Genomic DNA, 71,150 nt, shown 5'->3' on the forward strand with positions numbered 1-71,150 from the left:
GCAACTTCTTCTAAGATAAGGCACCTTTAGAGCACAGTTGCATCATCATCTTTGCTACCAAGTGTGTCACACCACATCCATACAGGAAGTGATTGATGTCATATTTTATTGATAATGTGTGAAAAAGTTTAGAATAAAAGTCAGACAGAAATATCATGCTCCTAGGATATTCAAATAGAAAACATATAAAGTTTAAAGCATATTAATTCATAATTACATAACTAACACAATTCAGAGCAAATTAATTTATAAATATAAAATGCATAAAATTCAACTCAGAAAAAAATTATTTACAAGCATTTAACTCATAAAATTCTGAGCAAGTGAATTCATATAATGTATATAATTTAGAGAAAATAAATTCAGAAATGTATCAAAATCTAGAGTAAATTATTCATAAATATTACATTTAATATTCAGAGGATATTAATTAAAAAATATATAACGCAGAAGCAAATAAATTCATAAATATATAATGCAAAAATGTCAGAGCAAATTAATAAATATATAATAATGCACAGTAAATTAATAAATAAATAAATCTGATTAAATTCCAGATGAAATTAATTCATAAATATAACAAAATTAATTGATAAAATATTTTATCAATTTCAGAGGGAGTGAATTCAAGAATTAAAAAATAATAATATTCAAAGTATGTATATTAATTTATAAATATATTAACATAATTCCGAAAAAAAATCAGTGTATAAATATATAATGCACAAAACACGGAACAATTAATTCAGATATAAATAAAAAAATCTGACAAATGGGAAGAATAAAGTAGCTAGAGTTTCTGTGCAGTACATGAATAATATAGAGTTTGTGTCAAATAAGGCATTGATTGTCAGTGATGATTTGATTGTAAGTTTTGATGTACTTCGACATGCCACTCACGCCTAGTGTAGACACGTGATATTAATTTAGATGTTAGGAGTTCGGTTTATCTAGAACCATACATGTTATAGTCCAGAGACTCACACAAGACGAGTAAAAACATCAAACTCAACAATCAACCTCTGTAAGCAGGTAAACGTTGGTCAGTCCACACAATCACAACACTTTGTTAAATCACACAATATCAACCGTCAACAACAGCCGATCCCCAAAATCACCATTACAGCCACAAACACATGAAGCCACAATCCCAAAGGAACAACCAAGTGAATACAAAGAACAGGAACGGAGTGAAGCTGGTTACTTACAGTGTGTTGGGACAGACAGAAACACCCTGCTGAGCTCCGAGTCCTTACCTTCGCACTTTATCTCAGACGGGAGGAGCTACGGCAAGGAGTGGAAAAAAACAGATAGGAAAAGGATGGAATATCAAAGAGAGACAGAACCATCTAGACAGAAGAGGAGAAGAGAGAAGAAAGGGAAAACGGAGCACTTTGAGACGGGACAAGTATCGGAGACTCTTCTGCGTTCAGTAGCAGGGACTGTGGAGTCATCCGAGGCAAGGGAGGGCGAGCGGCTGTTTTTCAACAGGTGCTAACTTTAACTTCCCCTCCGCAGACCACGTACTAAAAATGCTGCGGTATATAACCTGCCTGCAGCTCTGTACAGGTCACCAATCTGGTCAAGCGAGAGAGAGAGAGAGACGCTGCTACCATTAGACCAACAGATTAACTTGCTAAATGACTCGGTCAGTGATACTACAGTTATACCATTTGCCAAATAAATGTGAATATTATTTACAACAGCAAGGACCGGAAGACTTTGAGACTTGAATCTGCTCGTATCTTGACTGTTTGTTCAGCACTCGGCCTGATGAGGGAGTGGCTAAGGAAACATTAACCCATATTTCTCTCTCTCTCTCCCTCTCTCTCCAATCGTCTCTGTTGTTTCTCTGTTTAGATCCATTTCATTGATATTAGCAATCCATCTCAATTTAAGGTATAGTTAATCTAAAAATAACAATCTGTTACTATTTACTCACCCTCAAGTTGTTCTAAAACAGTTTCTTTCTTCTGTTGAACATAAAAAAAATGATATTTTGAAGAAAGCGGGTAACCAAACTGTTGACGGTGGCCATTGACTCACATAGATAAAAAATACTATGGAAGTCAAAGGGCACCATCAGTTTGGTAAAGGTTTGGAAAAAACTTGAAAGTGAATAAATGATGACAGAACTGTCATTTTTAGCGTGAACTATCCCTTTAAGAATTAAGCATCATAAATCATTTGACAAAAAAGGTTTTATGTCTTGTATGTATATATATATATATATATATATATATATATATATATATATATATATATATATATATCATACATAAAAAAATTATCAAATTGTTTATGTAAGGATGTAAGAATTTTTAAAATACCACTTAGAGACTCCGCAAAAAAAAAAAAAAAATTCTAGTCACTGAAACATAGATACACTTCAGAAATCACTTCCATGTTTTTAAGATTTGCATGGTTGCAAACTAAAAAAATTTAAATGTCCTCATTTTTCAGGTTTCTATGACGAGTATTATCTTCTGATAAACATAAGCGAATTAAAATATATAAAATATATAAATTATAAATATAATTATAAATAATAAATAATATTATAAATCATAAAAGCCACAAAAACACAGTTCATACATGCACTATATATATATATATACATATATATAAAACATTTTTTTTTTGACACATTGGCTGTCTGCTGCCAAATTAGGATACAAGTTGCTGCAGTATATGAATAATGACAAATATGAATAAAAAAAATGGAAGAATAACTGCATTTCTTCTTCTTTTTTTCCTATCCACTGTATATGATGCACTAATACACTAATCAAAAAATCTAAACCGCTGATATTGAACTGATATGAAATATCTGAAGGTTTTAATAAAAAATTAATATAATAACGATTCTGATCGTATAATTATTGCATTTTCACAATCAGCCATCTGTTATTTCTGAGTACTCAGGTAGGCTAACTTGTGTCCAAAACTCAAAAATGATACAGTCCACATGAAACCCCACACATATCTGCAAACGTATGTGTGCGAACAGAGATTTTGGGAAATAAATACATACATTAACTTAACTGCACAGTAACAGGACAAAAAGAGCCAATCCTACCTCCCCCTTTCACCCAATCCGGGTCTGGGATCATGTACGTCCCGTCTGAATCAGACGTGCCGGCCGACTGAACAATAGAACCTGTCAATGACTCTCCAGCATGTGCTTTTTCAGTTCCCAGAGCAGTGTGTGTGTCTGACGCCTCAAATGGAGCTGAATCTGGGGCTGAATGTGGGTCAGGAGCGGATGTTAATGAGGACACTTCTACAGATGGAGCGACTGAATCTGAATTGATTTCTAAAGCCGAAACAAAGACGGATTCAGCAGCTAAATCAGAAATCACCTCTTTTTCTAACATTTCTTCTAGGTCAGTTGATACCGAAGCTGAAACAGGTGCCAAATTTCTTGAATCAGGTGACGTATTCTCTGGAAAAGCGTATATATCGGTCTCAGACATCGGCTCTTGGGCCAGTCCAAATTCTGGTATGAAATCCTTCATGTCGAATTCCCATAAAACCTTCTCAATCTCCTCAACTGCTAAAAGTAATGAAGTTTCTCCGTCCATTGTGGAACAAAAAAAGGAACCGCACCCGAAGGAATCAAGCACAGGATCCGGAAAAGTCTGGAGTGGGATGAGGAAAGGAAGGGTAGTTCCCATTCCAAAGCATTCAAACATTCCTCTAGGCTCAATTATGTATACAGCCGTCAGTTCGCTAGATAACGCTTTCTCTCAAGGGGTTTGGTTTACAAGCTATAGACACTATGCAAACCCATATATGACCACGTTTTAAGGTCTACAAAAAAACACTACAGGGCTAAACATTCCTAGACGTTATCTAGGAAGAAAGTTATTCTGGAAAGCCTGCAAGAGCGAGCAAAGGACCGTTATTCCTTCGAAAGATGATGCAGGATGTGGCTGATTTAAACATCTTTCATCACTGAACAGGCATCAGACGATCTCTGCTCAGCTTCAAAAGAAGGACAGTTCACCCTAAATCAGTTATGATTTTCTGTAAAAATCAGGTCAATAAGGATCGGTCGTCATGAAACACTATTCAGGGTTTCAAGACCAACAAAGAAAATTTATGAAAAAAAAATGGAACACAGTACGTGAGTATGGTCTCTAAATGTAAATGTCTTATATCAGCAAAACTTCAAAGCTTATAAATTATCTTCTCCATTGTTGTTCAGTTGTAGTACAAGCAGGGCGTAACGGTTGGTCGATGTGGTATTAGTCCCGCCCCTTCTCCACTGTGATTGGTTAGCTGACCAAAAAGTGACAATGATGTACGCTGCATTTTACCCAAAGTTGAACATTCATCAACTCAAATAAAAAAAAAAAATTCAAAATGAATCAGATCAAAATGAAATGAGTTTTTTTTTTTTTTGGTGCATGCAACATTTAATGTCATGACTATGAATTTAAGGCTTTCTGTTTCAATTTAAAACCCTTTAAGGCCTTAATTTGTGGAAGGGCAAATTAAGACTTTTTAAGACCTGCAGAAACCCTGCTATGGCCCACATGGTCAAAAATGTAGGCCATTATAATGGTATCTTGATCTAGCTAATCAAAGGTGTAGGGATGTAACGATTCACTCAACTCACAATTCAATTCAGTTTTTTTTTTTTTTTTTTACAAAGTGATATATATAACAAATTATGAATTAAATGTGTCCTTTTATTATTGCTTTGACAAAATGCTGTACATTTCTTTGTGAAACTGAAATATAGCTATAATTATATACTAATATAGCACTTGCATATTATTACTCTTTTGTTGGTTTTGATTGCTTATATTGTCCTCATTTGTAGTCGCTTTGGCTAAAAACAAGCCCCAAATCAAATAAATAAGTAATACAAATAAAATAAATCTATACATATAAACAAAATAAGGCTTTGTCTGTGCTCTTTCCATTTAAAATTAGACAAAAATTAGAATCACTTCATTTTAATCATGATCCAAACATATGTAGAATTTCGAAATTCTGAAGCAAAAACATAATGGTTTGACTTCCGTTTTGTGAAACTATAGATAAAAAATATTTCCATGTAACAGAAGCTGTAGACGAGCTGAATGAGATGCAGATTCACTCCCTGCCAGCAGGTGGCACTTATAGCGTTTCCTTGGTTTCCGCTGTAAACAAAGCAGCGCTGCACTTATGAACTTTAATATGCATTATAAAGAGGCAAGATGAAAAAAAAAAAATACCATCTAAACTTTTCTAAAGACAGTAAGTTCCCTTCAGGCATAGGGTAGGCATAACTCCTATCCCTAATTGAATTGCGATTTGTTTAGCATCTCAACCGATTTGAATCGGCACGTATTATAACTGATTTTCAACCAGCTAGCAGTTAATCGTTACATCCTTACAAATGTGCTTTTCATAAAAGGGTAATGAAATAGAAAATTTAAATATCCTTGAAATTAACTCATAATAAAAATAAAATCACACTGAATGTTTAATATCTCAAAGGTTTTCCACCCTTCTGAAATGCAGAATTTGCAATCCTGGATTTAGACAAACCTCTGCATATCCTTCTAAAAGATCAAGTTATTATAAATGCATGGCTCAAGATTATTTTTACCAACGTATATGTAGGATTGAAGGAGAAAGTTGTTAACGTTTAAACAAAATAAAGATCTGAAAATACCCTTTAGTTAGCTTTATGATTTTGCTAAGGGAGCTTTTTAACCAAACAATATGATGATTTTTAGCTTTGGCAAAATAATTTTGAAGTAGGGATGCACGGTAGGATGATTCATATCCTGGCCACGAAATAAAGAGTCTATCTGTATTACAGTATGTAAATATATCCACACATCCAGTACAGTACTACTTAAAATGTATTAACGTCACAGCGATAAAGAAATTATTTCTGTATTTTATAATTGCTTCTGTTAAATAAACAGACAAATAGACTGTCCCTAAATCACTTGGTAAGTACTAGTTTAGTTATGTCTTTCTTATTGTAACTTTCTAATACTGTACGTCATTTTTTTTTTTTTTTTTACAATTAAGACGAAATAAAACACCACAAATAAATTTATGGTGATGTAAACTGTTACAATTAAACAAAATTTTGTGACATAATATTTTTTGTGATATCAGCCATTTAATGCAACTGAAAGAATATGAAATAAATTAAATTGAACATTTCATCATTACAAATAAATACCCAATAAAGCGATTTTCAATCATTCCTAAAAAATGACCACGTCCCAGGGAGAACAGTTTGCTTTGAGTTACTTATATTTTGACAAGTTACACTAAAATACACAGATGCAGATATAACTGCAGCATAACTTCACCCTGACCCAACCTCCTCTAGCACGAACGTCTATAAAACATTCAGACAGTGGTAGGAAAAGAAGGACTCGTTCATTGGACTGGGATTATTGGTGGAAAACAGTGATTACGCATTGCAAAAAAATAAATAATAGAAGCCCAAACTATTTTCTAACACGCCATTTCACAATCCAGCATATTTATATGCTGTAGGTCAATAAATCTAGATTCTAGAGTCTAGCAGGAGTAAACACAGCCGGAAATATGAATCTAGGGACCAAGACCTGCTATCTCTTTGCCTTGAGGGCTCCTTATTATTACCCATTTCATAATCCATTCAGTTCCATTCTCATATATATATACATTTGTCCCTTTATTGCCAAAAAGTGGAAGTTCAGGTAACACCTTCTGCACCCGAAGAGATAAACCAGTTGAGCTGAGAAACCGATCTTAAAAATGACTCCGACAACTCACTCCAATCTTAATTGCAGGAAACTCAATCTACACAGACAGATCAAACCAAAAGAGTCTGATGTTGGTCAATTATGACAGTGAAATATAGGGTTCTCAATTCTGAAGTCCTGACCTTCAGGTTTGAAAGCACCAGGGTGGTCAAGCCAAGGAGGGAGACCCAAGACCCCCGCGCTAAAATAAGAGCCTCCAGTACTAAACCTGCCACGAAGAGCCGATGAAATACATCCCACGCTGTAAAACCTGAGAGATCTGAGGGAGTAAAGCATTAATAACTCAGAATTCTCGAGTGTTCTGTTCTTGACATGTGACACTGATGTCAACCCTGCAAGAATGAGGAAGAGTATTGTAAGAAATGACACAATCTGTTTTTCCATCACAACAGAGCAAACATAGTGAGGCAATGAAATGACTGACAAGGATAAATACCACGAAAACACCAACACCAGACATGAAGCAGAGTTTTGAAACTGCTTATAAAAAAAACTGATGCTTCTATTCACAATGAATGCATTATATTATCGTGCATTTGCTACCAATTTTCTCAAAATACCCCAGACAACGCAACAAAAGCCCTGACTTGATGTAATGATTGACAGGGTGGGGGCTTACATTCATTGCATGCAATTTAAACATCTTAAGTGTAAACTTCAAAGCATTTAAGAGAAATTAAAGACATTTTAAATGACCACTTTGCAAGCTTTTTGCAATACCTTCGGCTCACAATGCATTTTGAAATTCAAGGTTGTCTACAAACCGGAAGGTTGGTGGTTCAATCCCCGGCTCCACCTGACCAAGTGTCAAGGTGTCCTTGAGCAAGACACCTAACCCCAGCTGCTCTCGACGAGCTGGATGGAGCCTTGAATGGCTGACACCGCAGTCAGTGTGTGAGTGAGTGTGAATGTGAAGCATCTTGTAAAGGCCATTTGGATGGCCATGTGGTCTGCGCAGTGGATAAGACACACGTCCGTGGTGTGGGAGACCCGGGTTCGAATCCACTGTGAGACACCAATGTGTCCATGAGCAAGACACTTAACCCCGAGTTGCTCCGGAGGCGTGCGACCTCTGACATATATAGCAATTGTAAGTCGCTTTGGATAAAAGCGTCAGTTAAATGAATAAATGTAAATGTAATACATTTACATGTTGCAACTTAAAGCGTTAAAATATGTATTCAATTGACAAATTAGAACTGAACTGTCAAATGTAAATTATATAGTTTTCATTTTGCAGTAACCGTTGCACATGTGTGGGAAATTGTAAATTTAAATACAGAAATACATCGCCATTTTGCATATTACATTTCAAAAGTTATATTGCTGCCTATATGTTTCCATATATGTGGGTGTGCGCGTGTGTGTATATCCAGCAATCATTTTTATTAATTATAATGCCCTTAAGAATAAAAAAACATATTGTTAGATATTTATATCACAATAAACTATACTTGACATTTTAAATGAGCAAACATTAAACAATGTCCTGTTAATTACTTAAATGCTACTTAAAGAGACTGAAAGAGATGAGAAAGTGCTGTTCCTCGGTGGAGATCGTGTCCTCTGGCTCCTCTATATTTAAGGCTGTGTGCTTTTTTTAATTATGATTCTGTCAGAGAGACGCCATGTGGGACCAATTACCAGCTCGGAGTCAAACAGACAGACAGAAAGAGAGAGCAGCAGTCCAGTATCATTATCAAACTGCTATTTATTCTAGCGGACCATCTCATTAATAACCTGAGAGTATTAGTCACATTTAATCTAAAATGATAGCCTTCTCATGAGGCGAATCTGCTGCAGGCTACAGTACATTTGTGTAACTTGTGGTCAAATGAACTTGAAATTAACCATAACCCAATGATGAATCAACACAGCTGATGACACAGATGTGAAGTCAAAACATATGTGGTCGTATGGAGGAAGTGAACACACACAGAGACACAGTTTTAGTCTAGTTTAGTTAGTAGCTATTGAATTGTATGCTGCGTTCGACACTACTGACCACAACATTCTCTTGAAAAGACTAGAAAACTTTGCTGGTATTAATAGAAGTGCATTAGCATGGTTCAAATCGTACTTAAATGACTTATTAGACATTTTCTTTAACAAATAACAAAATTATTAAAAAGTTGTTATAATAATTTTAATTAAATTAAAAAATAAAAATAAAATAAAAATTATATAAAATAAATAGTAAAAGATTATAAAATAAAATAAAAAATAAAAAAGATAAATGAAAAAAATATGATTCAAACGGAATAAAAAAAACTAATAAAATAGAAGAAAAAAAAATATATATGAAATTAAATTATATAAGAAATATGAAAATAAAATAATAAATAAACCATACAACAAAAAATAAGAAATAAAATTACAGATATAAGAGCATGTGAAGTAGTTATTGTTCCAGCTGCCATGTACAGGTGTATCTGAGAGAAAACAAAACCACAGGCCCAAACTATCTCAATCAAAACCACCTGCAACCCATGGGATCCTAGGGCTGTGCAAAAAATCGAATGGGATTTTCATGCACATCTCATCAGTAAAGACGCTCCTTTAATTAGAAGTATATCTCCAGCACGTGCGTTCAGATCATGGTTGCCAGGTTTTCACAACAAATCCTGCTTCTCAAAACTAGTTCAATCGCGCTTACAGGAGGTTCCCCGATAAAAATTGCTTCCCGGGGTTAAAATATAAGTTTTTTAGCAGGGTTGCCTTGGTAACATTCGCATTTTAGGGGTTAAATATCACGTTATTTGTATTGGGGTCGCTGTGACCTGCGGATATGAAAAACAAAAACAGAATTGGCAACACTGGTTGGCATTTACTACACCGAGCCGTAATTGACTGACAATCTACACAACATCGATGTTAAAATCGCGATTTTGAGAACGATTTTGTTAGTTGTCGGTAGACTACGGCTCTGTGTAGTAACTGCCGCTCCACCTGAACCAGTGTTGCCAAGTCTGCGATTGTTCTTCATCTCCGCAGTTTGAAGCAACCCCAATACAAATAACGTGATATTTAGCCACTAAAATGTGAATTTTACCAAGGCAACCCTTCCAAAAAATGTATATTTTAACCCCGGGAAGCAATTTTTATCGGGGAACCTCCTGGAAACGCGATTGGGCTAGTTTTGGACTAGTTTTAAGAAGCAACTGGGCAGGATTTGTTGTGAAAACCTGGCAACCCTGATCTGAACACACGTGCTGGAGATATACTTCTAATCACAGGAGCATCTTTACTGATGACATGCGCATGAAAATCGCATTCGATTTTTTGCACAGCCCTATGGGATCCATGCAAAAAAAATTAAATAAAAATAACATGCTACACAGTCTTGGTCACGACATGCCTGGATTCAAAGCCTAATCAGAGAAGATACGTGCAGGCATCACCCATAAAAACATGTGACATGAGAGTTACTGTACTTCCAATGAGAGAAGCAGAGGAGAATAAATGTGCAAGTCTTTACTTAACATTCCTGCATCCAGCCGTTCTCCCATGAGCTCTTTCTCTCTCACCCTCCCCATCCCTCCGTCTCTCTATCTGATGGGCAGAAAGGTGTGCTGGGAATTCCTCAGATGTTTTGGCCTGTTTAGACTCATCCAGAATGCCTCTGATCGTCCTGCCAAATGCATCTCTTAGATTGAGTCAGGGACAACACACAGCCAATTCAGGGTATAGTAAGCATTTACAGAGTAGCCCAGTAATTAACCTGACAGCAGGACTTGTTTATCTAACATGGTTATAAGAGATTTACAACATGTGCTGTCTGCGGATGAGATTCATTTTATTTCGAATGACTAATAGAAATGTAGCCTTATGAAAAAAAAAAAATGAAGGAATGGAGATTTGTTCACTAAAGAAAGAATTTCCAACTATATTCTGCACAGAGCAAACAAGAAAAAAAAAAAAGAACTTATTTATAATATTTAAGGACATATTTATAGAGGAAATAAATCAAATATTAAAAGAATAAAAAATAAATGTATGTAAAACTTAAAGTTTAATTTATAATATATTAAAATATTATTAAAAATGTATATTATATTTATTTTTATCCTAATATATTTGTTTCTTCTTAAATGTTATATTTATTTTTGCTCCTTTGATATTATATGTACTTTTTTCCCTAAAATATAATATTAAGCAATTTCCTTAAAATATCATTTATTTAAAAAAATAAATATAATAAACAGAAATACAAAAACAAATTAATAAATAAAATAAATATAATATTTAAAGAGAAAATACAACATGTTAAGGGCCAAATAAATTTAATAATAAAGGAGATAAAAACGTTTTTTTCTACTTAATCTATCTTGCCTTACAACATGGCATGGCATCTCAATAGCAAAACCTATTGTGTATCACAACAACACTGAATGTGGTATCTTCAAGACAAGACCAGATAAGCTTTCAGCTGTGAGAAAGTGTTCAGCTATGATGTGAGCGTATCTGTCCTGCAAACAGGTGATACTCTTGATAAAGTCAAGATAACCTGAGTCTGAAAGTCACAGTATCTTTTACAGAATAAACTTTGCTATACAAGAAAGATCAAATGATCACATTCTCAAACCAAAACACATACAAATACAAACATGTCACAGTCTGGGCCTGTACATTTCATCATTAAGCCTGTGTTTATGTGTGTGTGTGTGTGTGTGTATAGAGGTTAAAGCCTTTTACCATTCACCAAACACTCAGTGTTTACACATCACAACCAAACACTCTTTCCCAGAAAAGGAACCGCTGTGAGAGCGTTCGCAGTGTGACTAAGAGTCACCAAGAGAAGTTCATGCAGCCATTTCACCATGTTTTCCATACAATGACAATGTATGCTGATTTATATAGAAGGCCACACAAAAAGGGAACAAAAATGTATTAAAGTGTTTCATATGACTTGTATGCTTATAATAGTATTATTAGTAATTGCAACTTTTGATCTCACAATTCCAAACTTGTCTCTCACAGTCATGACTAATTTTTCCTCAGAAGCTTGTTCTGAATTTGAGATTTCTTTCTTTCTTTCTTCTCTGTTCAAAGCCTGATCACCGTGCACTTATATCAGATGGAAATGAGAGGCTTGGACATTCTGCCAAACAACACATTTTGTGTTTCACAGATAAAAATAAAACACAAGGGTGTGAGTAAATGAGGAACTTTCTTTCTTTTTTTTTTCTTTTTTTAAAGCTATTCCTTTAACCCACAGATAACACATCATCAAACCACAGTTTTGCATGCAGCAAACTCAATGGTTGAGAGCCAATGTGCTTGAGTTATAACCACAATTTCACACCATGTACAACAGAATATCACAGTTTAGCCCTACGAACATCAGCAACCTCACACAGCGTCTGAAATGGTTTAGGACAGACGCAAAAGAAAGCTTAATAACACACTTAATAACACACAATCCTTTCTGATTCTCGCCAGATCATTTAGATAAATGTCATCTTGTGCACACAAGGGTGGAGCAGGTTAAACATCTAGGCCTTGATCATACAGACTTTTATCATCAAGCTTGGACTAAGACTGTGTGTCCACCAAAGTGTGAAACGCTTAGCTGTGAGCACTTGAGAGTGATTGTGTGGCACAGCATCTTCAGTGGAGACACTTTGGTGCTCTAATAGTTAAATGAATGTGCGGCAACTGCCTTAAAGAAATGTAATGATGTCAAACATTTAATTCATTTTTGACAGTGGAAATACTTTGAAAATACGCCTAATGGAAACTCGTCAATTTCACAAAAACCCCCATATATCGCAAAAATATCGTTTTTTCAGGCAATTCGAAAAAGGAATATTCTGCAATACTGCAATCTAAAATATTTTTGTTGTTGTTATTAACAGGTCACCTGGCATATGTAAAAGTCACATGAATCATTCTTTAATGTATTATAAGCTCCAAGAAACACTTCATCCATGATCGCTCTCTAGTGTAAGGGGCTTTCCTTGCCATTAATACTTGGATAAACTCTTATTTACACTGCACATGTCTTATTCATGCATTTTATTATATATTCAATATGAGAACAGACAATATTCAGTGGTTCCTGAATACATTAGGACACATACTGTGCACTACTAAGTTTCTTTCTTTGAAAGAAGTCCCGTCTGCTTAAATAAATGCTTTCTATTTGAACATATTTAAAAATATTATTTATGCCTGTGATGCAAAGCTGAATTCTCAGCATCATTACTATCTATTTTAGCAATAACACCCAGGCAATTTATAAAAATTTGATAAAAATAAACCAATTCCAAAGTCATAACAATAAGATATGGATTTCTCATCTTAGATGCATCTCAGTCCAGATGCATATTACATTTATCTTCTGCACTTTATCACTACACAATCAATATTAACTATCAGTCCAAATTTCACCACACACTTGACACTGTGAAAATATAGTACTTGTGTGTCTAATTCTGTCCGTTTGTATTTTTGTGCAGTTGCCTGGTGATCATAAACACAAGTGAACAGCAGAAGCTCAGCACTCTTTCAGCTCTCGTGTGTTTTATGGCTTTTAGTTATTTATTTAGTAAGTTGCTGTGAAATGTAATGTACACTTAGGCTAATGTACATGCATTACTGTTTAAATGTTTGGGTTCAGTATTTTTAAAAATGAATAGCAATACAGCAAGGATTTATAAAATTGACAGGAAATACATTTATATCATTATAAAGATTCCATTTCAGAAAAATGCTGTTCTTTTGAACGTTCTTATTATCAAATAATTCCCGAAAAAAAAAGGATCATGGTTTCCAAAAAAAATATTAAGATGTTTTCAACATTAATAATAATCAGAAACATTTCTTGAACAGCTAATTAGTATATTAGAATGATTTCTGAAGATCATGTGACACTGAAGACTGGAGGAATGATGCCGAAAATACAGCTTTGATCACAGGAATAAATTATATTTTTAAATACTGGTTGACCGATATGTGTCTTATGACAGCCGATGCTGATATCTTGGAACGCAAGGAGGCCGATAGCCGATATAAAGCTGAAATTATTATTTTTAATATTTAATGATTATTATTAATATTTAAGAAATATGAAATAATTTGACAATGGATTAAAAAATAAATGTGTAAAAGAACACACTTATTCTTTAGATGACAGTATTTTTTCACAAATAAATAAATATTTAATAAAAATATAATTAAAAAGAAAGTAAGCACTGTAACCAACAGGGCACACGGTTTTCTGGGAAGTTTGTGTGCTTTGGGAATCATATTTTTCAAATAAAGTGATAAAACACACATTTTACATTAAGACTGCACGATATTGGGAAAAAAATGACATTGCGATATTGTATTTTTCTGCGATATATATTGCGATATGAAATCTAATCAAATTTTTTCTTACTAACAAAAATGGGGTGAGCACATTTACATTGTCATTTTAAATGATTTAAACATCGACACCATCGTCTCTCTCTCGCTCTCTCTGCCCTGTCAAAACTTTCACTCTATGATGGTTAAGATGTGCAATTAATCCAGCGAATCACATTTGTTAAGGGCCTGGGAGCAGCTCACCCATACAGTTAATGAATAACGGATCAACTACGATAGCCTACATCACACATCCTGCGATGTGACTATCGTGGATTCGTACATCGCGATATCGATGCTTAAACGACACATCGTGCAGCCCTATTTTACATACAGCACACAGTGAAAATGACATGAAACTGACAGTGGGCAAATGCATAAAGTGCAGTATAATAGAGTTTAGAGCATTCTTTTCACACTGACTGACCATCACACAGAGAACACGTGATTATACTGGATAAAAATGCATGATGACGACAAACAAGAGAGAGAGAGAGTGTGAACACTGTGTGCACTTAGCATTACCGCTCTCAGTGCCATCAAAATAAAACACATCGGCCAAGCTTAAAAACTTATCGGATGATGCCGATATTTGAAAAATGACAAATATCGGCCGATATATTGGGCTTTGCGATATATCGGTCAACCACTATTTTTAAATGTATTCAAATGGAACACAGTTAATTTAAATTAAAACAACATTTCACACCATTACTGTATTTCTGATCAAATAAATACAGCCTTGATGAGTATATGAGACTTCTTTAAAAATTATTTAAGACTTCAAACGTTTGAATGGTAGTGTAATCTGATTTGCTACAATGAATCAGATTTCTTTACACTAAGAGACACATACGGACAGGTTTATTGATTTAAGAATGTCACATTTACTGTCTCAAGACACAATACACTGAAAAGGATGCTGGAGTACAGGTTTTTTAGGTTCAAGCGCTCCTCCATAGCCCACAATAGAGGTTTATGGTTTCAGGAGAGGCCTGCATAAAAAAATAAAAAAATGCTCACACCTGTGATCTCAATGTCTGTCTGGATCTACGCTCCTCCCGCGGAAGATAAAGAAACCACTGTCTGTGTGCCATTTAGGACACAGTCAACGAGGCCTTATGAGATAAAAGTGCACTGTGCACTTTCTTCATGCATATTTGAGTCTTATTTTGCACAATTTGCATAGAACAAAAACCACTGAACTCAACAACAAAGATCTGCACATCTATATTGCTGCTGAGTATTTGTTCAGAGATGCACTAGAAATGGTTTTGGAATCAGATTGTGATGCCAGTCTACATAAATAAAGATGACAGACAAAATATTAAATGTCATTGTTGAAAATTAGTAATCCACTATTTTGACAATAATAATAATGACAACTTTCACCTGAAGATTTGGAACCAAATTACAGGAGGGGGAAAATGACTTTAGAAAGATGGCAGCATCATTATTTTTACACAGAGATTGGGATGTCTATTAATAAAATCAGCCGACTTTAGCAATCCTTGTTGCATTATATGCATTACGAAATGGGGAAAAGCACTTTTTGTGTTTGTTTTTCCAAAGTTAGAATGCTTGTAACTCAAGAAGTATTAAAGATATCTCAATATCCTTTTGGATTTTGGTTCTTAAACTTATATTTTGGTGCCTTCATTTCATTTTAAGACCCTATGTGGTTAGTTTCCAGAGATATTGGGATTTCAATGTCGCTCAATTATTAAATTATTCAATTGTACACAAATATTTATAGTGAAACAGAGTCATTCCATGTCAAATAAACCACATTTCAGAAACTTTCTGGCTACAATTTTTTATTTTGTTAATATTTATTTATTTTTTTACTGAAGAAAGTCAAACATAAATAGTAATGAAAGGCAAAATAGTAAATGTCACGGATATATATTTGCATAATATTCCACTATTTTGCAGAGGAGAGTCAAAATGACAATTTTCACCAGTCAAATTACAAGAGAGGAAAAATTATTTTAACTTTGAATGCTTGCAACTCAAGAGATATTAAAACTACCTCAATATCCATTTGGATGCTGTTTCTTAACACATTTTGATTTTGGTGTCTTAATTTTTAAGGCCCAATATGGTTCAGTTCCAGAAATATTGGGATTTTTATGTGCCTCCATGAGTAAACTGTTTAATAGTACATTGTAATTATCAACAAACCCCTACATTTTAGCCTGGGAAGTTTCTGAAATTCAGATGATTTGGCACAGAATGGCCCAAAAAGTATAATCAAGTAAAATCTTATTTGTGCCCCATTTATGCCAATCTGCATTAGAGACTATAGAAGGCTCCTATGATCAGTAAGAGAACAGACGGTTTACAACAAGGCGGACACTAAAGCGCTGTCAGGATGTCACTACCATATCATCGCTAAAAATAGGTTTGAGTGTTTGAAAGACTGAGGCTTTGGCCCAGCATCTTGAGTCATTTCGCAGTTAGACTTTTTAATGTCAAAATGACACAATCCTTTTATAGTCAAACACACTGAAAATGAGACAACAGCTACATCTACATGCAGCCCAGATAAAAAGAGTAAACACCTATCTAGTTAAGCTAAACCTAAAGAAAATGTATATTTGATTTAATAAGACATTAGTGCAGATCTTCAAATCTTTTAAATAGGAATTTTTCAGCAATAAAGGCGTCTTGCTAGTGTTTTCACAGGCTATGATATAAATCTCATACACACATGCTTTAAACCCCCAATGAGAGACTGTTCTAAGATACAACAGTCTAATCTAAGTGTAAAGTTTAAGTACAACACTAAATACCGTATGTGTTAACTGGTTATGCATGCAGCATCAGAAATGGACTTAATTAAAGGACAGTTTTCACCCCCTGGAATTCATTTTTCCATTGTGCCATTCATAAATGTCAAACTAACTCATCTCAAACTCATTTCTAACAAAGTTAACGCAAATAACTGACAGCTATGGCACTAAAGTCAATACTAGACCAGTCTAGATAAAAATGTAATTCAATTTATCAAATGTCCCCAAAATATCCACTTAAAAGAGGAATGCACCACATCTAAGAAGATGTTGTTATGTTCACTTTGGTATTTCAGCCCCCAGACCTGGTTAATTTCTGACCCTGCTCGCCCACATTAATGTCTAAACTCTCTGAGCGAAACCAATGCCTGCGTCTCGTCGTCAGAGATGAACGAAAATAACTTCACTAAACAACGTGCCACTCATGAAAACTCCACTCAACAGCCTCAAGGCAGTAATATTGAGATTAGTTAGATTAGGCTGAAGCTCATTTTCTCATTGCCCTGGGCTACAAGTCAAGAAGTTACAACACCAAGCACAAGATTATGGGATCAACTCTATTACAGTGTGCCAATACTAGTTAACTGTCAACAATAACAACTACTACTCTTATTGATTATTTTGTAATGAAAGTGTCCATTAAAGCCAGTGAAATCAAATGCACAAACCCAACAGAAAGTTTTAGGTGCATTTTTGTGAAGTTGGGAGGTTGGGTGCAAAATGACACATTGATGTTTTGTTGACACATTTCAGAAGCTGCCTTGCAAATCAACCAGAGAGGAACTATGCACAATAATTAGCAACAAATGTGTGCTCTACACGTCTGCATTTAGAGACAAATATAAAGCTCAAAGCGGTTTTGCTCTAGCAATGCTCTGGTATTAATCACATAGTGTTGCAAAGGAAGCAGCTGTAAAGAATGAATCAGTCGGACTCCTGCTACACTGCAGCATCAACACAACAGCAAAACAGCTGGACACACATGAACAGAGTGCGTCAAGCAGCTTTAAACAGCCGTCCAGAAGCGCGAGCGTGTGTTTTTCAGCATGCTGCAGTAGTCGAGCATCGACGCGCGCTGACGTTGGCAGCAGCAACGCGCTCCATCCGCTTCTACAGTGTCAATCCAGCGCTCTAGCGTCGCGTCGAACTGCTCCTTTCGCGATTATCTGATGTCAAACGTCAAAGCGACTCACACTCACCTAAATCATCCATGTTTCGCGGTGGTTCTGGTTCGAGAACGGGAGCAGGAGTCCGTGATTTACCGCTCTGGCTCTGGTTCGCGTCTCGTGTGCGCTCCGCAATCGCGCGGAGAAGTTTTCAACTCAAGTGCACGAGCTGCGCGAGCCCGTGGTGACTGGTGAGTCGAGCACACGCAGCGCCCGCTCACTGACCTACAGCGAGGCTTTAGGAAAAGCGTCCAGAACTATGACACAATTATTACAAACAAATAATAACCCCAAAATAATACTAATAATTATAATTGGTGCTAATATTTATTGTAATGTAGTAATATAATAATAATAATAATACACACACATAATTGTATCACACACAAACACACATTAATAATTTAGCAAATATTACAAATATATAATAAGTGTCAATTTATGTATAAAAATAAAGAAAATGGTAAAAAGTACAAATAGTATGAATATAATGGGTGCTGATAATAAAAATATGAAAACAATAAATGGTAATAAAATAATACAAAGAATATATAACGTTAAATATTAAAAAAATATATATATATACATACTACGATTAAGTAATATATACTTACTAATGGTGCTAATATTTCATATAATAAAACTATTATTAAAATTATTATCAGAATCAGAATCAAAAAAGCATCAGAATCAAAAAGCGCTTTATTGCCAGGTGTGCTTACAAACAAACACACAAGGAATTTGTCTTGGTGACAGAAGCTTCCACTACACAGATTGACAAGTGACAAGGCACAGATGACAAAATAAAAATAAGTGAGTAAAAATAAATATGTAAAAACAATACACTAGAGACAAGAGACAGTAACCAGTATATTGTTTGTACAGTGCTATGGACAAATTATACAAGGGAATGTGGATATATGTAAGATATACAGTATTAAATCAATAACATACGTATAATAAATATAAGAATAAATAGTTAAGTATTGCACATGTTTTATTGCATAGTGGGGAGAACATTTAACTTTTCATGAACTAGATGACGTGAGCTGAAGAAACTTTTCCTATGTCTGGCCGTTCAAAGAGGAAGTGTGCTGGATGTGAGGGGTCCAGACGGATTTTACCAGCTCTTTTCCTCACTCTGAATGAGTGCAGTTCTTGGAGAGAAGGGAGGGTCGTGCCAGTGACTTACTCAGAAGCCCAGACTATCAAACTGATGATAGAACTGCATAGAAGCAAAAAATACAATTTAATATATACAATTTATTTAGATGAAGTTTGTGTGAATACTAAATCTGCATAGATTTTTTAGCATTTTCCATTAAGAAATATAATATCAGAACTATAACTTGACTGAATTAAGCACACACTATCTGCATGCGTTTGATAAAGTAGTTGTGTGATGATGTCTTTGCCATGTGTTTAGCTCATTTAGACAGCAATAGCAATAGCAATAGCACACACATGAAATGTCATCCCATTACGTTCATGCAGTGCCACGTCATCCTGTGCATTACACAGCGATCAAGTCATCAGAGTCAGCTTCAGCATGTTCTTATGGATCATGCAGTGCAGAATTGGAATGACAACAGATAACAAAAATGCACTCCAAAACAAGCACACTTCAGTACTGAATTAAAGCAGGATTTACTACTGGTTTCTTTTACGCAATTAAAAACTCATTTTATCAAGCATATAAGAAAAAGCATGTATTTGGAAAAATAATATGTATATTACTATTCAAAAATTTAGGTTCAGTATTTATTTATTGAAAAAAAAGATAATACTTTTATTCATCAGTAGTGCATTAAACTGATCAATGTATAATACACAACATTTGTATTTTAAATAAATGCTGTTCTTTTTTAGCTTTCTATGCATGTTTTCCACAAAAGTATGAAGCAGCACAACTGTTTTCAACATTAATAATAATCTGAAATGTTTCTTGAGCAGCACATCAGCATATTAAGATGATTTCTGAAGGATCATGTGACTTAAGTTATTCAGCTTTGCATAACAGGAAGAAATTACATTTTAAAATATATTGACAAAGAAATAATTTATTTTTAATTGCAACAATATTTCACAATATTACAGTTTTTACTATATTTTTGATCAAATAAATGTAACCTATGATTATATAAAATTGTATTATAAGGCAAAAAAAGAAAAGAAAAAAGAAACAAAAGACAATATGCAATAAAAAATCTTTTTGAAAAAAAAATTAAATTAAAAATTATTTAGCAATCAAAACAATCTTTAAAACTTATTATCAGTTAAAAAAAAATAATTTGTAAAAATAATAATTGAAATAGAATCATTAGTAGTTAAAAATAATAATAAAAAAACTAAAGCTGGTTTAGTTTAGTAATGTTTAAAAGTTGATTTTATCAATGCTCTTCTTTTGCACAATAACGTGAGATTCACAGTTGCTTGCTAAATATTTAGAAAGTTCAGCATCTGCAGTGATTACATCAGAGTCACAGTTGTGTTTTCCTCACCAAAATCTGCCTGTATAGTAATTTGGTGATGCAAAGGCCTTTGGTAACCTCATCAATATGATTTGCAGAATGACTCCAGTAAAGACTCTTCTCAACTACACACACTGCTTTCAGGACAGAAAAGGCCTGAATACAACTCACTAATGACATCAGATTGTGTGCAATGATTATGAACGCCAGGAAATCTTAATTTCACAACTGCTGAAGCCAACTGAATGAGTAACAAAACATTTTGAGCAACAGAGCGGAGCTGATTGATTTACAAAAACATCTACACACTGACCCGATCACTGTGAAGCTTCTCAGACAGAAGAAAAGAAACGTAGAAATCAAAAATGAAAGAATAGGGTTATTAAAGGCCCTTGGGGAAACTTGTCAAAATATCGTTTGATTCTAAAATAGAATCTCAAATTGTGACATGTTTCTGTTCTGCTGTTTTTAGGGAACTGCTTGCTCTTAAATCTGGCGACTGAGCTGACACGCGATATAAAAAGAAGGCAATTATTTAAAAACTCATTTGAATAAACGTCAAACATCTGTTCTCTTTTCCAGGGAGGTTGTTTGCAGCACCACGTACAAACTGTTTTAGAGAGAAAATTATTGTCTCAGTCTTTTACAAAAGATTTTTTCAAAGTTGTAAATAAAACTATTCGCTAACTGTTTTATAAGAAAGTACTATTTCAGTCCTTTCAAAACTTCACATTTAAATCTCTTTGTCATTTGCTGTTTCTTTATAATTATTCATGAAATTTAATAGGAGTAGAAATTTATTTTGGAGTGAAAATTAATAAAAAATAAATCATACACCGTTTTTCCCTGTGTGTGTGTGTGTGTATGTATATATATAATTGCAATAAAAACAATCATTAACAGTTAAAAGAATAATTACAAACAATTGACAGTAAACAATAATAATAATCCAATTTAAAAAAAAAACATTAGCATTTTAAAATAATAATTTAATAAATAATGAAAACAAATAATAAATTAATTGATTAGCAAAAGTTAAAAAAACCATTAGCAATTAAAAATAATAATAAAAATAATTAGTAAAAATATTCATTTATAAATAATTATTAGTACTTAACTATAATTTAAAAAAGTAAAAAATGTAAAAATTAATCGTACAGTTAAAAAATATCATATAACAGTTTAAAACAATCATTTAAAAATACAAAAATAATAATTAAATGAATAATTTGTAAAAAAATAATTATTAAATAATAATAATTAAATAAAAAAATAATCATATAATAAATAAAAAATATCAAAAAAATAAAAGTTTAATTATTATCTGTTACTAATGTAAAAAAAAAATAGTATTACACTAAACTGAAGCTGCTGTTTCAGTGAATCTGCAAAATGTTAGTTCATCAATAATAATATTTTTCACAATAAAATGAGATACACAGTAACTTGCACAATAATTAGCTAGTTCGACATCTACACTGATTATATCAGAGTGTTTGGTGAGGCATAGAAAGGTCTGGTTTGGTAACCTCATCGGTATGCCATGGATGGGCGATTCGGACCGGCAGTGGAAGCTTGCCATATTTTTTCATCATTATTCGTCACAGCAATGCCAAACCATGGCAAGCCAAGCCCACATCAGCCTGGAGTTATTTCATTAGTTGTCATTTGTGGAGACTGCCACGCTTTGTTCTCCGTTCACATGACTCAGCTGAACTCCTGCCAAGAGCCGACGACTTACAAAGAGACAGGAAAGATATACAGAGGATGATAGGAAAGAAAGAGAAATACACACACATATGCTGACAATAGTTAGCCTAAAAACCAAGAGGAGAGAACATGAACGTGAACAGATGAATATCAGATGAATTTATGAGTGGATAAAGATGGAGATGATTAAAGGGGAGGAACAAGTAAACAGGGGCGGGCATTATTTGCAAATAGTTCAAAATTATTATTTCAGAACTAGAATTTGTCATTGAATTCATTATTCTTAAAAATATATATAATTAAAAAAATAATGAAGCAAACAAATTTTTCTAGAAATGGTTGTGATTTTGTAATGCAATAAATAAAAAGTGTCTTTTAGTGTTTGCATGTTACATTTTCCTTTATTGTTGCACTACCATTAACAAGTTTTACTTTTTATTCAGCAAGGATGCATTAAATTGACACTGAGTTGAAAGTAAAGATTGCAATGTCACAAAAGACTTCTATTTCAAATAAATACTGTAGAAAAAAATCTATAATCAGAAATGTTTCTTGAGCAGCAAATCAGTATATTAGAATGATTTCTGAAGGATCATGTGACACTGAAGACTAGAGGAATGATGCTCAAAATACAGCTTTGTGCACAGTAATAAATAAAAATTGTATACATATTAAAATATAAAAGAGTTATTTTGAATTGTAATAATATTTCACATTATTACTGATTTTGCTGTATTTTTGGTAAAAATAGTACAGCCCTGCTCAGGATTCCTTACCAAACTCGTGGTATTTTCAGTGTTGTATCAGTCTAGCAGAAAAAATAAATAAATCAAGACACGAGCCAAAGGTCAGAGATCAAAGCATGGGCCGAGGCCTTTATTTCCAATGATAGACACACAAGAGGCAAAGCAGTCACTTTTGCTTTCCAGCTTTCTTGGTGGTCCTCTGAGCAGGCGCAGGGCAGAGGTCATGAGCGGGGCTTGCCCTCCTTCAGCTGCTGGCAGCCGGGGCGGATGGGGCAGCCGGAGCGGGAACGGGAGCTGGGGCGGGATTGGGAGCAGGACTGGGGTTTGGGTTGGGTTTGGGAGCCGGGTCGGGGACGGTGAAGCAGCCCCGTTTGTGCCACTGCATGTCCCGCACACGCCGGACGGACTGCAGCTGGGGTTCTGTGGCTCCCCAGTCGTTCCAGTGCTTGTATTCGCCATGTTCAAACACGAACTGACGCCCGCGGTAGCCTGGGTACATGTAGCCCACCCACCTGAGGAAACAAATTCAGGCATACTTGACTGTGGAAATAATGTCAGAAAAAAATCACTATCATTAAGTACATTTTAAAGATACTGTATGTACACTCTTTAAAATAAAAGTTCCAAAAGCAGGATTTCGCAAAGAACCTTTCAAAGAACAGTTCTTAAAAGAACCATTTTTGCTTCTTAGTCTGAAGAATGTTTTAATAATCACTGTATTGCATTAAAAAGAACATTCTGTGCAATGGAAAGGTTCTTCATGAATCCATCAACGGCAATAATTTTAAGAATGAAGGACCGTTTTTTGCTTCTCAAAGAACATTTCAGAAATCAGATTTTAAAAGAACAATTTGATAATCTAAAGAGCCTTTTTGAAAGCGGAAGAGAGTGATTGCTTGTAGATTTACTTGCTCTTCTAGAAGTCAACATGAAACAGTATTTGAATCCGAACCTTTTGTGATGTTATAAATGTCTTCATTGTCACTTTTTTATCATAATGCATGTTTCTGTCAAATTTCTATCAAAAAAGAAAACATTTTAAAGGTAGGTTCTTTCAAATAACATGCACTGATGACCAGGAAAATGTTTTTAGGAAGGAAAAAGAGTGCATTTTGAGATCACATTGACTTTAAAGGGGAAATCATGGCCTAGTGGTTATGAGTTTGACTATGAGTTTGAGTTTGTGTTCACGGTGTGTGTGTGTGTGTTCACGATGTGTGTGTGTGTATGTGTTCAGGATGTGTGTGCTCTTGTTTTGTGTCATATCAGGACACAACTCCGTATAATGACATGGGTTTGACACAGGTATTACAAGGAGAGGGTGACTTATGAGGACATAACCCATGTCCCCATTTTTCAAAACGCTTATAAATCATACAGAATGAGGTTTTTTGAGAAAGTAAAAATGCACAAAGTTTCCTGTGAGGGTTAGGGTTAGGTGTAGGGTTGGTGAAGGGCGATAGAATATACAGTTTGTACAGTATAAAAACCATAACGCCTATGGGATGTCCCCACTTTTCACAAAAACAAACGTGTGTGTATGTGTGTGTGTGTGTGTGTACGGTGTGTGTGTGTTCACTGCTGTGTGTGTGCACTTTGGATGGGTTAAATGCAGAGCACGAATCCTGAGTATGGATCACCATTTCATCACCATACCATTTCTGTATGTCACTTTTTTAAATATACAGACTGTTTGTAATCAATAAAATCAAGCTTCACTTATGGTCTTTGGATATCAGCGGCAAGAAAACAATCTCGAACAAACTCTCAAACTCACGTTCCGTTGACAGCTTTGGCACTGGCCACTCGGTCCTGGAAGCCGTGCACCCACAAGCTGGGAATGTCATCATCCACGATTTCCATCTTTCTCCCGGCAAAGCTGCAGTTCTCGAACAGATGTAGTTTGTGGTCTGCGCTGTCCTAGTAATGGAGCGTAAACACGAGACTCAGTGGGCCGTGACGGGAGAGCAGATCTTTAATCAGGTGTGAACGTGTCTCTCACCACTCTCAGAGGTCTCATGGACAGGAGGAGGGAGCTGCTCTGGCTGTTGGTCCAGGTGGACCAGCGAGGATATTCTCCCTTCTCCAAAACAAACTGCTCTCCCAGAAAGCCCTTCTTCTCAAAGGCGACCCATCTATGACAAGATCATCAAGATCAGGATGGATAAATGGATGATTCCTTTTGATTAAAGCAGGGATTCACAAACTTTCTTTGTCAGCCAAACCTCTTTCAAAAATAAATATTTATTTGAACAACCCCTGCGATCTTAAATTTCAATAATATAACAATATATTTGCCTTTTGACAATTTTCTGATGATAGTTAATGGTCACGTGACGTAGGTAAAGCGGTGTTATTTTAGTTATACTATCATAACTATTACTTCTTATAGTTTTGGTCATTATTTTTAGTTAGATTTTATCTTTATATTTTTATATTAATGTTCATTTTAAAGATTTTGTTTTTTCTCTTTTTTATTTTTTCAAATTTTTTATTTTTATTTTTATCTTTATATAGCTTTAGGTTTACTTACTTAGAGACATTTTAGTACTTAAATGAAAATGAGAAATGTGTATTTGGTAACTAGTTGAAATGTAATTTATTTTAAAGTTTTTCAAATTAGTTTTTTAATTTAATTGAAAAAAAGGTTTTTTGTATTCTCTTAATTGTATTTATTATTAATATTATTATTAATTTTTAATTATTTATTTTTTTGTATGTTTTTATTTTTAGTTAAGGACAATAACCCTGAGTTAAACATATACAATATTTAGGTATTTCAGATATTTTTGATCTTATTTTATTTATTTTTATTTTTGGACATGAAGACCCACTATATAATATAATTCTAACATAATTAAAACGATATCTAAATTAAATTCGGAAACTGAAGCTGTTATTTACATTTATTAAATGTCCATATAGATAAATTAATAAATCACAGTTCATTTTGTGATTCCAGCTGTTTTAAGAACTGCTTGTTCTAAATGAACGTTATAGAGAATAAAAAATAAATATTGCATCTTTATATTTTTATTGTATTTTTGCTTTTTTATTCAGTTAATTATATTATATTATTAAATTTATGCATTTAGCAGACGCTTTTATCCAAAGTGACTTACAGTGCATTCAGGCTATCAATTTTTACCTATCATGTGTTCCCGGGTGAATTTTATTATATTATATTATATTACATTACAATACATTACATTATATTAAGTAGTCAGTCCATTGATTTGTATGTTACAAGAACACTCTGAACATTCTTCATTCCTTCTTTTGTGGTTGTAGATAATGTGGTTTGACAGTAGAAAACATACTCACGGGCAAGACTCAACTATAATTGATCCAACTTTTTCCAGGTTCTTCTCAATCAAGTCCTTGCATTCTGCCGACAGCTCGACCTTTTTTCCACGGAAGTTCTCGAATTCAAACAGTGAGACCTGTGAAGATGATTCGACACATTTTAAGTCATAAACTGTTTGTCATAAACTCTTTCATTCATGAAAAACGAGGAGAGTTTTTGTGTAAATTATTTATAAAATCATTAATGCAAATTGTCATTCATTTTAACAAAGAACTTCATTCAACAGCAATAAGATTAAATGAAGAACAAGCGGAGACATTTGCAGTTCAGAATTTTCTTTCTCAAGACAACATCTCAAACTGTTCTCAGATTTGTCAGTATCAAAGTCTGCAATCAGAATTTAAGAGATGTAAAAGGAAAAGTTCACCTTAAATTGAAAATGTACTCCCCCTCAGGTCGGTCATGTAAGATGTAGATGAGTTTGTTTCTTCGACAGATTTGGAGAAATGTAGCATCGTTTGTTTGCCATTGGATCCTCTGTAGTGAATGGGTGCCGTCATAATGAGAGTCCAGACAGCTGATAAATAATCCACATGTAATCCATATTTTTTTCGGTTCTTTAAACCGTTGCTTATGACCAACATTTGAATCTAGAATCTATTAATTATGCTTCCTCCAGTGAAAATGTACAGTTGTCCTTATGTTGTCCTCTCACTTTAAAATCCATTGACATATTTGTTTTGCTTGCAAATGTGCTTAATCTCTCTGTGCATATTTCTCTCCTGATTCACACAAGATCACTTTTCAATGGTTTCAAGCAATGGTTTTTTCAAATGGTTTCAAGCAATGGTTTGAAATTAAAAATGTAAAACACGCAACTTTTGGCTTTCTCAAGACGTTAACTGATGGACTGGAGTTGTGTGCATTACTTGTGCATTATTGTGATGTTTTTATCAGCTGTTTGGACTCTCATTTTGACGGCACCCATTCATTGCTGAGGATCTATTGGTGAAACAGTGTTGTAATGACACATTTCTCAGAGTCTGTTCTGATGAAGAAACAAATTCATCTATATCTGAGATGTCCTGAGGGTGAGTACATTTTTACATTCCTTCATAGATAAATACTCTTACTGTGTGTCAGCTATTGGCTTGTTGTGTCTGTTTTTGCAAGAATCCATTTAGTCTCAGGATCTATAAAAGAGTTTCCTCTGGGCTTTTTGTCTGTGAAAAAGAACTGTGTAAATGAGAACCTTGTAAACCGCTCCTGCTCCTCCTTGGCTCTTCCCAGCGACCTGCTGATCTGGGACTCCCTGCTGATCCGACATCTCTCCACCTGGCAAAACACAAACACACATCAGAGATGAGGAAAAAAGACATTCACCAGCTATTGCTGCATGAGCGCTAAAAACACGGGAAGATTAAATACATTTTATGCATTTAGCAGAAGCTTTTATCCAAATCGACTTAGTGCATTCCGGCTATCAATTTTTACCTATCATGAGTACAAATAACTTAAATTAAATGTTAAAAAAACAAACAAAACAATAAATAAACAGGAGATTTAATCTAAAGTGGATGGCTACAAAGTACATTTGGACACTTATAAATACATAAATATTGTTGCATTAGATAACAAAACAAAACTAAACAAAAAAAGAGGCATTTATTTTGAAAAAAAAAACATGCATAATCATGCAAAATATTCATAACTGATATGAACAGTATTTTATTTATTATTATAATTATTATTCTTTTTACAAAACACAACTTGCATTTCCCCAAAATTAAACAGGTAAACGTATCTTAAGCAGCAATTTATAAAACTGAAATTAAACAAGTTTCATTCGTTGTTTTAAAAAAATGTGTTTGGTAAAACAAAACAAAACAAAACAAAACAAAACAAAACAAAAAATGCTGACTGGAAAAGCATTCAAAAGAGACACAATTAAACTTGGCTTATTATGCTCAATGTTTTACATATCTATTGTGTTTGTAAAAATGTTCTTAGTCGGATGGCAAAAATAAAGCAAAACAAAACAAATAACACAATGCTAATGCATCTTTCTTTTCAATTCACAAAAAAAGTTTTAAACTAAAACAATAGATCTAGCGATTACAATGAAGACAAAAACATTGCTTTAGCAATAACATTAGTCTTGATCAAGGAAAAATCTCTCTAAAAATGATTTTCTTTTCTCTTTTACATCAATTTCTGTATTTAAGTTACACTGTAGGTATCAAATTAAACCTAAGACAGATTTCTATGACAAAGATATTTAGTTTCTTTTTTTTCTGCCAGCACACATGAAAAGTATGTCTTCAGATAACATATCTTTACCTGTTTCTCCCGTCCTTCTCTTTCAGCAGTTCTCACCCCTCCACTCTCTCTCAGCGTGCGTGTGTATGAGTGTGTGTGTGTGTATGTGAGGAGTGTGTATGGAGGTGAGGGTGTATGGTGGAGGGGACCCGGGGGGTATTTATGGTTTAATTCCGTCCACAGCAGCAGAAATGGGTTGGGCATCGATTGCTGTTGATGCAGCAAGTCTGTCGTTCGAATTTGTGTCCATCAGACTGCCTCTCAATAGGCTGTGAGTTGGCAGGAGTTGCCCGCAGCCACCAGCTTGCTCTGCTGCCAGCGTGGGTACAGCGGGCACCGACAGGGCACGAGCCAAGAGGATTCAGACAGGATCAGCTGCTGTCATCACAACATTGCTCACTATCCCCTCTCTCTCTCTCTCTCTCTATGGTCTCACTGCCTCTCTAAGCCCAGAACAACGCCACAGATCTGGGAAATTCATCCTCATTTGATGGATTCTCTAAATTAGTGATTGTTTACTCGAGAAAAACATGCATGTTAAAAAAAGAAAAAAAGAAAGAAAATCTTTTGAAATTAACAAATCAATAAAAAAGGCTTACTTTTGGTTTAAAATGTAGTTAAATGTAACTTAAATTGAATTTGATGTAAGTAAATGTATATCCAACACTACCCACTATATGCACACTATATTAAATCCAACATATTTAAATTCAACATACTGCATTTATAATGCACCTTTAAAAAAAGCAAATCAATTACTATTTAATTTAAAAAACAAACAAACTTTCAATTTAATGATTTCAACATTTGAAATCATTAAATAAATTGAAAATGGCTTAATTTTTGTATAAAATGTAGTTAAATGTATCAATGAGTTAATATTTATATATTTTTACATTTAATTTAAATTGCACTTAAAAAAATAAAACAAGGGATGCACCTTAAAAAAGGAATCAATAATTAAACAATTTAAAAAATGCACCGAAATCACATTTAAAATCAGCAAATAATTGTTTTTAAATTTATTTAATAAATAAAATGCTTTAAAAAATTAATTTTGGTATAACATATTAAATGTATCAAATTAAACTTAAATAGCATTTTAAAAAAAGGCTTTGGGTGCATCTTAAAGGAAATGAATTATCAATATTTTAAAAAAAGTCTTAATTTAGGTTTAAAATGTAGTTGACTGTAACAATCAATGAATCTACTGTACAATTTAACCTCTTATAAGGACTAACCTCTATCATTGAGCTCTACTAATATCTCAGTCTTGAAGCACATACACAAGCAGTTTATAGAAAGACAAACTTGCTTCCCATTTAGAAAAATATTTAATCAAGATAATTGCATATTTTATAAAACACAGTTCATATTTCCCAACATTAAACAGGTAAACATTTTCCTCAAGCAGCAATTTACACAGCTGAAGTCTAAAAATACACATGACCGAAAAACATTTCAAAGGAGCACAGTCACAACTTATTAGACATGATCATAACTCTGATTTGTGTTTGTAAAAGTGTTCTCGGCGGGGCTGAAAAGACACGGGCAACAAAACAAACCTCATAAATGACCATCAGCCCGATCCAAGCACATCAGCTGATGCTTTTCTGCTCACTAGCTTTGATTAAATAAGAAACATAGAGAATAAAATAAAACCGAATGAGACCAAAATACCACCAAATTATGAATGGGTCTTAAAGGACTGGCATGTTGTAAACAATAAAAACAATTAAGAGAGAGAAAAAAATGAGTTTCATATAGCAATGCCATAATGAACATCTTAAGGCTTTTAGAAACACAATATTTAAAATCAGAAAAATAACTCAAATGCAATTTAATGCCTAAGAGCCCTAAGGCACTTTTCCAGTGGTCTGATCTGACTCATTTAAAGTGCATTGAAGCTATACTGATTTCTGCTTCTCCACGATCAGAGATGAACAGAAGATATGTGCATTTGGCCCCTGATCGAACTGGAGGAACTTGAATGCTTGTTTGACCTTCCTCTCTTTGGATAAAAACATCTGCTGGATTAATAAATGTAAACACAATTCAAATGAAGGGCACTTGCTTTTTAAACACACATTCTTTCGCCGCTAATAATGCTGGCAAATTATGAAAGACTTTCATGTAAAATGTAAAAATGTGTTATAACAGAACGTCATCTTTGCAAAGATTAACAAACTGTTTAGTCCAGGACTTGTATTTAAAATAGTCTGATACTCATTCAGCATGAGAATGAAAGATCATCGCACTTCTCATTCATATAAGGCAGTTCTTTTGACATGTTTGTGGCATCACGCAGACTTCCTCTGCAGACGACTTCCTCTTAAACTGCATCAGACCTGTGAGGCAAGACAGCAGGGTTTAATGTACTCTTGAGACTGTAAGAAGAACTAAATTAAGTGATGTATATATATATGTGTGGATTTGTCCCCTCTACTGGAGATGAAGGTAACAACATGCAAATATTCCTGGACTTTCAGCAAAGTTTCAGGAAGCTTGATTATTTAGGTAATCAGAGAACTGGATCCTGCAGATACACTGACCTGAGCTTCACGAGCTTCAGGCTTCACTTTCAGGTTGATTCATTCGCTTCTTGGATTTGAGCTCAAGCAGCCAGGAGGGTGACGAGCCCGACCTGGATTTACATTAATCACCATGAGTACATTTGACATAATGATGAATGCAATAAGAATGATCTGAATGGTGTATTCAGACAGATATATATTCATAATATGTGGCACCGTAAAATATGATGTGTATCAAAGAAAATAAAAAACTGAAGCAGCACAATGAAATTAACCCTTTAAAGCTTGTCAAATGAAATAATAATCAGAAATAACTTTTATTTATTTAATTTTTTTTTTGTGTGTGGAAATGGAGCAGTTTTTTTACCTTTAGACAAATATGAATAAAAGTGGGAAAAAAGATCTGATTGTGTTTAATTATATAATTGGTACATCAGGATTTTACAGCTCATTTAATATAATGTAGAAAAAAAAACACACCCAATTTTATTCAAAGGCCCAAATTGAGCAAAACTACGCAATTTGGTGCAGTTATTTATATTTATATGGCCAAAAAGTAATACAATTATGATAGTATGAAATATGATAACAGTATAACAGACTAATGACATAAAATTCATGATATTTAAATGTTTAGTTTTATGATCAAAACTCTGTACTGTAGTTTCTAAACATATAATGCAATACAATACACTGATGATTGAGAGATGGACAAATAAACATTCCTCAAAAGCCAGATGATCATATTTAATAATCACATTTAACATGATTTTTCAAAAAAATGATCTATGGATGATCAAGTAAACATAAGCTGCATCAGTCCAAAACATTACCAGCAATATGAAAGTTATTCTTACATTTACTTCCTAAAAATCAGTAAAGATTTCACAGCAAAAATACACGTGAACCATGAGCTGATGGTGTGTGTGTTTTTTTTATTATAATAAAAGGCGTTTACTTGCTAAAAAGTATCAACTACCAATCAGACGACAGAAAGCATGTAGTAAATTGTGAACAAGCAGGTTTTGATCATGTCGATCATTTAGTAGCCTTAGAAATGTATCAAATATAATACAGTAGGCTCTATAGGGTTAAATTAGCTTAAGAGTTATAAAATGCATTGACCTGACAATTAAATTGTGATTGCATCACATCTGATAAGCAATAATAAATAATGTTTTACTGAAAATGTCTGGTCACACGTACCCAGTGTTGTCAACAGGGGGCAGCACTCTGGGGCCGAGGGAGCTGGTGTGTGTGCGGGGAGAGCGTGCGGGGACAGACGGAGACGACTGTGCTTCTGCTGGACTTTCTGTTTCTGCAACCTCACCTCTCCGCTTTAGCTGCGCCTGCGAGAGGAAAACCAGACATGAAGAGTTGATCTGTGGCTACAGAGGGACTGTAGTTTAGTCCCATATCTGAATTTGGATTTAACCCATCCAAGAGCACACACACACACACGCACACACACATGTTTGTTTTTGTGATAAGTGGGGTCATCCCACAGTTGTAATGGTTTTTATACTGTACAAACTGTATATTCTATGGCCCTACACCTAACCCTAACCCTCACAGGAAACTTTGTGCATTTTTACTTTCTCAAAAAAACTCATTCTGTATGATTTATAAGTGTTTTGAAAAATGGGGACATGGGTTATGTCCTCATAAGTCACCCTCTCCTTGTAATACCTGTGTCATACCCATGTCATTATACAGAGTTGTGTCCTGATATGACACAAAACAAGAGCACATACACACACACAAACATACACACACACACACACACACTTTTGGGTTACAAGTCCGACTCTCTAACCATTAGGCCTCGACATACCATGAGGGCAGAAGGGTCCATCCCAGGAAACATAGGGACTCTCTTGGGCTGACTCGGGGCTGGAGAGGACGTGACGTCCTGGGACGGTTCCTCTTCTGATTCCGAGTCCGCTCCATTGGAACACGGATCTTTTGCGTCTGTAATAGATTGTTTTCTGTCTAATCAATCATTGACATAAAGTTCGTGGAATTTCTGCAGGTGAAGCATACAGATTCTAAAGAATAAAAATGTAACTATGATTCAGCGTTAAATATATCACCTGCTCTGCATGGGACATCATCTAAATGAATAGTTTTTATGTGTGATGTTACCTGTGGAGTCACAGAACCTCCAGTCGGGTTGTGTCCCTTCTGTCAGAGAGAGCAGGGTGGCTTTCTGTTGTATAGAACGAGACGGTCTGGAGCGCTTTATGCTCCGTTTCTTCCCCAGAGCAACCTTTGAGCGGTAAACACTGGAGTCCGGGAGAGGAGCCGCAGTCTAATCCAGCATAAATACACACATCAACACATGTACACAATTATTTATCTCATAATTATATTATTTTTATATTATATATACATTTAAATTTAAATAATTCTATTATAAAGATTATTTTTTATTATTTTAGAAGACTTGAGTATAATACAATATATGAATTCTATATAAATGAATATGAATTCTAATGGAATTTTTATCTGTTAACCAGAAAATTCAAATGATCCTGGTGCATTACATTATATTACTGTAACACATAAAGAAAAATCCTAACTTATAATGGATATACAGTAAAACATCTGAATGGTAGTGTATATGAAAAAAATATAAACATAATATATATACAAATCAAAATACAAAAACATATATATAAACATTAATATATATATAATAAAATCTGATAACATCTTAACTGAAATGTACCTCAAGAACCGGTAGCGGTTCGGGCTCCTCCTGAATTGGGACGTCTTCTGTGTCTGAATCAGCAGATGTAGTTTTTTGATTCAGTCTCTGTAGGACTTGATTGATTCTGGCGACACTGAACAGATAAAAACATGAAATCAACCCACATGTGATCCTCAACTGTACAGTGAGAGAACTGATGTTTGATGCTTTTCATGACCACTAGAGGACAGTCTGAGCAAAACTGATGTCTGCTGACTATACAGTAGTCTAAAGATGCTTATAATGCAGTGTTGGGAAAGATACTTTAAACCAGAGTTATCTAAACCTATAAAAACATGTATTTTAAATTAAATAAAAATTAAATAAATGTTAACATATAAAATGTATTTTATTTCAGGGCTTTATATATATATATATATATATATATATATATATATATATATATATATATATATATATATATATATATATATGTGGTGTGTGTGTGTGTGTGTGTGTGTGTGTGTGTGACACATGTAGGATGATGTCAAAGTTGAACACATACATTTACACTAATATAACTATAAAATTCTAATTTATATAATTTAAATATAAGCATGTACATAAAAAGCAGCATTTAACAAAATAATAACTTTGCTACCAAGAAGATATGAATAAATAATAAATGATTAATCACTTATCTTTTTTTAAGCTCAGTGTAATGAATCATCTACGCAAAAGTAGCTAAACTTTTAGTAAAGGGTATTTCAAGTCACTTAAGAATATTATTATTTCCTTCAAACACATTCGGCTGCAAGACTATGTACACAGAACATGAAAACACAGCAATATAGTCATTTTATCACCTGGAAATAATATCTTGTTACTGGAAAAACTATATTGATTTGTGACTATAAAAGTCAGTATTTTTTAGTTTTAGTTGGTACATGTAGCTCAACAACACAGATCTAATGCTATTCTCAGATATTCAAAAGTCTATTGTGGCAATGAAAATGAAGATGTATCACGCTGTAGATATTTCTTACTTATCAACAGTGTCGCTGTTTTCATTGTGTTCATGGGTTTCCTCGATTAGATTCTCTGTGTCCTGTTCTGGAGCTGCATCCTCCTCGGGCTCATCGTCCTTCAGCTGACCCTGCAGGGTTTAATGAGAGCATACAAACACACTTCAGTACTCAGAATACAGTAAAGTCCTGCTGAAAACACCAGCTTGTTGACACATCAAAACCATGAAAACCATAGGAAAACCAAAGCTGCTCACCTCAAACCACATTATTTTTTATATACGATTAGAGCTTTCATTAATAATCTGAATTAGACATTTCTCATTTTGATATGTATAATGACCTACTTTAAATAACTAAAACAGATGTTTAATAGTTATACTAAAATAATATTGTTCAGCTAAAAGAAATGATTTATTTTCAGTTGGAAAATGTATTGCTTAATATTGCGACTTTAAACATGCACATTTCAGTTTATAATTTTTTTGTTTGTTTTCATCTAATATTTACATTGAAGCTTAATTGCATAACCATTTTTTTTGTCTAAGTTTTTAGTTAATGATAATAACTTTCTAATAATCTGATAAAAAAAAGTACGCATTTTCATGAAGGAGTATGCAAAGATCTTGGACTATGAGGACAGACTTCTTAAAATTACTGATTTTATTATTATTTTTTTTTCTATGTATAGCTGGCAGAAAACGAACAAACAACCATCACTTAATGAGTAAAATGGTGAACTGAAATTGAAACATAATACATAATTTAAATCACACAACTGTAGTCAACCAAAACAAGAAATTCCAAAGAAGAAGAAGTTAGATCAAAGGTTTCATCTGAAAAAAAAAAAAAAGTTTTAATCTGCTGTCATCATTTCGTAATCCATGAACCTCTTGTCATGACACATTCCTGGAGTCAAGCCATTAAAACGACCAAAATAATAGGTCTCCGTGTTTTTAGGATAATATTTTGCCAAATAGCTACAATATTTATACATACATTCATAATATATTGTTGCATATAACAGACTTGCAGTCACATGTTAGTTTGGGAACCATGTCTAACTATTAGCTAAATATTAACTATAATTTTGCCTAAATAAACTCTTAATTTAATTTTGCAGGATTAAGGGATCTAAAATATGGTCATGTAGAATAAGGAATTCATACGTGCTTTATAGGTACTAATAAATATAGTAATATGCATGCTAATAAGCAACTAGTTAATAGTGAGAACTGGTCCCAAAATTTATTCTTACAAGAACTGCATACTGCACAAATGCAATGCAAAAAATCACATCCTGTTGGCAGGCATGACAAAAAGTTATCCTGTCATTTTGGTGCTAAGTGATGAGTTAAAATTACACACACATGCCAAAACCACATTCGCTGCAAACAGAAAAGCACAAACAATCCAGGCATACGTGTTTTAATGATCACAGGAGGACGAAACTATCCTTTATAAACACACAAACACAAACACAAACACACACACACACACACACTCTATCATCCAGACACTTCTTTGTACACAGATCAAATACTTTGAATTTCACGTCACTCTGCTGTGTATAAAACATCTCGGCGTACAAGAATTGTTTCTAGGAAACAAAACACTTCCTGGTAAACAAGCTCTCTGTGAGCAGCACATCAGAGTCCATCACGAGACAATCCCACAAACATACAGCAATGACGGCTGGACTCTATCTCTGATCTGTACACGCTACTCACAATAAACAGCTCCTCTTCTGCATCACACCCATCATTCATTTCTCTTCTATACTGACACAGAGCTGGAGGCTCTTAAAGATGCTGTATGTGATGTTTTCAGTGTTGAAGTAAAGGAAACCAGGGAAAACTGTGAGATGCTTTTGAAGTGTCAAATTATAATGACAAAGACTAGATCAAAATAATTAGTAACAGGGGTTGGGGGGAATCTAGTGCTGTCAAACGATTAATCCAAAATAAAAGTTTTTGTTTATATAATATATGTGTGTGTGCTGTGTATATTTATCATGTACTGTATATAAATACACACACATGTATGTATATAATTAAGTATGTATATAATCAAATATTTATATTTGTATATAATATAAATTATATATGAATATAAATATATACAGTATACATGTAAATATTTTTTTAAATAATAAATATACACAGTGCACACACATATATTATATATAACTTTTTTTTATGCAATTAATTGTGATTAAAACATAAATTATATTAACCCACTTTATCTCAAATAAGAGGAAATAACCCTCATGTGTCGTGGTACTCTCGTGAACGACGGTGACAGGGAAGAGAAGAATTGTTGAATACATTTTTTTTGTTTGTTTTCTTTGTAAACAAAAAGTATTCTCATAACTTCATTAAATTACGGCTGACCCCTGTTTTAATGATGTCCTCACTACTTTTCTACACTGTAAAAAATAAGTGTAATTTTAACTGTAAAATTTTGTAAAAACGCTACGGAAAAAAACTGATAATAGGTTAACAGTAAGTTCCCGTACTATATACAGGGAAAAACTGTAAAAGATCTAACAAAGCATTTAATGTAAATTTACAGTAAAATTCTGTTAATTATACAGCTTTTAGAAGTAAAAAAAGAACAAATCAATGTATAATTTACAGTCTAAAACTGTAAACTGATATTCCCAGAATTCCCTGCGTGACACTCCACGTTTGAAAGTTTAAATAATCATGTTTTTAAATAGTTCTTGTTATCAGTTATGTACATTTGAGCTTTATGTTACATCTTCTGTTGCTTAATGAAAGTTTTTTGCATTATTTAAGTATCACGTGTGTTACCATGATGGTGTTTTGTGTTTCCATAAATGTGCACCTTCTATATGTTAATATATACTTCTGCTTGTGGTGAAGCTACTTGTGATGAGCTTTGATACTTCATGTGGCTTTCTCTTATACAGTACCATCTTTATTATTATGGTGGTTGTCAGTATTTTCAAGGTACAAAACAGATTTAATTTTGTGTGTTGTTGAATTTACTGGTTTATATTCACATTTTCTTGTTTGTAAATTACAGCTTTATATTGTAAAATTAACAGTTTTTGACGTAAATGTGTTTACAGTTTTCTGTATTTTTACAAAATTATTCTGGCAACCACAGCTGCCAAAAAGTTTTTGTAAAAACAACAAGAAATTTTTTACAGTGTAGGCCTTGAAATTTTCAGTTCCCTGCTGTCAATGCAGGGTCAGAAAGCTCTCGGGTTTCATCAAAATTAACTTCATTTATGTTTCCGAAGATGAATGAAGGTTTTATGGGTTTAGAACCAAATGATGGTGAGTAATAAATGCATTAAATTATTTTTATTTATTTTTTTCATTTTTGGGTGACCTTTCCCTTTAATCAGAATTTGCATGTAAACATGGCTGATGTGCAGCTTTAATTTGTGTAGTTACTCACTAGGGAAATTTAGGACTGCTCTGCTGTTCTATGAGCAGCATTAGAGTCATCCTGTGATATTTTAGTAATAGTCCATGAGTCATGCAGCAACTACTGAACTAAAACAAGCTGTTAACCTTTAAACAGACTCATTTTACCATTCAAAGGTTTGCAGTCAGTAAGATGTTTTTTTTTTTTTTTGGTTAAATTATAATTGACATTTAGAAATTTAAAACCATTACAGAAAATTTCAAAGAAATTCTGTCCTTTTGAATTTTCTGTTCATAAAAGACTCCTGATGAAAAATGCCTCAACGTTTAGACAAAAATATTAGTTTTATTAAATGCTGATAGCAAAACATGTTTCTTGAGGAGCAAATCATTTCTGAAGGATCATGTGACTCTGAAGACTGGAGTAATGTTTACAGCTTTGATCACAGAAATAAATTACATTTTAAAATATATTCAAATTATATTGTAAAGTATATTAAAATAGAAAACTGTTATTTTAAATGGTTATAAAATTTTACAATATATCTTTATTTACTGTATTTTTTTATTAAATAAATGCAGCCTTGGTTAGCATTAGGAAATTCTTGCAAAAACATTTGACGACTCCAAACTTTTGTTCTAAAACATCTGTATAGACACAAGTGGATGTCTTGTGGGATGGGTGCATGTTCACCAAATTGGTCTGACTGAATTCTGTGAGTTTTGGGTGGATCAAGACCTGTCATGACTGACAGAGATGCATGTAGGGAAAAGAAGATCCAAAATGAGAGGATGAGCAAATTTACAAGTGAATAAAAACAAGCCTAGACAGCTGGAGATTATTCCAGAAGACAGCATCTGAACACACTGACTCATGCATACGCAGGAACTGTAATCAGATTCTACTGAATAATAATAAAAACACCAGCCAGCATCATATTTGCTGGATGAAATCCAATACTTGTTTCTTACTAATTTTGGGGTGCTGATTATAAATATAGTGCCTGTTTTGCTCGAGCATGTCACGCTTGCAAATACATTTTATAGCATTTTTGCTTCTGATAACTTTTTATAATGTGAAGAAGTCTCATATTATCCCTTTATCACCAGAAAAACACCACAAAAGACATTATTCCTGTATTCTTCTGAGCCAGATTATGACAATTTCTTCAGCTCTCAGTCTATTTTCAGGTGTATGAATTATTCTGAAGTCTTTAGTTTATGCCTATATAATTATAAAGTTATAATTATGACCAATGACACAAAAAAAATGCAAACATGACCCAGATGTTTTCTGCTGCATCTGTGGGTGATTTATTACATCCAAAATGCATAAAGTTCTTCGCCACTAAATGGGATATTTGAACACATTTTCAATATTTATTGTTGTCATTAACGTTTGATATCTGACTGCGTTTATATATATATATATATATATATATATATATATATATATATATATATATATATATATATATATATATATATATATATACATAAATTGAAAAATACTCATTCTTACTTAGTGAAAAAAACTGTATGGCATGGAAAGTTTTTTCATAGTTTTTTTTTTTTTTTTTTTACTCAATTTAGCTTAAACGCATCATCAATTTAGGTGCTATTAGGGCTTTTTAGCCACTCAGGAGACTTGCTTTTTCTTTTTCAGAAAATAATAATAGTCTCAACACCAAATTTTTCTCAAAGCAATACTTGATGCATATTTCGAGAGCATGCGGTAACAATCGTGACTGTTGTAGATCTTTTAAAGAAGGTGCAGTGCCTTAAAGATTGGCTGACAGAGCAAGACGAAATAGAAGAGAGGGCAGAAAACATTCAGCATAGTCTTACATTATTTGAGTTCGACGCAGTCGTACGTTTGCGCAGGGAAAACGCTGGCGACTTTGAGAGAGATTTCGAAGAGACAGTCGACCACGAGTTGCAAAACTTCTCAGCGGTGAGATGGCCCTCTCAAACCTTCCCACTCGTTCTTCATCTTTCTCTTCCTCGATTACTCCCGACATCAACTCCACCGCCTCCTGTAAGGAGCGACGCATGTTGCCCACCCATCCCGACACCTGCGTCTGCGCCTCGGACAGTTTGTTACCCAAGAACTGCATCTTATTTCACAACTGATAGAGTATGTTGACAAAGTCTGTGGTATGTGGCAGGAAACAGCTTGTTTTTTGGGACAAATCCCAGATATGAGGTCTAGAGGCTGTTATAGCCAACATGCATTGGCATATCTGTAGGCATCTTGATTTGTGCTCCAAACTGGACCAGACGTTAAGCCAATGTCCATCACAGAAAGCACTTCCCGGTTCTCTTCTAAAACCTTCCTCCGCAAAACACATTTAAAGTCAATCCATTCTGCAGCTGATCTTCTCTTCTTGTTTAGATGAGGTAGAAACACAAATCTGGGAATACAACCTTCTGACATGCAGATATTAAAGTCTTGTAAGCTTCTCTCTTGTGCAATTCCCCCAGATCTCACTGGAAAAACATAGCAGCACTCCGGCAAGCCCACCGCTTACGCTTGAAACGCTGCAGGTACGGACAGGTACCGGAAACAGACACAGCCCTCGAAAGAGTGACAACTTCCCAGCGCAGAGAAACAGAGAGAGAGAGAGAGAGAGAGAGAGAGAGGGGGAGGAGGGATGAAAGAAGATCAAGGCCATTTATGTGTCACTGCATTTGAAATAGTGAAATACAGACGGACTGAGAGAGAAATCAGGAAAGAGTTTTATGTGGGAGCCTTTCTGTATCTGTGAACTTTGGAAGAGAAACTCTAAACCACAAAACCCTTATGCAAACTACTGCTGAATCAGACGCTTTATACTTCACTGTGCATTAGTTTGACTATGTGTCATGACTAACAGGCTGTGTTTGTCTAATATGAGCCATAGCGTGTTTGTCTGCAATAAACTCTCCTTGACACCAGCTGTTATGATTACAGTAAGTACTGCTTTAACTGGAGGACATTTATTCCACACGAAACAATCACATACGATAAGAAACTGACTCTGTAGTAGCCATTCTAAGTATACAATAAAAATGCTTGGTAATTAATAGGAATATTTGTTTGGAATTGCTTTCACAACACATACTGCGATAGATGTTACAAAATATTTCTGTTTTAAATAAATCAATAAATAGATTTCTGTTTTTGTGCGAGTTAGATGAGTAAATGCATGCTCACATTCAGCTTCGCATAGAGGACTACAATATATCATTACTCACTGAGTTGAACACTGTTCAAGAGAAGTGAAATCACAGACGTTTCCTCAAGTGAATTATAACTAGACGAGAACCATATTTCATAACCTTTTCTGAACAGCTCAAATGGCTTCTTTTGAACTACATTCAATAAAAAAATTCACAAGCGCTTAAGAAGTAGAAATACTGTCAAATACTGTAATCATAATGCATTTCACAGCAATCAGGAACCATGAAAACATTCTCTTATGTTATAATATCACTTTACTAAGCATATGAAAGAACAATTTTCAATAGCAGACAATAAAAAAGGCTAATAAAATCGAATTAATATCTAGAGTATTCCAGAACCCTATCAACTGCATACAACATGCTGAAAATCAACCACTTTACAAATAATTTCTATTTCAAATAAATAATGATTTCTGAAGGATCATGTGGCACTGAAAACTTAAGTATTTGGCTTTTTCATCACATTTAAATCCCATTTACATTTTATTATATATATTTTTATTTTAACTATATTTTAAAATATTTTTTTAAAATAAATTAAATAAAGTTTTTTTATAATATTTCACAAATATTACTAATTTTACTGTATTTCAGCCTTTTAAAGATGCTTTATTATTTTTTTTACCTTTTTTGTTGCTGGGTAAAACAAAATAGCAACAAAATGACTGTAAAACATTCATATTTCTTAATGAATAATAATAATAATAATAATAATAATAATAATGGACTAATACAAAAAATTTACTCTATTTGGAAAAAACATTTAATATTTGGAAAGTTTTTTTACTTTTATATATGTTTATTTATTTTATAAGTGTTATTATATATAAAAAAAGTATGATGCTAACCTTTGCACCACTCATTTTCTTAAGAAAATGTAAACACATAGTATCTTTATGAACTTAATTTCATTAAATACCTCTAAAGGCAGATGCTAAATGTTTTATTAAACCAGCAGAGAAATAACAAACATGTACAGGTATTCTCTTTCCTTTTCCTGATGTGAACAACTGCATGAACACATGAATCTGTGGCCCAACAGATTCAACCAGAAGTTCACACGAAGATATGAAAACCAAACAAAGATATCATTCAGATCATTCTACGTCATTGCAAATGTTTTATTTTTGTTTCAAACATTTTGGAGTTCCGAACTTTATTTGCTTTGCTTACGAAAGTAAACATCCAAACCTTCAGGGCTTTGCAAATCATTTACATGAAGATCGGCACAGAGAAAATTCCCTGACTGTCCCCAAAACTTTCACATGAATCAAATGCAAATTCAGCCTCTGAACCATAACAAGTGTTGCTCACTAAACTCAACTGAAGCGCATGCTTAGGGTCTGATCAAATCCAATGAACCCTTAGCTGAAAGCGTTCTCTGTATGTGCCATTAAGATTGTGATTATGTTTCTGTGATTACATTGGTGCTCAGAATATTGCGAATTAAGGATCATAATTACAGTATGATCATTATCACATTAAAATATGTGGTGGTTTTAGTTGCACTATAGGCAAGTACACAATTGAATCACATTTCTGTCACTCAGATAAAGAAGAAGCAGGAACTATTTTGCATTTGACACTGCAAATAAAAACAGCAGCTACAAACAAGTCAACTGCATCTGAATTGAGCATGTTGCTGTGTACAAAATAGCTAACAATCGTCACAAAAATTACTCCTCATTGACGGCAATTTTCACTGCAATTAATTGTATTAGTATCAATAGAGGAAGACACTGACACTAAATTGTGACTGAATGAACTATGTTCAGATAACAGCTTTCAATAGACAGACAAAAGTACTTAAATTATAAATGGAAATATTTAGACCTATTTTCAACTTTTATAATTATATTGAGTATATATATATATATATACTGTATAGATAGATAGAGAGAGACAGAGAGAGAGAGAGAGAGAATTTTTTATTTTAATAAAAAAAAAAATTATAGCTGGGTACAATAAAATAGCAACAAATGGCTGTAAAACAACTAGATTTCTTTTTAGCAAATAATCCAAATAATGTCAAGGATCATGTAAAACAACTGAAGAGGTTGTTTGCCCATGTCATGTAGGCATCATATTAATAATATAACAATAATTTAATTTGGATTAATTGTTCATTAAATATAATTGCGTAGATTTAATCAATGCCGATGTTTGTATGATCTGTTTCTCAAATGCAGTCTACAGGTGCTGTCTGAAAATATAATAGGCCTGACTCAAGGATAAGTGTCAAGTAAGAATAAACTCATCAATATACAGTACACACGCAAAACAAAGCAGTGTCTATTGCGATGACATCACTCTACACCGTCATAAGACACCAATGGGAAATTCCAACATGACAGAATCAATGGAAACAAGAGTAGCATCAGTTAAACAAGGTTTCTCGTACCTTCACCTATGAGCTCAGAGCAGATTGTGCTTGCAGTCACTAAAAAAATCATGCAATTCTATAGGTAATGTTACAATTATTTTTTTTACTTTTAGCAAGTCTGCTGCATGCGAGTTGTGCTTATACAAGTCTGGACTGCATTTCACAAAAGCATCGCAAGCCAAAGAACACCGTAACATCTATTGCAACCAATGGTCTCTACGATCAACATTTCTGACAATGCTTTTGAAAAACGCAGCTCTGGACATTTATAGTTCTTGCGGTTCTCTTACTAAGATTCAATGATTGTGAAGTTTGGCAAATCCAGATGCTATTTTGCTTCCCTCAGAACTTCCAACAAACATAAAAACATCCGTTGAGCAAATTACACGCATTTGTTTTTAGATTAAGTTAGAATGACAGCAGCTAGTACTGCTAACCAGCTAGTAACCCCCTACAGGCTGCTGTGCATTCATCTACTGAAAGCCAAAAGGGCCAAAATTGTGTTTTCAAATATTGTTTACCGCCAGCTGAGATAAGTGGGGCCCATTTAGTTTTCGTTTAATTAAAATTTAAATATTTACTTTATAACTAATGACTTTAAGGGGAAGTCGTGGCCTAATGGTTAGAGTGTCGGACTCCCAATTGAAGGGTTGTGAGTTCTAGTCTCGGGCCGGACGGAATTGTGGGTGGGGGGAGTGCATGAATAGCTCTCTCTCCACCTTCAATACCATGACGTAGGTGCCCTTGAGCAAGGCATCGAACCCCAAACTGCTCCCCGGGCGCCGCAGCATAAATGGCTGCCCACTGCTCCGGGTGTGTGCTCACAGTGTGTGTGTGTGTTCACTGCTCTGTGTGTGTGCATTTCGGATGGGTTAAATGCAGAGCACAAATTCTGAGTATGGGTCACCATACTTGGCTGAATGTCACTTCACTTTCACTTTCACTTATTTTCTGACTTTAAATTCTAATGGCACGAGCCTTGCTCGAAATGCAGATAAATGTACACCTGTGATTGCACATTGTAAATAATGTGCCAAGTTGCTACGTTGCCTTTCAAATTTAAGTTATAGACAAAATTATTCAGTTATAGATTTTTATTAATGAATAATTAAAGGAGTGGTTGACTGGTTTGTTTCTTGAGTTGATTGTGTTTATGGGGTGCAGTCTAAAATGTGTTCATGCTTCGTTAAAATAATAAAACATTATGTTTCACATAATTTACCTGTATTTCACACCGATCTGTCCCTTCTTTGTCAAATGCCTCGATTGTTTTTATGAGGCTCCTCCCTCAGAAATACACAATGGGCTGAGATTGGTCAGCTTGCACAGTTAGTTGTGATTGGCTACACAGCCTCGAGCGTGTCTGAACATCCCACACAGGTGCGTACGAATCAGGCGGCAAGGAAGTCGACCGGAAGATGAAGTCGGCCGCGTGCCGCCATCTTGTAGCAGAACTTCACCTGCGTTAACATCCCATTGACCTCCCATTCATTTTGGCGTCACTTTGACAGCGAATACAGCTTTACATCTGAGGCGTTTAAAGACTCAATTTGTCCATTATTTATTTCTAAAGATACAGGACAATATATAAAGGGCTCCAGTACCTTCTATGTTACATTGTGGCCCTGTATAAACAGTTTTTGTAAAAATAGGCTAACGATTGCGTCATAACCACTCGACTCTCTGTCGCACAGTAGAGAAATTGCCGCACATACAGGAGGAGAAGCTCGCAGGCAATTAACTTAATATGGCGTACTGGCGTTGCATTTTAAAATACTATACAAAATAATTAATCAGAATACTTACTCCAGCTCACTCACGACAAAAACTCCCCGCTCAAGCTCGCCGTCTCTGCAAGATTAACGATGGCAGTTTGCACGCACAGCTACTAGAACATTTACATCTGTCAGACAGGTTGCTGACATCATCAAGCTTAGTTTGAGTCTGCGCGTCAGAAACGGAAGTGCTAAAAAACGCTAAAAATGGGCTTCACTTGTCTCAATTGAGTTACAATGGGGTCGCTGTGTCCATTTCTTTTACTGTCTATGGTACGAATCAGTTTTACAATTGGGGGGGTGGGGGGTGCAGACATCGGAAACCTCACAGATCCGTTAATGAATGCTATTAATATGTTGTATTAATCTTAGTTAATAAAAATACAGTTGTTCATTGTTTGTTCATGTTACTTCACAGTTTATTAACAATGCTAACAAATACAACTTTTGATTTCAATAATATATATATATATATAGTATTTAAATATTGAAATTAACACTTTCAATGCTGCAGAAGTGCAGTTCATTAGTAGTAAATGTTAACTTAAGTAGTTAACTACAGTTTAATAAATGGAACATTATTGTAAAGTGATACAGATTTATTCACCGATTATTGTGAGTTCATTGTTGGACAGATCAGTTGTTTTAACCATTCATTAAAGTGAATTGGTTTAAATGTGTCATTAGTTTGCAAAATGTGTCATTAAAGGACTATGGCACACGTTGTGTGACTATCTCGACAGTTTAGGAAATCGCACAAGATTTGTGTCAACAGAAAACATTTCATCACTGGATAGTTTTTTTAGTTTATTGAAAGTATAATTTATGTCACCTGCGGAACGCTTTTCAGAGAAGATAATGCAACGTTTTTTGCACAATTGTCACACCCCGCGGTAATTCAGGAGAATAAAAAATATCCAAATGTCCCACATGAAACTTCGGTCTTCAATTGATTTTGATTAATCTTAGGACAGCGCTTGCTCGTGTTGTTTGAACTTGAAGACGGTGAGAGTTTGCGCGCTGCTGCTGCTAGCTATTCTTGATGGGGTGGACCGCTGACAATTTGCTATATTGTGCTTTCAAAATAAAAGCATACGAGTTAAACATTTCAAAATCCAATATTTTTCTACTCCGCGGTATAATTCTTTGGGGGGACATGTTATTTTAACATCTTTTTTTTATTTTATATTTTTATATTAAGATTAAGAAAGTTAAGAGAGTTTTACACTCTGTTTTACCTCTTAAAAACACCCCTAAACATGATGTAAAATCACTTTGATTTAAAGTCTCTTGTGGCTTATTGTTTTTATATTAAAGTAAAACATATCACAATATTATTAAAAAAAATAATTTTGCAGTATTTAAATAACTGCCATTGGTCTCACCTCATCAGGTTGAGGTTCTGGCTCCAGCGGGTCCTCTGGTTTGGACTCCTCAAATAAATATATCTGCTTTCTGCTTTCTGTCGAGTTTTGTGGACTGGAGGCTTCAGGTTCAAATCCGATCAGATCATCATGCACATATACCCGATCTCCGGATGGTTCTTGGGATCCAGGATCACTGGATTTTGATTCTGGCTGTAAACTGTGGTCAGGAGCAGCAGGAGGTTCTCTGGATGGAGACGGCGTGGAGGCACGTCTCGCCCTGGTTCCCCATCTTCGGGGTTTCACTGAAAAGTCATCATAGATCACTTCAGTGAGCAGAGGTGAGACGTCAGGAGCCTGGACGGTGGAGACGAGAGTCTGTGACACTGCTGGTCCCTCCGCATCGAACGATATTAAATCATGACTCGTAGGAACTTCCTCTTGTAATCTCTCTGCTGCTTTACATGTTTCCATCTCAATCTCATTTTCTCTTTCTTTTCTCAATCTGTCCTCCTCTTCCTGTCTCTCCATCTCCTGAATTCTTTGTCTCTCCTCTTCCTTCGCTTTTTCTTTCTTTAGTCTCTCTCTTTCTCTTTCTTGTCTCAGTCTTTTTTCTTCTCTCTGTCTCTCCTCTTCCATTTGTTTTCTTTCTTCAATTTCTCTCTCTTTCTGTAGTCTCTCATTTTCTCGTTCTTGTCTCAGTCTTTCCTCCTCTTTCAGTCTCTCCATCTCTTGAATTCTTCTCCTCTCCTCTTCTATCTCTTTTTCTTTCTGTAGTCTCTCTTTTTCTCGTTCTTGTCTCAGTCTTTCCTCCTCTTTCTGTTTCTCCATCTCCTGAATTCTTTTCTGCTCTTCTTCCATCTCTTTTTCTATCCTTATTCTCTCTAATTCTTGCTTTTTTCTCAATCTTTCTTCCTCTTTCTGTCTCTCCATCTCCTGAATTCTTCTCCTCTCCTCTTCCATCTCTTTTTCTTTCTGTAGTCTCTCTTTTTCTCGTTCTTGTCTCACTCTTTCCTCCTCTTTTTGTCTCTCCATCTCCTGAATTCTTCTCCTCTCTTCTTCCATCTCTTTTTCTTTCTGTAGTCTCTCTTTTTCTCGTTCTTGTCTCAGTCTTTCCTCCTCTTTCTGTCTCTCCATCTCCTGAATTCTTCTCCTCTCCTCTTCCATCTCTTTTTCTTTCTGTAGTCTCTCTCTTTCTCGTTCTTGTCTCAGTCTTTCCTCCTCTTTCTGTCTCTCCATCTCTTGAATTCTTCTCCTCTCTTCTTCCATCTCTTTTTCTTTCTGTAGTCTCTCTCTTTCTCGTTCTTGTCTCAGTCTTTCCTCCTCTTTCAATCTCTCCATCTCTTGAATTCTTCTCCTTTCTTCTTCCATCTCTTTTTCTTTCTGTAGTCTTTCTTTTTCTCGTTCTTGTCCTAGTCTTTCCTCCTCTTTCTGTCTCTCCATCTCTTGAATTCTTCTCCTCTCTTCTTCCATCTCTTTTTCTTTCTGTAGTCTCTCTCTTTCTCGTTGTTGTCTCAGTCTTTCCCCCTCTTTCTGTCTCTCTATTTCCAGAATTCTTCTCCTCTCTTCTTCCATCTCTTTTTCCTTCTGTAGTCTCTCTTTTTCTCGTTCTTGTCTCAGTCTTTCCTCCTCTTTCTGTCTCTCCATCTCTTGAATTCTTCTCCTCTCTTCTTCCATCTCTTTTTCCTTCTGTAGTCTCTCTTCTTCTCGTTCTTGTCTCAGTCTTTCCTCCTCTTTCTGTCTCTCCATCTCCTGAATTCTTCTCTTCTCTTCTTCCATCTCTTTTTCTTTCTGTAGTCTCTCTTCTTCTCGTTCTTGTCTCAGTCTTTCCTCCTCTTTCAGTCTCTCCATCTCCTGAATTCTTCTCCTCTCTTCTTCCATCTCTTTTTCCTTCTGTAGTCTCTCTTTTTCTCGTTCTTGTTTCAGTCTTTCCTCCTCTTTCTGGTCTCTCCATCTCCTGAATTCTTCTCTGCTCTTCTTCCATCTCTTTTTCTATCCTTATTCTCTCTAATTCTTGCTCTTTTCTCAATCTTTCTTCCTCTTTCTGTCTCTCTATTTCCAGAATTCTTATCCTCTCTTCTTCCATCTCTTTTTCCTTCTGTAGTCTCTCTTGTTCTTGTTCCTTTCTCAGTCTTTCCTCTTCTTTTAGTCTCTCTTCTTCCATTCGTTTTCTTTCTTCCATTTCTTTCTCTTTCTTTAGTTTCTCCAGTCTTTCCTCTTCTCTCAGTCTCTCTTTTTCTTCTTGAATCCTTCTCTTCTCCTCTTCAATCTGTCTCTCCCTATCTTCTTTGGCTTGTCTCCTCCTCTCCTCCTCTTTTATTTCTTCTTTGATTCGTTTCTTCTTCTTGCTTTCTCCTTTCCTCCATCTGTCTTTGCTTTTCCTCTTCCTGTTTTCTCTCTTGTTTCTCTTCTTTCTGCCTCTCTATTTCTCTTGCCTTCCTCTCCTTTTCCAATAGTCTTTCCCTTTCCTGCTGTTGTCTTTCTTTCTCAAACTGCTCATCTTTTCTCTGTTTTTCTTCTTCTTCCCTTCTCTTTTTCTCAGCATCTAGGCTCATCTCAAACCTTTGGTAAACCGGAATGGCAACATGGTCTTCCTCTTCTTCTTCATTCTCCACACTAGCAGCTGCGTTCTTGATTTCTGTCGTACTTGTAGAATTGTCACCAGGCATCATGTCTGTCGCTGCCGGTTTTTCAGAAGATTTCACCTCATCTGAGGTGCTCTGTGTCTTCTCGGATGGTGGACTGCAAACATAAGTTTGGAAATATGTTACAGCTTTGAAAATAAGGACAACATAAGGCCAGAATACTTAACATTCCTGCATATACTTCCGTTGGCCCCGCCACACACACACAAAATTTTTTAATATTTAATATTTAATATTTAAATTTAGATTTTTCATTAAATGTTTTATTTTCATTTTTTTATTCATAAACACTTTTTCTGATAAATAATTGCATAAACGTCTCTGATTTTCATCTTTGAAATTTCAACAAAATCAGTCCTGGTGACAATTTAGCAAAATGTACAAAAATAAAATGTTTAAGTTAATTGCGAAACATAATTCGAAATATATTTTTTTATGTTAGGCTACTAAATAAATGAAAGCAAAGAACATTTTAAAAAAATCACTATTTTAAAAGCATATCAAACTGAAAAATTTGTTCTTGAATGGTTCAGGTTTTTATTTTTTTAACAAATCGGCTGAATGAATGTCTCATTGACTCACTCGCTTGCTTCATTCTTGAATGAACAAGCATGAATCACTTATTAAAAAAGTCACCTGTCGAGATGTTTGTGAAGCTGTTTCATACATAAACATAACAACTGCTCCTTCTGGATCAGCGGCTGTGTTTAAACTTGATTTGATCTTCTGTGTGATTGTTGGCTACATGTCAAATGGTTAAGAGTCATAACTGACATAGCTGAAATGTTTTCAAATACAACTGAGTGGGTGTTTGGATCAGGAACACACATATCCATCTCTATGCAATACATAAAAACTGATCAGCAAGATTAATTAATGTAAAATCAACAGTTCAAGATCTGTCAGTTGAGTCCTGGTATCTGTTTATGTACACAGAGTATGTTTTCTGCATAAGAAACACAAGTATTGAAGGTCAGAATGAAAAGATAGGCTCTGCTAACCTTTTGGGAGCACCAGTGGATGGCAAGCGCGTCCTTGGTGCGTCCAAGCTCAGATTCTGGATTCTCTGTTTAATGTCAACAGATATTTCTGCTTGTGGATTGTCTCTTTTGTTGAAGGTGTCCCTGTGCTGAGCTGCTGTAGATCGATCGAAGAGAAGGCTGATCCGTCCCTTAATGCTGCCTCCACTGACCTCCTCATCTCCCGTCTCTTCTTTCTCCATCAGAGGCTTTGAAGAGCTGGACTCAGAAGGAGAATGCGGCGGCAAGTCTTTCTCCGTCTCGCTGGTTTCAGCATCTCTCCTCACCTCTTTCTCTGGTGGAGATGGTGACTCGAACTTGGAGGTCAGCTCCATGGCTAGACGATTTCGAGGCGGCCAGCATTTTGAAGACATTTTAACATCTGCATCAGTCTTGGCTGCTTCTCCTCCGACCTTCTGGCTCAGGATCTTTTGATCCTGAGAACCCAAGGATTTTGCCCTGCTCCTGGGCTGAACATCCTTCACATCTTCAGCGGTCACATCAGGTTTTGAATTTGGACTGGTTTGGTTATCAGAACCAGGAGTCTTCATTGATTCCGGTTTAGCTTTAGCCGTTAAGTCAGGTTTTGGGATGAGTGGGACGGGTATAGGGGCTGCACTTTGGTTAGTGCCATTTACTGTGTCATTTGAGCCTGATTTTAGGGATTCTGATGGTTTTGGAACACCAGTATCAGGTTTTTTAATATTAAAAGGCATTTCAGAAGAGGCGGCTCGATTGAGCTCTTTGCTAATGTTGGTTTTTGGAGCCTGGATCGAGCGGACAGTGGCATTCCTTTGCAGGACAAATGGTTTGGGAATGAAGTGGGATTTTAGGACCGATTCTGACTTGCCCGTGTCTTCAGGAAGCGCAGAGTCTGCAACTGAAGGTTCGTCTGGGTTAATGAGCGATTGGCTGATTTCCCCTGTGGACGCTTCCACCCATGCAGCCATGGCTACACACTGCACCTGAATGGGAAAACAAAAGAGAAACACTGCTTGGAATCTCAGTGGTATTTACATACATCTCTGGGACATTATTATAAGCACTCTTGTTAATGATTAGATAGAGTTATTAGTTCCTTTGTTTGGCACTCTTCAAATTAAATGGCATTGCATTGAAGATTGTTTTCCTGATATATTCCTTCCTCCTTAAGTAACCTAAAAATTGGCCACACATTGTGCTGATCACTTCAGTGGCCAGCAAGACAACAAGCCCAGAGCTATGAGGAAAACTCTGAGCAACGATAAGTGAGATAACGAAAGTGTAATGTAATATCCATGAAGTAGTCAAAGGTTTTTGGATGGTTTGATCAGTGTGCATCCTGAAAAGATTTGTTTGAATTTTCTTAGTCAGCTGTTCGGATTTAGATCTCTAAGTAAATAAATAGTCATTTAGGTGGACAATTTTAGGCATCATGCAGCATTTTTGTTTATTTCACCAGTGACAGATTGATGAAAAACTTCCTAATGAAGCAGGTTGTGTATTTTACTTGATGCATGTCCCAAAGAACATGCTATGTATGTTCATGGAAATCTTTATATTAGATCTTTCTGGTAGAGACAGAATGAATGAATCAATGAACACTTCAAAGCAGCCGTAAACACAAAAAAACTGCTCTCTGGGAAAGAAACAAAAAGCCAATCCAGTTGTTACTCTGGTTGGTCTAGATTTTTAAGTTTTTCCATCCAACTAGAGTTACTCAAACAAGAAATGACATTTCTCTGCAGGCTGTTCAAACACACCGTGCATGACCCACAATAATTGACCAGCATCACTTTCACCTGATGTGTGACTCTGATATCAGCAGTCTGCATGCACACAAACACCATCACATGGAGAAATTACTCATTTGCTGCAAGTCATGCACTAGCCTGAAATGAACTGAAAAAAAAATCTGAATGTTGACATTTCGAAACCGTCACCTATGTTCTCTTATCATCAAAATGATCAAAACTCACAGTGCAAAACAAGTTAGAGCCTGGGGTGTTTAGGAAGAAACCCCTTCCTTATCCTGCATACAAAGTTAAGCAAAGTTTAGTTATCTTAGTGTACTTTCTGATTTCCATCGGCCACAAACAGAAAATCCTGAAACCTCAAAGTCACTGAAACCTTATCCACACGAGAAAAAAATGCTCACATCTCATATTTTGGCTTGACGTAAATCTGTCTTCGTTCAACAAACCGGTCCGACAGAAAGCCAGTATTGCCAAATGAGATATAGATGGACAAAATGTGTTACACTCAAAATATATCATGATGAGAATGGCTGACAGATGAATCCCTTATCAATATTTATTGGAGTTGCCACCGAAGTAGCATTTCTAGGCAAGATATTGCCAATTGTAGCTGTTAATTACATCTCAACAAAAACATATCCATAGTTTTAAACAAACTAGATTATTAATATGCATAATTTCTGTCTCCGCTTTCTGAGATCCAATCGTTGTGACCTTGGATGGTAAAATAAAGAGATCTGTAGAGCTTACACTCACCAGGAACATATGCAAATTATTATGCACAAATTTATATGCTGAGCTTGTAACATGACCAGTGCGTGTCTGGAGAGGGGCAATATAACCTGCTTTTGTTCATCAGTCAGGTGCATTTATTTACCTCCATTCCTGCTTCTCTGAATTTGCACAGCTAAATGTCACAATAACTTTTTATTTAGAAACTTTATTAAAAAACAACGACATCATATAATTAATTAGAAAAAAAAGCAAACATGTATAAATGGCATCAAAATTATTCATATATTTTCAAATATATCCATATATTAATGTAAATGAGCTTTATAATTTTATCGACTATTAATGAGGGTTTTACATATATAAACGAGAGAGTGAGAGAAAAAAAGAAAAGCTTATAAAACAGGAGCACAGTAATCTGCACCTGTTGGTTGGTAATAAGTAACTTATAAATAAGTGCCTCTTACAATGAACCGTCTGTCTTTGAACCCTGTATAATTCCCAGCTCTGTGGGGAAAAAACACTCTATTTTGGCAGTTTTGTCCGGGGGTACTATTAAGTTTACATAATGATTAAAATAATAAATCTTACAACCGAAATAAGTATACCCTTTATTTATACTAGAGACTGAATGGATGTTGTTATTAGCATATTAAATAGCTACACAAATAAACAGTTTCAAATAATGTGCATTTACCTGTATAGTAGTAAATCTATTCCATAAGATTGTACCTATAGATGCCAAGCTCAAATACACGTCTGTGTCCCTTTGGTTTGTAGGCGTGCAGCTCAAACTTTAAAGAAAGGCGGGCGGGTCGTATATGTAGGAATCCTACTATGACGACTGCTGATCTCATGAATATTAATTTAAAGTTTCATAGAAACCTGACGGGAGTGTCCGTGGCTAATTAATATTCAGAAGACTTCGGCAGAGTCTGATTCGTTTATTTCAGAACTTTCATCCAATCAGTGGCGAACGTCACGGTACGTAATTAATATTCATGAGACAGCCCTGGACGGGTGATTCCTGTCAGACTCAGCAGCACGCGGAAGCTGCGGTCTCGAGGTGTTGCGCGCGGTCGGCCACTCCTCTCATAAACCTGCTCGGTCTTCAGCAGGAAAAACCAGTTAAGATGAATGCAACAAGGAAGACACGGGGGGTGTAAGAAAACACTGTGTGAGATGGGAGACATAAACATAGGTGCATATTCCATGACGACGCGTGGCATCTAATTCATTTGGTGTGACTATTTCATTCAAAGTCTTTTTGACTGCACACTGTAAAAATGACTGTAAAAAACGGTGAAAATGCTACAGTACAAACCTGTTAAATGGTTAATGGTAATTTCCTGTAAAATTTAAAGGGAAAAACGTAAACTGACTTTCCCAGAATTATCTGCGTTGCATTTCTCATTTTATTTCAATCTGATGTTTTTCTTTGAAATAACCATTTTTTCTAATCTATTATGTTTATTAGGGTTGTATGTTACATATAATGTTGTTTAATTAATGTTTATTGCATATTTGAGTTTAATGAGTCTCAACATGATGGTGTTTAGTGCTTGTGTGAAATACTCTGCACCTTTTATCTATCTCATTATTTAAAAGCTGCTTGTGATGGGCTTTGTTTCATCACGTGACTTTCTCATCACCACCTGCTTTTGGTGGTCAACAGTGTATTTCAAAGGTACAAATCAGATTTCAGTACTTCAATAAGTTGGTATATTAACATTATATCACTTAAATTACGATATCAAACTGTAAATTTAAGGTAAAACCGTTAAACCTAAATCTGTTACAATATTTTTTTTTTACTGTATATTTCTGGCAACCACAGCAGTGGGATTTTTGAAAAAAAACATATACAAATACTATATCTAATATAATAACCTTGACGCAAGTGTCCGAAATCTATCATTTGAAATCAGTATTTTTAGGACTAATTTACCCCAAAACGGGCGGATCTAGAAAAATATTGATGGGGTGGCGAGAAGGGGGCAGGAATTTTTCAGGGGTGGCAACATATGGCAGACGTATATATACTAAATTTAATCACAGTTATCACAGTTTGATGATAAATAGTATATGTGCACACTACAAAAGGGCACAGGCTATCATTTACAAACTTAATCTCATGCAATCAATGTCTTGCATTTGAAACAGTTCATATAAGAAATAAGTGACCATATCCCATAAGCACCACCACACTCACTAATGCATACAGTATGCATCGACATGTAATTAAGAGCATTATAAAAAGTTCAGTTTTATCAATATGTCAATTTATTATAAGAAACACAAGATTTTAACAGCCAATGACATTTCCAGATGGGGAGACTCAACTGATTTTCTACTGTTTAGTGTTAATCATCATCTAACTCAACCAGTCAAGAGCTAGATTTAGCCTTAGATGTTATATATAATATAAAAATGTACTTTTAGAAATTGTTTCTGAAAAATATGGTGTTATTGTTTTGGCAAGCTTAAATTAAAACTTCTATGAAAACTTATATATTCCTTTAAAATAATGTTTAGTATATCTTTTTTAAAGTATATTTTACTAAGCAATTTCTTACATAATTTCTTTTAGTTAGACCAAACTATTATTTTGGTGGGTTGTAGACAGAGTTTCTGTGTTTATTAATAAACTATTATTATTAGCTATTAGGCCTACTTGAAGTATAACATACTCTTCTGTGCAATAGTACTATATTTATATTTGAATTACTTCAATTATACTGAGATTTTATTTTGACAGGTTGTCGTAAAGACATTGCCGTTTCTGTCAGTCTGTGTATACGATACGAATGAATGACGGTAGTTTTATCAAATGAAATGGTGAAATCCTCTCATAGCGCGCTGACGTGCTCATGTGTAGCCTACATCATGCATCAATATAGTGAAGAGCTGAAAACACCACACGTGCTTCAGTGTGTGTGTGTGTGTGTGTGTGTAGTAGTAGAGCACACATTCCCAGAGACGTGTATAACAACACCTTCAGGGCTGCTGCTGGCCAAATGGGTGCCCTAAGCAGGATTGTATTGTTGTGCCCCCCTTCCTCCAATATGATGATGAAAAAAACACCTACTATAAGGGGTGAAAAAAGAACTTTAATCAAATAAAAACTAAATGAATAAATTGTATTATTTACAAATCACAATTGTAGCTCTCGACATTTACCTGTGGCTATAACTTTATTATGACTCTAATTTAGTTTATAGTCTCAAGCATTCAGAAATCATGCAAAAGGAAATTAAGCAGTTTTACTATGATAAAACCATGGTTTATTTTTGTAAGGGTTGTGATATGCACGTTTTTTGTTGAAGAAATTATAAAGCCTGTGTCATCTATAGCAAAAAGTTGTCCAAAAATGAAAGATTAAGTGAATATTGGAATTAAATGTTTGGTCGGTAGCCTAAACAAGGATTTGATCGTCCTGTAAGTGTTACATCAGCAATCACATGGCATTTGTAATAACATGTACATAAATTGTTTATTTTGTATTTGCCTACATTATGTATTTTAACAGAGTTATTATTAATCAATCATTATTGCCTCATTATTTTTTATATAATGCATTTTAAGTCATTTTAAAGGCTATTGATGGCTTAGGTCTGTTTTTATAGCAAAAAAAGAAAAAAGAAAAAAAAATACAGTATATTAATACTTTGTAAATTATTATTTGAAGTAACAAAACCATGGTTAATTTGCAGTTACCATGGCTACAAGAACAATGATTTGTGGTGTTATTGTTAAAACCATGGGTCATTTTCGTAAATGATCCTGAAAAAAAAAATATTCACAGGAATGTGCCTGAAAGTACGGTGCCTGTAAAGTGACTTGTTCGGTTTACTTAGTTTTGTCGTGGCCACGAAATAATAACTCGTGGGTATGTGATAATATGTCGTGGCCACGAGATATTAATTTGTGGGAACATCATATTAACTCGTGGGAACGTCATATTATGTCGTGGCCACAAGATCATTTTATCAAGGTAACGACATCCTCATGTCGTGGCCTCGAGATGCTATGTTGAGGGAACAACATCCATTTCTCGTGGCCACGACTTCTTATGTTGAGGGAACGACATGTTTTTCTCGTGGCCACGATCTTAATGCGTAAACAAACCTGTGTGACCATAGCAACCTGGGATAATCAGAGATGGATTCATTCATATTTTATTTAGAATTAAGAAATTATTATATTATTTATAAAATTTATGCATTTACATTTTATCATTTATGACATGTTATGTTAATGTCGAGCATTTACGGTACTCTATTATTTACAAAAGTATTCAGAATGTTAAGAGATCGAAATTGAAGCAAAAAAAAAAAAAGAATATAAACGAAATAAAAAAATATAACCAATAATAATAAGTTAATATTAATAATAATAATGTACACATATAACGGGGGAAAGACTATAAGTTAATGGACTTGCAAGACTGTAGGATGGATAAAAAAAGTTTTAATATTTTATTATGCACTTTATGTAATATTTATTTATGATAAACTTCATTTGAATGCTGACAATCACATGTAATACAGCCCGGTAGCCAAAGCGTATGGTAATGTTATAATTACTCAATTCTAAATAAAATATAAATTAATCCATCTCTGATTATCCCAGGTTGCTATGGTCACACAGGTTTGTTTACGCATTAAGATCGTGGCCACGAGAAAAACATGTCGTTCCCTCAACATAAGAAGTCGTGGCCACAAGAAATGGATGTTGTTCCCTCAACATAGCATCTCGAGGCCACGACATGAGGATGTCGTTACCTCGACAAAATGATCTTGTGGCCACGACATAATATGACATTCCCACGAGTTAATATGAAGTTCCCACAAACTAATATCTCGTGGCCACGACATATTATTACGTTCCCACAAGTTATTATTTCGTGGCCACGACAAAACAAAGTAAACCAAACAAGTCACGTTACAGGCACCGTATGAAAGTGATAAACGGGTCTCATTTTTACCTAAATGATTTATACTTTATTTTAATATATATAAAAAATGTATGAGGTGTGCATTGTAGCTGACACCTAAATGAACACATTACAATTGTTTTATGAATGCAAGTCTTTCTCCTCAAATGCTATTGAGCTTCAAATTTGCCTTTGAGTCCATGTGAAAGAATAGCATAATTTACATATCATTTACAGATTATTTTAATAAATATCAAACATTTAATTCAATTGTGCATTATAGCTGATACCTACATGAACAATTACAGTTGTTTTTATGACTATAAGCCATTCCCCTCAAATGCTACTGATGTTAGAAAATTGTATACCAATATCACATGTAACTTTAGAGATGGTCCCTAAATTTGAGACTCGTCCAACGTCCAACCTCAAGCCAACTTTATGTCTGTTTTATTTTTTTTTTTTTTATTTTTTTTTTTTACTTTTAGTTTCGCGAATCATTTGAGTCAGTTTGGGGGTCGCTAATCATTTGAGTCAGTTCGGGATTTCAAAGCGGGTTCGCGAATCATTTGAGTCAGTTTGGGGATCGCGAATCATTTGAATCAGTTCGGGAGTTCGTATCGGGATCGCAAATCATTTGAGTCAGTTTGGGAGTTCGGAGCGGTATCGCGGATCATTTGAATAAATTCGAGAGTTCGGAGCGGGTTCACGAGTCATTTGAGTCAGTTCGGAGTTCGTAAGCGGGATCGCGAATCATTTGAGTCAGTTTGGGAGTTCAAAGCGGGTTCGCGAATCATTTGAGTCAGTTTGGGGATCGCAAATCATTTGAATCAGTTCGGGATTTCGGAGCGGGATCACGAATCATTTGAATCAGTTCGGGAGTTCGTAGCGGTATCACGAATAACGAAAGATTCGCACTCGTAAATTTTCTAATTGGCCATAACCTTTAATTATTTGCTGCCAACTGGGGTGGCAGCAGGGGTGGCAAGGCTTTCTTTTAGGGTGGCATTTGCCAATCAATTCATTTATTATCTTTTATTAACACATTTTTTTCCTGAGTCATGCTGTATACTTTCATTTCACTTTAACTCATTCTTTTAAATAAAAATATTTTTTGGGGGTTCAATCAATACATGTCATTTGACATCAGTTCATTGGCTACAAACCTGGTGCAGTGCAATCTTGTTGTGCCATATTTGAATTAAATGTGTACAAGATTAAAGAACTTTGACAGAGAGGAAGATATGAATTATGGATTTGTTTTTTACAAACATACAGCTTTTCACTTCACAAGTCATTAACTGATGGACTGGAGTGGTGTGGATTACTTGAGGCACCCATTCACTGCAGAGGATCCACTGGTGAGCAAGTGATGCAATGCTACATTTCTCCAAATCTGATGAAGAAACAAACTCCTCTAAATCTTGGATGGTACATTTTCAGCAACTGTACTTTACTTTAATGCAGCCTAAATATTTATATTCAAGTATCCACATTAATTAACTCACTGAACCAAATACAGGAGAGAAGCAGACTTTGCTTTGTTTGAAGAAAAAGACTTTGGTCTTCTGGTAAATCACTTTTTTTTAACAACAACAGGATGAAAGTGTTAACTACTGTACAGACATCCTCTCTTTACACTTCCCAAATAAAGTTTCAGACACCAAGTGCTGCAGACGTTGAGTAATATTACTCATCAGAATATATCAATATCCTGTCAAAATGATTATTGTCATAATTACATACTTAATTTTATCATATAAACACAAATAAAGAAAGTGATCGTGACTCGGCCTGTGAAAGAGCCATTTTGCATTGCAGGAGCAGTGTGTGTGGGGTTAAAATGAGGTCATTGGCTATTTCTGCAAATCTCTTTTGCGTGTTTGCCGACATCTGGTGGAAAGTCTTTGTTGCTGCGGTTTTCCTCTTCGTATTTAGTATTTTATCTTTAAGGCCAAGGACCCATTAGTGAAAATATACAGAGCAGAGATGCTTGTTACAAACTGTAAAAAACGTGTTGTTGCATTTTAAGCCTGGCCTATTACCATAATCTTGTATTTATTTACATTACGCATTTTAAAATATAGGTACCAAAAGGAGATATGATGGCCTCCATTATGTGTTTGGTCCATTTTTTCAGACAAAGGTCAAATGGGTGGAGTCTTTCAGTCCATGACGGGGCATGTGCGTTCTGTGTGGGTCTCATAAATAAGTAGAAATAAGCATTATTTTAAAATTAGACAACATTTTATAACATTTTATATTAAATATATATATTTTTTTACATTTTCGGAAGAAAATGTGAGCGCTGCTTGCCTGTGCAAAATTCAGAACTTTGCTAAATATAAGACATTAATTCATCTTTGAAACACAAATTAAGATGTTTTTAATTAAATCAGAGAGCTTTCTGACCCTGCATAGACAGCATGGAGACCACCACAATCAAAGCGCAGAAAGGATGTAAGGACATCATTAAAATGGTCCATGTGACATCAGTGGTTCAGCTGTAATTTTATCAATCTACAAGAATACTTTTGTGCTAAAAACGCATGCGTTATGATAGAAAGCCCTCGGATTTCATCAAAAATATCTTAATTTGTGTTCTGAAGATGAACAAAGGTCTTACAGGTTTGGAGCCACATGGAAGGACACAAGTAATTAATGACAGCATTTTAATTTTTGGATGAACTATCCCTTTAATACTTAATGCTAAATTCTTATGCTTGTATAATGCTTGTCTTGGCAAACACCACTAATGATATAATTGTCCCTTTGACACTGTGAACTAAGTTTATTGTTATCTCTTTGTATAATTTGTATCCCTTTATCTCTTTTTGTCTCTCCATTTGTATAATTGTTTATAAAAGTTTATAATTTGTATAGGCAGATCCCTGTCTATTTGGATAAAAGCGTCTGCTGAATGAATAAATGTAAAAATACCTGGTGCACTTCTGCCTTTGGTCAAAAGAGGGCGCAAGAGGCTGAGACTCACAACTTTCTCAATATTCCTCCATGAATGAATCGAAATGATATATGGGACTTTAAGATAAATGTGTTATAAATTTGTATTAACCCTGTAAAGCCTGACATAGTAGTTTAAAAAAAAATAAGGAAAAGCGTAAAAATTAATTGTGTCTTCTTTGATGCATCAGGACCATATAGAATGATATAGGAAGAAAATAGGGCTCATACTTCAGAAGAAAATGTTGCTGATATGCAAATGGAAAAGAAAAAGTTATTTATGAAAAAAATATTATTTATGGATAATTAAGTAAATCTAAGTTGTTTCAGTCCACCACAAAGTGGATGATTTTACATTATACTAAATTAAATTGTGCTTGCTAAAAATCAATCAGACGACATCTGCTCCCAAAAGATGATTCATCTTGTAAACTATAACTTATTGACTATTTTCCCCTAAATATGTCCTGGCCATACTAACTTTTTAGAGAACTGCACTTTTCAAGTCACAGGGTCTTTGAATTCATTGTTAATTTTTTTTTTTTATGCTAGATCATGCTGATCACAAATGATTCCAGTTATGCTTGATAATGTTTCCTTTTTCTTTACAGAAGGCTTGTAAATCCCTCTCATTCATCCTGCGCTGATCCCGTCTTTATGTTAACAATTCATCCTGTCTTCCTCTTCCCTGCTCTCCTGTTTCTCTCTCGGCACCTTTGCGCCCCTCCCTCGCTCCGTCGTTGTGTTTTTCTTCCTTTCTTCCACTCTCACCAGGTAACCAGACCTCCTGTGGGGGGTGTTGAGTTTCCACTTTCCCAGAGAAGGAGACAATTTGAGCCTCACAAAGCCTACAAAAGTTGTATGGCACCGTCCCTCCTCTCTCGCTCTAGGCCCTTTCTCCCTCTAATTCGCCACTGTCCATGTGCCTTCCTCGCTATTCCCTTGGCTATTTTATTTCTATGCTCTCTTTCTCTTCCTTTTATTTTAGGTTTGAATCAGATAAATGGACAAAAATAATTGCAGGGCAAACTGTGAAACACATACGCACGTTGGCAAAAATCACATCAGACCTCAGTTGCTCACAAGAAATGGGAAAGAATTCAAATAAAGTAAACAGTGATTGGTATCTTCTGTGCTGCTTCGCTTGATACAAAACACTTGTGTGTGTGTGTGTGTGTGTGTGTGCAGCTGGACAGCAAAGAACAAGTGTAACTGAGTCGATGTGGCAGACGGGGGTGAGGGGGAGGCGGGGGTCTATATTAGTGTTGGTTTACAGTGTGCAACGATGACAGCAGTGGCACCATGAGAGACGAGTCGAGATTCACCCTGTGACCTCTCATGCTGTCACTCACCGAGTCTTACATGTCGAAGTAGTGGCTTTTCAAAAAAAAATAAAAAAATAAAATGAATTCAGTTTGGCCTGAATAAGTCTAGGCCTTTCCAGCACTCAAAATGGCAAAAATCAGAAGAAAAGAGTCTGTTAAAAACAAGTCTGTAAAAACAATCTCTCTCTAGACGAAGGCCACAAACTGTAAAAAATGCTTTTGCAGATTTGGAACAACATGAAGAAGCTGGGGAACAATGGATGTTCAGATTGAGATCATTATCAACAGTTTTCACATCTTCTGAAGAAAATGTGAATTGTGCATCCCCATGCAAAACACAACTCCTAAATACAAGGATGTAATAATAAGACTTAAGGCATTACTTTGCGATTGCTAGGGTGTTGCTATATGGTTACTTTATGACCAAGAGTCAAAAGAGTTCACCTTCAAGCCTGTTTTTATCTTTATAAGTGGCCTGGGTTCTTCTCAATGCAACTATAGGATTTCTTCACCAATTTTATTATTATTTTATATTATTATATCTACATATAGTTAAGTTTATACAGATCTTGGACTTCTATACACTGTAAAAATAAAAATAAAAAGTAAAAAAAGTAAGGAAAATTAAATACTATTTGAAAATGCGGTTTTATGGAAATTAGCTAAAAATATAACAAGAACAAGAAATATTGTAACATTTTCCAAGACTTTTGGTCTGTTACTCACAAAAACTTATGACTCAAAAAGCCTTGAACATGTATTGCACCGCCAAACAGCATTGTTTATTATCAATATTTTCATCAGCAAATTTTATGTTGTTTAAAGGTTGTTTAAATATTTTTTACTGTAAATTATACATTATGTCTTGTAGTAAAAAATACTGAACATTCTTTAGTTTTTAGTTTCTTTAGTTAAAAGGACTGGCATTTTTTGCATATATATATATATATAAACATTTTTTTATTATTATTATTCAAGGATGCATTAAATTGAAACCATATGACAAACTAAATCTATTTGCTATTAATCATTTAGTAATTAAAGGCAAAAGGGTTCAGTGAATAATGACTTCTGTATCACACAGGTTACTTTTATGGTGCTTTTTCAGTCTTTTTGGAGTTTGATGGCTCTTATTCTACAATTTTATGGAAAAGAACTGCTCTGCTTGTACATTCTGCCTAACATCTGTTTCTATGCTCCACAGATGAAAGAAATTGACAGGGCTTTACAACTCGTAAGTAAACAATGACAGAATTTCCCTTTCAGGGTGAACTGTCCCTTTAAGAACACACCAAACCAGTTCACCTGATCGGACGGATGTTAAACATATAATAAGTAAAAATAAATGTGCCCTGGTCAGTAGGGGATTCCCATGTCCTCCGTCTTGACCCCCACCAAAACCCTTCAGTAACCCATTCACTGACCAGGCAGTTCCAAACAAACCAGAAATAGGGAACGCTGTGGCCCTATAAATAGAGGCGAGGAATGGTGCTGATATGTTAAAGGAGGGGTGTGGGGGCATGGAAAAAGGATTAAGAGAGATATTGGGCTGGTGATCGGGCTGTGAATCTCTGACTCAGGTAATCTGGATAGGAGGGATGTCACATGTGGGTTTCGTGTGATCTTGATGACAGTGCAATTGGCCTCGATGCAATCTCTGCACTCCATCTCTCTTTCTATTTACCTCTCTTCCTTTGGCAGCAGTGCCGCGCCTTCCCCTGAGGATGGGATGTGTGTTCAGTATTGGAGGAAGAGGTGTGATGACTGTACATTTGCTAAATAATTATATTTTAAAATAAATGCTGTTTTTTTTTTTAAAGAAAAATACTTTCTAGTCATCAAATAATTTAGAAAAAATAAAATAGGCAGCAAAACACCACATTTTCCACCTTTATAATAATCAGAAATGTTTCTTGAGCAGCTAATCAGCATATTAGAGTGATTTCTGAAGATCATGTGACACTGAAGACTGGAGGAATGATTACAGAAAAAAAAATTCAAATACGTTTAAGTAGAACAACATTATTTTAAATTGTAATGCTATTTCAAAATATAACTTAATGTATTTTTGATTAAATAAATGCAGCCTTTTTAACTTCTTAAAAAATGTGACTTTTCTCTCATTCATATTTGCAGTTTATCTCAAAGATGACAAAGTAGGAAAGACAAAGAGGCCAAAAGTTAGGCTGCTTAACAGAATCAGTGAGTCGGGGAGCAGGTCTCAGGGTTGACAGAGGTTAAAGAGCAACAATAGCATGTGAGACCCAGGGTCAAAAGAGCCACTGGAGTGATGAATTACCAAGAAAATCACTGGTTTGTGTGACTGTGCAAATTTGGGTAAAGAAAAGCTGGGAAGAAACAGAGCAAAACATTTCGTCGTCATGTTGGTAGGACTATTTTATGATATATTAAACTTTTAGAATGCAAAGTTAAATCACTCAACATTACTGTGGGGAAAAAAGCATATCATTACCACAAATTGCATGTTGTTACACTATATGGGGTAAGTTGTCACATTGAGTTATAAATATTTATATGAAAGGTAACACATATATTGTTTTAGCCAGCATAACTTGTATTTAATGAATTATATATAATTACAACATTTTTAACAACACACCCCAATTTGACATTTATGAAACTATGAAAACTTGTTTCCATCATTTTCTTCTTAATCCCATGGCAGAAACAATCTTTCATGTGAAACACATTTCAACCTTCCAGTTAAAATCCAGTTAAGATGTGTGGCTTTATTATGTTTACTTGTTACCCAACAGCTACAGCAAAAATATGATGGGAATGTAACTTCAGAAGACAGGATTCACAAAAATAATTATGATTTATGGCAATTTTGAAACTAAATGTCTGAAAGCAACATACAAAAGCACTGCTGGAGAAAAGAAGAATTTGTGTAATTGAACTTCTGACTTAAAATATCATAGCCTCTGTGACAACTAGCCCCAGTGTCCCTGTAAACACGCCATATTCTTTATATGTGGTGTAACTTTTTATTTAGCTTTCTTCACCTCTTTTATGCCGTCCCAGGACCTAATTCATTGACTGCTGTCCTGTCATGTCCAAACCAACTTCATAGGACGGTGTTTAAGCCACCAGCCAATGCAAAAGAATAAAAAGTTGCTAATGAAAACAGATGTACATCACTCATTGTCACCCACTGTTAAGGTTCTTTTCCTGTGCAATTCTCCTAATGAGGCCTGTGCATGAGGTTGATATTTATCATAAATGCATCTTGTCTCATCATCCTGTTTTCAACCTCTTCTCAACCCCCTTTCAAACTAATTCTTTCCCCTCCCCCTCTCCCTCTTTCTATTTATTCAAAGCCATTGATCATGCATGCAGAAATTTAGCACGCCCATAGCTCCAGTCGGGAGCACTGGGGCGCTGTCCTACATACTGCTTCTCCACACACACACTCACACACTCACACACATACACACTCGTCCTGAGACCACAATCAAATATACAAGCACACACACACAAACACAGGGCAACCGCGCTCACAAACTCTTGAGCCCTGATACATAAGCACGCAATTTTTTTTTACTAATTGTGCTATGCATTCCTACCTGTTAAGCCTACGAATTGCTCTCAAAACTTTTGGTGCATGAGTTTTATTTTGGATCTAATAAATCAGATTTACATGTTGCATCTGTTTTCTTGTCTTCCACTAAAATATCACGTTTCATATATTTAACTTGTACTAGTTTCCTTTTGCAGGTGCACTTCTGCTTTAGCTTTTGTGCTCTTAACCGCTGATATTGTTGGCTTTTGTATGATAAATTGCTTTTGCTTTTTCTCAAGTTGCTTTGGATAACAATATGATTAAATGTAAATGTCATAGAGATGCAGATGCGGAAGTCATATTTCAAGTCAAGTCAAGTCACTTTTATTGTCATATCACCACAGCACAAGTGCCTTGGTGAGTAAAATTTTTGGGAGCTTGCTCCAGAAATTGCAGAAACAGTTAAAATAAATCACCAACAGACCAGGTTGGTTATATGTTACTCTTGTGCTTTATTGAAATAAACAATACTTTCATGAGTAAACATGAAATCCACATTTTACTTGTGCATGAGATGTTTTGTGAACCACATAGTTTTGTATAAATTGTTTATTTAATTTTTTTATTATGTTTCAAGGTAAATGTGCTCAGAGCCAGTAAATATATTTTGAAATAGGCTTTAATATTCCGAATTATTAAACTTTTTTTTTTTCAGTCTGACCTCTGAATGTCAGTACTTACTTATTTTCAAAATAGCAGAACATTAGAATGATAACAATACCACCTGAGATGCTGATGTTCATGAGGAACAATGCACACCTCCCTGAGGACTACAAATGGTTGTGGTCAGTCTGTAAGCCCCACCCACACATGCAAACCACCAATCAGCTGGTCTTGACTTTGTGCCAATTCAGGCCTTCTGAAATCCAGACTACCAATCACCAAACTCAGCCTGATGCTGCGTGGCTGGTTTGGCTTGGTTGATAGTACACATAATAGACACAACAGTCTTAATATGTATTTGTCTGTCTATCTGTATATCATCTGTATCACTGTTTACTTTTATTTTATTATATATATATATATATATATATATATATATATATATATATATATATATATATATATATATATATATATAGTGTTGTTTATCTATCTATCTATCTATCTATCTATCTATCTATCTATCTATCTATCTATCTATCTATCTATCTATCTATCTATCTATCTATCGTCTGTGTGTCTGTCTGTCTTTTTCTTCAGAATGACCACGTTTCGTCTACGTTTACTGTACAACAGCAGATTAAAGTGGGCGGGGCCTCGGAGAAAGAGGGGGCGGAGCAGACTACGAGAGTCCGGGAAAAGTCAAGCGAGAGGCGGTGCCTCCGTGTGTGCGTAATTCACGCTTGGCCCGTCCTCCTCCAGACGGGCCCTCCCTCCCCCACCCCCTCGGGCCACCCGCTCTTGAGTTGGAGAGTCCTGGCTCCCGTTCGGCTCACAGTCCGGGCAACAGAGGGACACGGGAATGGACACAGAAGGGAGTCAGAGCAGCTTGTCGTCCTCCACGCAGGACTCCCCACACGACCCCTGGTAAAGCTTTCTTGCTCCGCGCTCCGCTTGACTTTTCCTCGCGAACGGGAGGGAGATCTATATATACATCTATTAATTTAAACCCGAGAGTTCTGGGACTAAGAGGAAAGAGACCACCGGAGACAAAATACACAAGCGCGGGTTCCTTTACGAAAGAGCGAAAATGGAAACAATGTAACAGTCAGAAGCCTGCCTCACTGTTACATTGTTCCATTCTCCCTCTTACCAGGACGCGCGCTGTTACATTGTTTTCCATCTGTTACATTTGGAACTGTTATATTGTTTCCAACACATTATATTATTACATTCCATTTTGCTTTTTCAAACGGTGATGATCGAACTTGTTACTTTTTAACGGAGAGGAAAGAATCAGTTCTGCGTTTTCATTGGAAATAACGGCACCCATCCATCCATCATGGCCGAATTACACTTTTCCGCTTAATTTATTACGATTTTGGGTTGTTGGTTACTGTATTTACACATGCACCAGTAATCGGTAGCGTTTCAGAAGACTTTCAGGTGTCTGATCTGACTTTCCTTTTCACCTTTCAGCAAAATGTTCATCGGCGGGTTGAGCTGGCAGACGGACACAAGGTGAGACACGCGTGATCTTCTGTCCTGCGTGCTACTTCCACAAAAAGTCTCAGGCATGGTCTGCTTTGAGCTCGTAGGAGCTTTTCTTCTTTCTGTGTTTGTTTGGTTTGACAGAACGCAAATAGTTAATGCACCAAGAAATCAAAGCATGTATTCAACGACAGAGCCTAATGCTTTAGCTTTTCTTTGCATATAGGTGAAAATGTATAGATCAATACTCGGCATATTTTATCATAAAACGTCTCTTGCAACACTTCCACGAAAGCTCCAGACGATATATATAGTGAGCTCGTGTTGATTTGAGGTGAAAGCAAGGGCACTAGTTAGGAAGCACTGATGTGGCTGAATAAATGCAACATGCAGTGTGGAAAATCTCTGGTTGCATGACTGTGTTGTTATTCAAATACTCAGCTTAGTTTAGAGCATTAAAATAAGAATGCTCACCAGAGCTTTATAATGAGCACTTTTTGTTGAGATGCAAATTGTAAGTCTCATTGCTGAACTAATATCAGCAAACTTTTGGTTTAAGGTACATCAAACGTTATTTGCGTCACGAAACTGTTGTTATGAAATAAATGCATTGTGTTTTTCTTTCTCCAGAAGGGCTGAAGGAATACTTTTGTAAATTCGGCGAGGTGAAGGAGTGTATGGTGATGCGGGATCCGGTTACAAAGCGGTCGAGGTGAGGGGGAGGCGCGCGCACATCCACTGCTGACTTGTTTGTATGTGTGTTTTGTAACTTAATTCTTATGCGTAATGTTTGTGCATGCACTGTTTTTGCGCAGGGGGTTTGGATTTGTCACCTATGTAGACCAGACCGGTGTGGATAAAGTTTTGGCCCAAAACAGACACGAGCTGGATTCAAAAACAGTGAGTTGTTTCTTTTTTCGATCGTTTTATTATTCTGTATATCAGTGATTTGCTTGTTTAATATACATGCAAACATAATTGCACTGAATCTAGAAACATGCATGCTCTATGAGGGTCAGCGTTACATCCGGCTTGCATCAGTTACTGCCTTACTCAATGTTTTTGGAGCAGATGCCTCATATTCTTTAGTCTATCCCTTCGTTTTCGTTTCCTAAGATCATTTTATAACTCCACATGCACGAGGCGCGAGGCCGTTCCAGCAGGTCGGTCTGGCGCAGAGCGCGCCACATGAAAGCGTTCTTTCGCGCTTTTCATCGTCATGACAACAAGGGGAGCGAAACGGGGCAGAATCAAACTTTTCAAAAAGCTTCTAGCATTCGATCCAACACTGCAAGTGTCTTGTTTATGTTCTTTAAAAACATATGTGAATGGTGTGATGATTTAAGTTTTATTATTATTTAATAAAACATCGCTGTTATTGTAAAAATATACCATGACTATGCTAAAACCATGGTATGCTTTGAAGTACCATGCAGTAATTCCAACTATTATGTGTATCTATGCAAATACCTCTATATTACCATTACTAAACCAAATAATTAGAATCAAAATAGTTATTTTGTCCATTCCCACCACCCTTGTGTCCATGTGAAATAATTATAATCTAGTCACTTTGCAGAATCTTATATCATTTATTCTATTATTTATGTATATAATCATTTATATGCTCTCAGGAGGTTTAGATATTAGGCACAGTCAAAATTAATTTGCATTATGTTTTTCAACTGGTTTTGCCTCAAAAGCCAGATTTGACAATCTTAAGTTAAACATTGAAATGTGTGAAATGAGATGCACAGGTCCAACATTATTCAAATGATTACTATGATATTGGCTTAATAGGAAAATTTAAAATTTTGGAAATGCATAACCAACAGCAGAACTGATTTACCAGCCAAACACGCTAAACAAACACTCGGCTAAATGTTATAGTAGTATTAGTCTTGGTGACAGGTGAATTTGTAGGACTGTGAAGATTGTTTGGATGCACGGTCTTTGACGTCAGCAACAAAAGATCACAAAAAAGAGCTTTAGCTCCTCTTTTTAAATAGTTTATTTTGCTATTATGACTATACATGGGTAAATGCTTGAATTGTATTATATTTATTTCACTTTGTGTTGATGTCTGATGTCTGTGACCCGATCAGAACAGACTTGTAACTCATTTTTGGATGCAACCCACCAGTTGATAATCAACGATGTAAATAGCATGGTATAGATTAAAATATATGTATTTCAGAATACTTAAGTACTGATATGGCACAATTATCAAACTGTGAGGGTTTTAATGGAAATGAAAACGGCCTGTAAATCTGTGAAAACCGAATACATGTTGAGCTCCAGAACTTTTTTTCCAGTATTGACCACACTGCACAGAGTAGCGTGCTCGCTAGTAGCTGTATTTGAATAAACGCCCAGGTCGTGTTTGAATATGTGAGTCTTGGGACTTCACTGATGGTCCTTTGTCAGATCTGTGTGGGTGTGTCAGCAGACAACACCAGCCACAGCTTTACTACAGAGATGCCACAGACCCCTTACGAGCTGTGTGTGTGTTTATTTGTTGTAAAATCTGGGCTGTGTTGTGGCCTGTTCCTAGGCCTTTCACATTAAAGAATGGGCTAGCCAAATCATGTTAAGATGCAAATTTTGTTGGTGACTTAAACACTACAGCTGTGCAGAGAGACTCATCCTCGCAACACTTCCGTCTCTTGGGTTCAGTTGCCATGTGGGATTGTCATCACCATAACAACTTTGTTGGTTATATCCAAAAGGGTCACACACTCTTAAACACACTCATTAACTGCTATGAGACATGCACAACACTTGATGTTGATGCGTAGAATAATGCATATGTAAAATCTCTTTATTTTCTGTTTTTTTGAAAAATGGATGGCAACATCGTTGCATCATATGTACTCTGAAATGATGTGATTCAAACATAAATCTAAAGTATTTTTCACTTTAATTCATAAGGCAGAAGGACAGATTGACATATTAAGACTTTTTTAATAATACTCTGTGGCTTCAAGTCAACATTCGCAAATCTGTTTCATTTTTGTAAATGTGCTGTATTAATAAGTGAATCTTATAAAAGTAGAGGCAGGATTTATCTTTTTGAAAACATCGAA

General features: G+C 35.1%; 2 protein-coding genes, 1 long non-coding RNA gene and 1 pseudogene across 3 annotated transcripts in view; 1 reads left to right on the plus strand and 3 right to left on the minus strand.

Annotated features, from left to right (window-relative positions):
- The window catches only part of LOC113075619 (paxillin-like), a 20,707-nt gene extending 2,416 nt beyond the window's left edge, over positions 1 to 18,291 (minus strand). The window contains exon 1 of the mRNA XM_026248301.1: positions 18,115 to 18,291. Within this exon, the coding sequence (XP_026104086.1) occupies positions 18,115 to 18,127 (13 nt within the window). The 5' untranslated portion in view covers positions 18,128 to 18,291. The remainder of the gene's footprint in view (positions 1 to 18,114) is intronic.
- Positions 18,292 to 23,110: 4,819 nt separating this feature from the next.
- LOC113075620 (beta-crystallin B3-like) lies at positions 23,111 to 28,774 on the minus strand. The gene is made up of 6 exons (XM_026248302.1): positions 28,656 to 28,774; positions 27,568 to 27,650; positions 26,333 to 26,451; positions 25,011 to 25,143; positions 24,786 to 24,928; positions 23,111 to 23,520 (listed from the first exon to the last, which is right to left on the minus strand). The coding sequence occupies exons 2-6, from the start codon at positions 27,640 to 27,642 to the stop codon at positions 23,253 to 23,255; spliced, it is 738 nt and encodes a 245-aa protein (XP_026104087.1). The 5' UTR covers positions 27,643 to 27,650; positions 28,656 to 28,774; the 3' UTR covers positions 23,111 to 23,252.
- Positions 28,775 to 29,958: 1,184 nt separating this feature from the next.
- LOC113075618 (trichohyalin-like) lies at positions 29,959 to 53,946 on the minus strand (annotated as a pseudogene).
- Positions 53,947 to 67,306: 13,360 nt separating this feature from the next.
- LOC113075621 (uncharacterized) lies at positions 67,307 to 69,006 on the plus strand. The gene is made up of 4 exons (XR_003280997.1): positions 67,307 to 67,500; positions 68,053 to 68,094; positions 68,695 to 68,776; positions 68,880 to 69,006. It is a non-coding gene; the product is annotated as an uncharacterized LOC113075621 (long non-coding RNA).
- Positions 69,007 to 71,150: the final 2,144 nt, after the last annotated feature.

The sequence above is a fragment of the Carassius auratus genome, unplaced genomic scaffold (genome assembly GCF_003368295.1).
Source record: "Carassius auratus strain Wakin unplaced genomic scaffold, ASM336829v1 scaf_tig00017303, whole genome shotgun sequence".
NCBI lineage: Eukaryota > Metazoa > Chordata > Actinopteri > Cypriniformes > Cyprinidae > Carassius > Carassius auratus.

Bases quoted from the DNA above. Each gene is read 5' to 3' on its own strand.
- LOC113075620 (XM_026248302.1), bottom strand. From the start codon at position 27,642: ATGTCGGATCAGCAGGGAGTCCCAGATCAGCAGGTCGCTGGGAAGAGC. The intron at 24,929-25,010 runs GTGAGAGACACG...CTCCATTACTAG, and splicing joins CCATGAGACCTCTGAGAGTG to GACAGCGCAGACCACAAACT. The intron at 23,521-24,785 runs GTGAGTTTGAGA...TTGTTTCCTCAG, and splicing joins GCCAAAGCTGTCAACGGAAC to GTGGGTGGGCTACATGTACC.